The following is a 71191-nucleotide window of genomic DNA, read 5'->3' as shown; positions in this document are numbered from 1 at the left end:
TTGCTCTCAAGGCAACAAGGAGCAAGGAGGCGCTACCAAGCAAGGTGGCGCAAGTTGAGGCGGCCGGGCTAAATAATGAGGAGATGGCCCTCATCATTAAGCGCTTCAAAACGGCGCTTAAAGGTCGCAAGGGACAGTTAAGCAAGACCAAGACAAAGGAGAAGCGCTCATGCTTCAAATGTGGTAAGATTGGTCATTTCATTGCTAACTGTCCCGATAATGAAAGTGACCAGGAAAAAGGGGACAAGAGGGAAAAGAAGAAGCATTACAAGAAGGCCAAGGGCGAGGCACATATCGGAAAGGAGTGGGATTCGGATTGCTCCTCCTCCGACTCCGACAATGAAGGGCTTGCCGCCACCGCCTTCAACAAATCAACCCTCTTCCCCAACGAGCGTCACACATGCCTTATGGCAAGGGAGAAGAAAGTGAGTACTCGAGACACCACTTATGTTTCTTCTAGTGATGATGAGTCTAGCGATGAGGAAATAGATTACTCTAGCTTGTTCAAGGGATTGGATAGAAATAAGATTGATAAAATCAATGAATTGATTGATGCCTTGAATGAGAAGGATAGACTCTTAGAGAAACAAGAGGATTTATTGTATGAAGAACATGATAAATTCATAGAAGCACAAAAATCCTATGCTTTAGAAGTTAAAAGAAATGAAATGCTTTCTTTTGAACTATCTACTTGTCATGAAACCATTTCTACTTTAAAAGGTGTCAACAATGATTTAAATGCTAAATTAGAAGTAGCAAGTAAATCCAATTCTTGTGTAGAACATGTTGTAATTTGTACTAGGTGTAAAAATTTTGACATTGATGCTTGTAGTGAACACCTAGTTTCAATTTCCAAGCTTAATGATGAATTGGCTAGTCTTAATGCTCAACTTAAGACTAGCAAGAATGATTTCGATAAACTAAAATTTGCAAGGGATGCCTACACAATTGGTAGACACCCCTCAATTAAGGATGGACTTGGCTTCAAGAGGGAAGCCAAGAACTTAACAAGACATAAGGCTCCCATTCCCACGAAGGAGAAAGGGAAGGCCCCTATGGCTACTAGTACTAAAAGGAACCATGCTTTTATGTATCATGATAGGAAACAAACTAGAAATGCTATTAGGAGTTATAATGCATATGATGATTTTGACTCTCATGCCATGTTTGCTTCTAGTTCTTCCTATATGCATGGTAGAAATATGTCTAGGAAAAATGCTATTCATTATGTGACTAGAAAGAATATTACTCATGCTCCTAGGAAAGTAGTGAATGAACCTTCTACAATTTATTGTGCTTTAAATGCTTCCTTTGCTATTTGTAGAAAGGATAGGAAAATAGTTGCTAGAAAGTTAGGGGCAAAATGCAAGGGAGACAAAACTTGCATTTGGGTCCCTAAGGATATTTGCACTAACCTTGTAGGACCCAACATGAGTTGGGTACCTAAGACCCAAGCCTAAATTTGCCTTGCAGGTTTATGCATCTGGGGGTTCAAGCTGGATTATCGACAGCGGATGCACAAACCATATGACGGGGGAGAAGAAAATGTTCACCTCCTACGTCAAAAATAAGGATTCCCAAGATTCAATTATATTCGGTGATGGGAATCAAGGCAAGGTAAAAGGGTTAGGTAAAATTGCAATTTCTAATGAGCACTCTATCTCTAATGTGTTTTTAGTAGAGTCTCTAGGATATAATTTACTATCAGTTAGTCAATTATGCAATATGGGATATAACTGTCTATTTACAAATGTAGATGTGTCTGTCTTTAGAAGAAGTGATGGTTCACTAGCTTTTAAAGGTGTATTAGACGGCAAACTTTACTTAGTTGATTTTGCAAAAGAAGAAGCTAGTCTAGATGCATGCTTAATAGCTAAGACTAGCATGGGCTGGCTGTGGCATCGCCGCTTAGCTCATGTGGGGATGAAGAACCTCCACAAGCTTCTAAAGGGAGAACACGTGATAGGTTTGACTAACGTTCAATTCGAAAAAGATAGACCTTGTGCAGCTTGTCAAGCAGGTAAACAGGTGGGAGGAGCTCATCACAGCAAGAATGTGATGACCACTTCAAGACCGCTGGAGCTGCTGCATATGGACCTCTTCGGACCCGTCGCCTATCTGAGCATAGGAGGGAGTAAGTATGGTCTAGTTATTGTTGATGACTTTTCCCGCTTCACTTGGGTGTTCTTTTTGCAGGATAAGTCTGAAACCCAAGGGACCCTCAAGCGCTTCCTCAGGAGAGCTCAAAATGAGTTTGAGCTCAAGGTGAAGAAGATAAGGAGCGACAACGGGTCCGAGTTCAAGAACCTTCAAGTGGAGGAGTTCCTTGAGGAGGAAGGGATCAAGCACGAGTTCTCCGCTCCCTACACACCACAGCAAAATGGCGTGGTAGAGAGGAAGAACAGGACGCTCATCGATATGGCGAGGACAATGCTAGGAGAGTTCAAGACCCCCGAGTGCTTTTGGACGGAAGCCGTGAACACGGCTTGCCACGCCATCAACAAGGTCTACCTTCATCGCCCCCTCAAGAAGACATCAGGGCAAGTTGTTGATTGTGATGATGTAGATGAAGAAGATGTTCCGACGGCCGCTATACGAACCATGGCGATTGGAGAAGTTCGGCCACAGGAACAAGTTGAACGAGATCAACCTTCTTCCTCAACTATGGTACATTCCCCAACTCAAGACGATGAACAGGTTCATCAACAGGAGGCGTGTGATCAAGGGGGAGCACAAGATGATCATGTGATGGAGGAAGAAGCGCAACCGGCTCCTCCAACCCAAGTTCGAGCGATGATTCAAAGGGATCATCCCGTCGACCAAATTCTGGGTGATATTAGCAAGGGAGTAACTACTCGGTCTCGATTAGTTAATTTTTGTGAACATTACTCCTTTGTCTCTTCTATTGAGCCTTTCAGGGTAGAGGAGGCCTTGCTAGATCCGGATTGGGTGTTGGCCATGCAGGAGGAACTTAACAACTTCAAGCGCAATGAAGTTTGGACGCTGGTGCCTCGTCCCAAGCAAAATGTTGTGGGAACCAAGTGGGTGTTCCGCAACAAACAAGACGAGCATGGGGTGGTGACAAGGAACAAGGCTCGACTTGTGGCAAAAGGTTATGCCCAAGTCGCAGGTTTGGACTTTGAGGAGACTTTTGCTCCTGTGGCTAGGCTAGAATCAATTCGTATCTTGCTAGCATATGCCGCTCACCATTCTTTCAGGTTGTTCCAAATGGATGTGAAGAGCGCTTTCCTCAACGGGCCAATAAAGGAGGAAGTGTACGTGGAGCAACCCCCTGGCTTCGAGGATGAACGTACCCCGACCACGTGTGTAAGCTCTCTAAGGCGCTCTATGGACTTAAGCAAGCCCCAAGAGCATGGTATGAATGCCTTAGAGACTTTCTAATTGTTAATGCTTTCAAGGTTGGGAAAGCCGATCCAACTCTTTTTACAAAGACATGTGATGGTGATTTGTTTGTGTGCCAAATTTATGTCGATGACATAATATTTGGTTCTACTAACCAAAAGTCTTGTGAAGAGTTTAGCAGGGTGATGACGCAAAAATTCGAGATGTCAATGATGGGCGAGTTGAACTACTTCCTTGGGTTCCAAGTGAAGCAACTCAAGGACGGCACCTTCATCTCCCAAACGAAGTACACGCAAGATCTGCTAAAGCGGTTTGGGATGAAGGACGCCAAGCCTGCAAAGACTCCGATGGGGACCGACGGACACACCGACCTCAACAAAGGAGGTCTTTACTTTATTTATGTGCTAGTAGACCGGATATTATGCTTAGCGTATGCATGTGTGCTAGATTTCAATCCGATCCTAAGGAGTGTCACTTAGTGGCGGTGAAGCGAATTCTTAGATATTTAGTTGCTACGCCTTGCTTCGGGCTCTGGTATCCAAAGGGGTCTACCTTTGACTTGGTTGGATACTCAGATTCCGACTATGCTGGATGTAAGGTCGATAGGAAGAGTACATCGGGGACGTGCCAATTCTTAGGAAGGTCCCTGGTGTCATGGAACTCTAAGAAACAAACTTCCGTTGTCCTATCCACCGCTGAGGCCGAGTATGTTGCCGCAGGACAGTGTTGCGCGCAACTACTTTGGATGAGGCAAACCCTCAGGGACTTTGGCTACAATCTGAGCAAAGTCCCACTCCTATGTGATAATGAGAGTGCTATCTGCATGGCGGAAAATCCTGTTGAGCACAGCCGCACAAAGCACATAGACATCCGGCATCACTTTTTGAGAGACCACCAGCAAAAGGGGGATATCGAAGTGTTTCATGTTAGCACCGAGAACCAGCTAGCCGATATCTTTACCAAGCCTCTAGATGAGAAGACCTTTTGCAGGCTGCGTAGTGAGCTAAATGTCTTAGATTCGCGGAACTTGGATTGAATTGTAGCATACATGTGTTTATGCCTTTGATCATGTTCATTCTGCATTTTGTTGTTTATTGTGGTGCTCAAGTTGTACAAACACTCCCTGGACCTCACAAGTCCGTTGCAAAGTGGTGCACATGTTTAGGGGGAGATATGTTACAACTTGACCCTTTGAGACTAACCATATGCTTGAGTTGCTTGATTTAGTCTCGAAGGAAAATTGAAAGGGAAAAGGTGGACTTGGACCATGAAAGACTTCCACTGCACTCCGATGAGAGGGTAACTTATTCCAAGTTCATCTCATGAACTCTTATTGCCAGTTGCTCTTATTGAAGATTTTGGTAAAGCAATGGGGTTAAAGGGCCAAGATTGATCCCGTTTTGGTGCTTGATGCCAAAGGGGGAGAAAATAAAGGCCAAAGCAATAAATGGATCAGCTACCACTTGAGAGATTTGAAAATAGTACAGTAGAGCTCTTGTTTTGTCAAAACTCTCTTATTGTCTCTTTTGTGAAAAGTTGGCTTCTTGTGGGGAAAAGTAGTAATTATGGAAAAAGGGGGAGTTTTTGAAATCTTTGATCAATCTCTTTTGAAATGACTCTCTTTATGCTTCAACATGTGTGTTTGACTTAGAGATAGAGATTTGAGTTTGATTTGCAAAAACAAACCAAGTGGTGGCAAAGGATGATCCATATATGCCAAAAATGAATCAAAATAGGTTTGAGTTCTATTTGAAGTGATTTTGCACTTGTTCTAGTTGCTTTATGTTGTGTTGGCATAAATCACCAAAAAGGGGGAGATTGAAAGGGAAATGTGCCTTTGGGCCATTTCTAAATATTTTGGTGATTGAGTGCCAACACAAGTGCTTAAATGTGAATCTATGCCCACGGGTGAACAAAGTGCAAATCACAAGTAAAGGTATGTTTCTAAGCCTTAGTACATTGGTTTTGTGTACTAATATATTTGTCTAAGTATTAGAAACAGAGAGAAGAAGAAAAGGAGAATGTTGGCTGTGTACAGCCAACAGGCTGTTTCGGTCTGGGGCACCGGACTGTCCGGTGGTGCACCGGACAGTGTCCGGTGCGCCAGGCTGCCTCGACCTGAAGACGCCGCTCTCGGGAATTTGTCGACGACGTACGGCTAAAATTCACTGGACTGTCCGGTGTGCACCGGACTGTCCGGTGAGCCAACGGTCGGCAGAGCCAACGGTCGGCCGCGGAATCTGCGAGCGACACGTGGTCTGGCCAATGGTCGGAAGGAGGCACCGGACTGTCCGGTGTGCACCGGACTGTCCGGTGCGCCAGATCTGCAACGGTCGGCAACGGTCGGCTGCGCCTGTTAAGGAAAGAAATCGGGCACCGGACAGTGTCCGGTGTGCACCGGACTGTCCGGTGCGCCCGACGACAGAAGGCAAGGATGGCCTTCCAGATTTGCTCTCAACGGCTCCTAGCTGCCTTGGGGCTATAAAAGGGACCCCTAGGCGCATGGAGGAGTACACCAAGCAACCTTAGAGCATTCTTGATCATCCACACTCAGTCTTTGCGCATTCGTTTGTCATTCTCAGTGATTCGAGCTCATTCTAGTGTGAACTTTGAGATAGTCTTTTGAGCTCGTTTCTTGGCCGTGTGTGTGCGCATTTCGCTGTGGTTTTGTGTGGGTTGCTTCCCTCCCTTACTCTGTGTTTCTTTGTGAAATTCAATTGTAAGGGCGAGAGACTCCAAGTTGTGGAGATTCCTCGCAAACGGGAAAAGATCAAAGTAAAGAAGAACACCGTGGTATTCAAGTTGATCATTGGATCACTTGAGAGGAGTTGAGTGCAACTCTCGTCCGTTGGGACGCCACAACGTGGAGTAGGCAAGTTTTGTACTTGGCCGAACCACGGGATAACCACCGTGTCATCTCTGTGATTGATTTCTTGTGGTTATTGTGTTTTGACTCCTATCTAGCCACTTGGCAGTTATTGTGCTAACGATTAACCAAGATTTTTGTGGCTATAAGTTTAAGTTTTACAGGATCACCTATTCACCCCCCCCCTCTAGGTGCTCTCAAGAGCATGGTGTGAATGCCTTAGAGATTTCCTCATTTCTAATGCTTTCAAGGTTGGGAAAGCCGATCCCACTCTTTTTACAAAGACTTACAGCAGTGATCTATTTGTTTGCCAAATTTATGTCGATGACATAATATTTGGTTCTACTAATCAAAAGTCATGTGAGGAGTTTAGCAGGGTGATGATGCAGAAATTCGAGATGTCGATGATGGGCGAGTTGACCTACTTCCTTGGGTTCCAAGTGAAGCAACTCAAGGACGACACCTTCATCTCCCAAACGAAGTATACTCAGGATCTTCTCAAGAGGTTTGGGATGAAGGACGCTAAGCCCGCGAAGACACTGATGGAAACTGACGGGCATGTTGACCTCAACAAAGGAGGTAAGTCCATTGATCAAAAGGCATACCGGTCCATGATAATGTCATTACTTTATTTATGTGCTAGTAGACCGGACATTATGCTTAGTGTATGCATGTGTGCTAGATATCAATCCGACCCCAAGGACTCTCACCTTGTGGTCGTTAAGCGAATTCTTAGGTATTTAGTTTCTACGCCTTCCTTTGGGATCTGGTATCCAAAGGGGTCTACCTTTGACTTAATTGGATACTCAAACTCCTATTATGTCGGGTGCAAGGTTGATAGGAAGAGTACATCAGGGACGTGCCAATTTCTAGGAAGGTCCCTGGTGTCCTGGAGTTCCAAGAAACAAACATTTGTTGCCCTATCCACCGTTGAGGCCGAGTATGTTGCCGCAGGATAGTGTTGCGCGCAACTACTTTGGATGAGGCAAACCCTCCGGGACTTTGGCTACAATCTGAGCAAAGTCCCACTCCTATATGACAATGAGAGTGCAATCCGCTTGGCGGATAATCCTGTTGAACACAGCCGCACTAAGCACATAGACATCCGGCATCACTTCCTGAGAGATCATCAACAAAAGGGAGATATCGAGGTGTACCATATTAGCACCGAGAATCAGCTAGCCGATATCTTCACTAAGCCTTTAGATGAGAAAAGGTTTTGCAGGTTGCGTAGTGAGCTAAATGTCTTAGATTCGCGTAACTTGGATTAATCTATAGCATACATGTGTTCCATGCCTTTGATCATGTTAATTTGAGCATTTATATCAATTGTTGTCTATTTATGGTGCTCAAGTTCTACAAGTCACCCCCTGACCTCACAAGTCTGTATGCAAATGATGCATATGTTTGGGGGGAGTGTGTTACAACTTGACCTCGTTGAGACTAATTTGTTTGGTTGAGTACACGTGTTGTAGTCTCGAAAGTACATTGAAAGGGAAAATGGACTTGGACGATGCAAAGACTTCCACTACACTCCGGTATTAGTGTATTTAATTCTAAGTTCATTCTTATGCTCTCTTTGCCTTTTGCTCTGAATTGACATTTTTGGTGAGGCAATGGGGTTAGAGGGCCAAAAATGATCCCATTTTGGTGCTTAATGTCAAAGGGGGGGGAGAAATTAAGGCCAAAGCAAATGGATCAGCCAACCACTTGTGAATTTTGAAAATAATAGAGTTAGAATTTTTTATTTTTCCAAAATGCTCTTATTGCAAAAGTTGGTCTCTTGTGGGGGAGAATTTTGATTGTGGGAAAAGGGGGAGTTTTTGGGCACTTGAATCAATTTTACTTTTGAAATATCTCTCTATGTGCCCAAACAAACGTGTTTGACTTAGAGATAGGCAAATGAATTTGATTTGCAAAAAACAAACCAAGTGGTGGCAAAAAGCGATCCAAATCTGCCAAAATCATAAGCTAAAACAATGTGGTCTTCAATTGTTTTGATGTTGCACTTTTTAGTTGCGTTTTGATGTGTTGGCATAAATCACCAAAAAGGGGGAGATTGAAAGGGAAATATGCCCTTGGGCAATTTCTATAAGTATTTTGGTGATTAGATGTCCAACACATATTATTTGAGTCCTCATCTGCTAAATATGTGAAAAGTGCAAATCAAGGTACAAGGTATGTTTCTAGACTTAGTACATTGTTTTTTGAATACTAATGTGTTTGTATAAGTGCTAGAAATAGAGTTGAGAAGAAAAGAAGCGAATTAGAAAAGACTTGGTTGTGTGCAGCCAAACTCCAGCTCGGCCTCGCACACCGGACTGTCCGGTGGTGCACCGGACAGTGTCCGGTGCGCCAGGCTGGTCAATGGTGAAGAGGCCGCTCTCGGGAGTTGACAGAGTTGTACGGCTATAATTCACCGGACTGTCCGGTGGTGCACCGGACTGTCCGGTGAGTCATCCGCGACGAACTCGTCGTTCTCGGGAAAAGGATCAGGGTGACGTGGCTATAATTCACCGGACTGTCCGGTGGTGCACCAGATTATCCGGTGAGCCAACTGTGCCAGCGCCAACGGTAGTCCGCGCGATCAGCGCGCGACACATGGCTTGCTCCAACAGTCGGCTGTGTGCACCGGACAGTGTCCGGTGTGCCAACCAGCCCCGAGCAGCAACGGTCGGATGTGCCTGATTTGGAAGGCAATCGCGCACCGAACAGCTACAGTGATTGTCCGGTGGTGCACCGGACTGTCCAGTGCACCACTTGACAGAAGGCAAGAAATGCCTTCCAAAATGATCTTCAACGGCTCCGAGCTGCCTTGGGCTATAAAAGGGACCCCTAGGCGCATGGAGCAGAACACCAAGCATTCTCTAATCATACTAAGACATCCAGACTCCGCTCCCACGCATTTGATTCATTGTGATAGTGATTTGAGCTTCATTTCGAGTTGTGAACTCCCTGTGTTGTCTTTTGAGCTCAAGTCTTGACTTGTGTGCGTATGTGTGCTGCGGATTGAATCTTGTGTGTGCTGCTTCTCCCAACCTTACTCTATGCTTTCTTTGTGATCTCCATTGTAATGGCTAGAGACTCCAAATTGTGGAGATTCCTCGCAAATGGGAAGATACTCTAAACGAAAAGACCGTGGTATTCAAGTTGATCATTGGATCACTTGAAAGGGGTTGAGTGCAACCCTCGTCCATTGGGACGCCACAACGTGGAAGTAGGCAAGTGTTACTTGCCCGAACCATGGGATAAAAATCGCGTGTCTCTTGCGTTGGATTCTCTATGATTGTTGTGTTCACAAGAACTCGCTTCAAAGCTACTTAGTCACGCTAACACTTTAATATCTAAGTTTTGTGGTTTTTTAGCTCTTGATTTTACAGGATCACCTATTCACCCCCCTCTAGGTGCCCTCAAAGATAGAGTCGGTTTATGGCATGGCAAACCGTATTTATAGCTTCCGACCAAAACCGCTCTGGTGTATTGTATTCTCCAAGCATTGTCCTTGCCATGTCAATGAGCGTCCTGTTCTTCCTCTCTACTACACCATTTTGTTGTGGCATGTAGTGAGCGAAGAACTCATGCTTGATGTCTTCCTTCTCAAGATATTCTTTCACTTTAAGATTCTTGAACTCAGATCCATTATCGCTTCTGATTTTCTTCACCATGAGCTCAAACTCATGTTGAGCTCTCCTTAGGAAGTACTTTAATGTACTTTGGGTTTTTGATTTATCCTGCAAAAAGAATACCCAAGTGAAGCGGAAAAAGTCATCAACAATTACAAGACCATATACTTACTTCCCCCGATGCTAAGATAAGCAACGGACCTGAAGAGATCCATATGGAGGAGTTTTATTGGTCTTGACGTTGTCATCACGTTCTTGCTTGGATGAGTGGTTCCCACCTGTTTTCCTGCCTGGCAAGCTGCACAAGGTCTGTCTTTCTCAAAACAGACATCGGTTAGTCCTAACACATGTTCTCCCTTTAGAAGCTTAAGAAGATTCTTCATTCCAACATGTGCTAGATGGTGGTGCCAGAGCCAGCCCATATTAGTCTTAGCGATTAAACATGCATCTAGATCGACATTCTCTTTAGTGAAATCAACTAAATAACGCTTTCTATCTAATACACCTTTAAAAGCTAATGAACCATCACTTCTTCTAAAGACAGATACATCAATATTTGTAAATAAACAATTATAGCCCATATGGCATAATTGACTTACAAAAAGCAAATTATAACCAAGCGATTCTACTAAAAATACATTGGAAATTGAATGATCAGTAGTGATGGCTATTTTACCCAACCATTTGACCTTGCCATGATTCCCATCTCCAAAGATAATCGTATCTTGGGAATCTTTGTTTTTGACGAAGGAAGTGAACATCTTCTTCTCCCCTGTCAAGTGATTTGTGCATCCGCTGTCAATAATCCAACTTGTGCCCCGGATGCATAAACCTGCAAGGTGATTTAAGCTTGGGATTTGTACCCAACTCTTGTTGGGTCCTCCAAGGTTAGTCACATAAGACTTTGGAACCCAAATGCAAGTCTTGCCTCTTTTGCACTTAGTCCCCACATTTCTAGCAACAACTTTATTATTTTTACACATAAGCACAAATGAAGCATCATAAGTATGATAAACCATAGTTGGACCATTAGTTGCATTTCTAGGCGCATGAGAAACAACATGATGAACATAACACCTATGTATATTCCTACCATGGACATGTGTAGAGCTAGATGATGCAAACACGACATGTGAATTAAAAACAACATCATGACGAGTAGGTAAAACAACATGATCATAACAACTATCATGATGAGCAACACTAGTGTCGGGGACCATAATTAGGGGTACCCTCAAGACGCCTAATTCTCAGCTGGTAACCCCCATCAGCATAAAGCTGCAAAGGCCTGATGGGTACGATTAAGTCAGGGATCAGTCCACACGAGTGACTCGATCACGCTTCACCCGAGCCTAGCCTCGGCCAAGGGCAGCCGACCTCGAGAGACTTCCGTCTCGCCCGAGGCCCCCTTTTTATGGCGGACACATCACCGGCTCGCCCGAGGCCTTGGCTTCGCTCAGAAGCAACCCTGACTAAATCGCCACACCGACTGACCAAGTTGCAGGGGCATTTAACGCAAAGGTGGCCTGACACCTTCATCCTGACACGCGCCCCCGGCAGAGCCGAAGTGACCGCCGTCACTCCACCGCTCCACTGGCCAGTCTGACAGAAGGACAGCGCCGCCTGCGCCACTCCGACTGCAGTGCCACTCGACAGAGTGAGTCTGACAGGCAGTCAGGCCTTGCCAAAGGCGCCACGGCGAACTCCGCTCCGCCCGACCCCAGGGCTCGGACTCGGGCTAAGACCCGGAAGACGGCGAACTCCGCTCCGCCCGACCCCAGGGCTCGGACTCGGGCTAAGACCCGGAAGACGGCGAACTCCGCTCCGCCCGACCCCAGGGCTCGGACTCGGGCTAAGACCCGGAAGACGGCGAACTCCGCTCCGCCCGACCCCAGGTGTCGGGGACCATAATTAGGGGTACCCTCAAGACGCCTAATTCTCAGCCGGTAACCCCCATCAGCATAAAGCTGCAAAGGCCTGATGGGCACGATTAAGTCAGGGATCAGTCCACACGAGTGACTCGATCACGCTTCACCCGAGCCTAGCCTCGGCCAAAGGCAGCCGACCTCGAGAGATTTCCGTCTCGCCCGAGGCCCCCTTTTTATGGCGGACACATCACCGGCTCGCCCAAGGCCTTGGCTTCGCTCAGAAGCAACCTTGACTAAATCACCACACCGACTGACCAAATTGCAGGGGCACTTAACGCAAAGGAGGCCTGACACCTCTATCCTGACACGCGCCCCCGGCAGAGCCGAGGTGACCGCCGTCACTCCACCGCTCCACTGGCCAGTCTGACAGAAGGACAGCGCCGCCTGCGCCACTCCGACTGCAGTGCCACTCGACAGAGTGAGTCTGACAGACAATCAGGCCTTGCCAAAGGCGCCACGGCGAACTCCGCTCCGCCCGACCCCAGGGCTCGGACTCGGGCTAAGACCCGGAAGACGGCGAACTCCGCTCCGCCCGACTCCAGGGCTCGGACTCGGGCTAAGACCCGGAAGACGGCGAACTCCGCTCCGCCCGACCCCAGGGCTCGGACTCGGGCTAAGACCCGGAAGACGGCGAATTCCGCTCCGCCCGACCCCAGGGCTCGGACTCGGGCTAAGACCCGGAAGACGGCGAACTCCGCTCCGCCCGACCCCAGGGCTCGGACTCGGGCTAAGACCCGGAAGACGGCGAACTCCGCTCCGCCCGACCCCAGGGCTCGGACTCGGGCCAAGACCCGGAAGACGACGAAACTCCGCCTCGCCCGACCCCAGGGCTCGAACTCCGCCTCGCCCGACCCCAGGGCTCGGACTCCGCCCTGGCCTCGGCTGAACGACTTCCGCCTCGCCCGACCCCTTGGCTCAGGCTCGGCCACGGCAACAGAAGGCAGACTCAACCTTGGCTTCGGAGGAAACCCCACGTCGCCCTGCCTAGAGCACAGACCGCCACGTCAACGGGAGACGCCATCATCATCCCACCCCGAATCGACTCGGGTCACGGAGGACAAGACCGGCGTCTCATCCGGCCAGCTCCGCCAGAGGGGCAATGATGGCGCTCCACAAGCTCTATGACGACGACGGCCCCCAGCTCTCTTACGGAAGCAGGACAACGTCAGCAGGGACTCGACCGCTCCAACAGCTGTCCCTCCATCGGGCTCCGCCGCACCTCCGACAGCCACGACATCACGCCAGCAGGGTGCCCAAATCTCTCCGGCTGCCACATTGGCATGTACCTAGGGCGCTAGCTCTCCCTCCGCTAGACACGTAGCACTCTGCTACATCCCCATTGTACACCTGGATCCTCTCCTTACGACTATAAAAGGAAGGACCAGGGCCTTCTCAGAGAAGGTTGGCCGCGCGGGACCGAGGACGGGACAGGCGCTCTCTCGGGGCCGCTCGCTTCCCTCACCCGCGTGGACGCTTGTAACCCCCCTACTGCAAGCGCACCTGACCTGGGCGCGGGACGAACACGAAGGCCGCGGGACTTCCACCTCTCTCACGCTCGGCTCCGGCCGCCTCGCCTCTCCCCCCTTCGCGCTCGCCCACGCGCTCGACCCATCTGGGCTGGGGCACGCAGCACACTCACTCGTCGGCTTAGGGACCCCCCTGTCTCGAAACGCCGACAGTTGGCGCGCCAGGTAGGGGCCTGCTGCGTGCTGACAAACAGCTCCCCGTCAAGCTCCAGATGGGCAGTCTCCAGCAACCTCTCCGGCCCGGGACGGTGCTTCGTTTCGGGACTCTCGAGTTCATGTCCTTCGACGGCAGCTACGACATGACACTTCTTCCACCGCCGCGCGACTACGACAACGGCGGCCGACAACCCGCCCGCCGGCGGCGGAATCGACGACGTCTTCCCCGCGCGGTGGAAGAGCAATATTCGGGCTCGCTCCGTTCTCTCCCCGCCGACGGAGGAGGAGGCGGAGCCGTCAAGGCCAGACGGGAGGCCGCGCTTCGTCGGCCGTCGAGCGAATCGACGCCCCCGACGCCCCGACGGAAGGCACGCCGGACGTCGACCTCGCGTTCGAGACGGAGGCGAGCGCCGTCCCCCCGCGGCATGCTGACCCCGAGCAAGAAGACGACGCCGGCGCGCTCGCGGAAAGCCTGCAGGACGTCGCCCTCGAACCAGAGATGACGGCGCAACCAGTCCCCGATGTGACTACGTCGCTCCTCGTCGACCAAAAGGTAACGACTAACTCCCATCTTGCGTCATTTCGACTCGGCCTCAACCCGCCAAACGACCTCGTTTTGGCGGGCGCTCTCATTGAGGCGAGTGCAACCCCACTGAGGTTCTGTATGCGGTCACCTTGGGACCGACTGACGAACGTCTCGACCTACGGGCCCTCTGGGTCCGAGGAAGATGACGATCCCAGCATCGGTTGGGATTTCTCCGGACTTGGCAACCCCAGTGCCGTGCGGGACTTCATGACCGCATGTGACTACTGTCTGTCCGACTGTTCCGATGGAAGCCGCAGCCTTGGCGACGAGAGCTGCGGCCCAGGCCTCGAATGTTTCCACATCGAGCTAGGGGATCCCACCGAAGGCAACCATCTTGGCATGCCGGAGGATGGTGATCTCCCTAGGCCGGTGCCTCGCGCCGACATCCCACGGGAGCTAGCTGTGGTCCCCGCTCCGGCGGGGGGTTACGACCCACAACTCGAGCAAGTCCGCGAGGCGCAGGCCAGGCTCAACGAGGGAACAGGAGCGCTTGGGCCGATCCGTCGGGACGTCGGACAGGCATTGGTGGGCCAACCCCTGGCCGGAGAAATACGTCATCTGCCCCAAGGTCTCCAGCACCGCGTCGCCAACGATGCCAGGATCAGGCCGCCGCCCGCATCCAGCGGGGTCGGTCAGAACCTGGCAACCGCAGCGATGCTCATCCGCGCGATGCCGGAGCCGTCAACCACCGAGGGTCGGCGAATCCAGGGAGAACTCAAGAATCTCCTGGAAGGCGCTGCGGCCCGGCGGGCCGAGAGCACTGCATCCCGGAGGCAAGGATATCCCTCGGAACCTCATGCCGCGACTTCCCGATTCATGCGGGAAGCCTCGGTCTACACCGGGCGCACGCGCAACACCGCGCCTGCGGCCCCGGGCCACCTCGGCAACGAGCACCATCGACGCGACCGTCGGGCTCACCTCGACGAAAGGGTGCGCCGAGGCTACCACCCCAGGCGTGGGGGGCGCTACGACAGCGGGGAGGATCGGAGTCCCTCGCCCGAACCACCCGGTCCGCAGGCCTTCAGTCGGGCCATCCGACGGGCGCCATTCCCGACCCGGTTCCGACCCCCGACTACTATCACAAAGTACTCGGGGGAAACGAGACCGGAACTGTGGCTCGCAGACTACCGCCTTGCCTGCCAACTGGGTGGAACGGACGACGACAACCTCATCATCCGCAACCTCCCCCTGTTCCTCTCCGACACTGCTCGCGCCTGGTTGGAGCACCTGCCTCCGGGGCAGATTTCCAACTGGGACGACTTGGTCCAAGCCTTCGCTGGCAATTTCCAGGGCACATACGTGCGCCCCGGGAACTCCTGGGACCTTCGAAGCTGCCGGCAACAGCCGGGGGAGTCGCTCCGGGACTACATCCGGCGATTCTCGAAGCAGCGCACCGAGCTGCCCAACATCACCGACTCAGATGTCATCGGCGTGTTCCTCGCCGGCACCACTTGCCGCGACCTGGTGAGCAAGCTGGGTCGCAAAACCCCCACCAGGGCGAGCGAGCTGATGGACATCGCCACCAAGTTCGCCTCCGGCCAGGAGGCGGTCGAGGCTATCTTCCGAAAGGACAAGCAGCCCCAGGGCCGCCCATCGGAAGAAGCTCCCGGGGCGTCTGCTCCGCGCAGCGCCAAGAAGAAAGGCAAGAAGAAGTCGCAATCGAAGCGCGACGCCGCCGACGCGGACCTTGTCGCCGCCGCCGAGTATAAGAACCCTCGGAAGCCCCCCGGAGGTGCAAACCTCTTCGACAAGATGCTCAAGGAGCCGTGCCCCTACCATCAGGGGCCCATCAAGCACACCCTCGAGGAGTGCGTTATGCTTCGGCGTCATTTCCACAGGGCCGGGCCACCCGCCGAGGGTGGCAGGGCCCACGATGACGACAAGAACGAAGATCACCCAGCAGGGGGGTTCCCCGAGGTCCGTGACTGCTTCATGATCTATGGAGGGCATGCGGCGAATACCTCGGCTCGGCACCGCAAACAAGAGCGCCGGGAGGTCTGCTCGGTGAAGGTGGCGGCGCCAGTCTACCTAGACTGGTCCGACAAGCCCATCACTTTCGACCGGGCCGACCACCCCGACCATGTGCCGAGCCCGGGGAAATACCCGCTCGTCGTCGACCCCGTTGTCGGCAATGTCAGGCTCACCAAGGTCCTGATGGACGGGGGCAGCTGCCTCAACATCATCTACGCCGAGACCCTCAAGCTTCTGCGCGTCGATCCGTCCTCCGTCCGGGCAGGCGCTGCGCCCTTCCACGGGATCATCCCTGGGAAGCGCGCCAGCCTCTCGGGCGACTCGACCTCCCAGTCTGCTTCGGGACACCCTCCAACTTCCGAAGGGAGACCCTGACGTTCGAAGTGGTCGGGTTCCGAGGAACCTACCACGCCGTGCTAGGGAGGCCATGCTACGCGAAGTTCATGGCCGTCCCCAACTACACCTACCTGAAGCTCAAGATGCCGGGCCCCAACGGGGTCATCACTGTCGGCCCCACGTACAAACACGCGTTCGAATGCGACGTGGAGTGCGTGGAGTACGCCGAGGCCCTCGCCGAGTCCGAGGCCCTCATCGCCGACCTGGAGAACCTCTCCAAGGAGGTCCCGGACGTGAAGCGCCATGCCGGCAACTTCGAGCCAGCGGAGACGGTCAAGGCCGTCCCCCTCGACCCCAGTGGCGACACCACCAAGCAGATTCGGATCGGTTCCGGGCTCGAACCCAAATAGGAAGCAGTGCTCGTCGACTTTCTCCGCGCAAACGCCGACGTCTTTGCGTGGAGTCCCTCGGACATGCCCGGCATACCGAGGGATGTCGCCGAGCACTCGCTGGATATTCGGGCCGGAGCCCGACCCGTCAGGCAGCCTCTGCGCCGATTCGACGAGGAGAAGCGCAGAGTGATTGGCGAAGAGATCCACAAGCTAATGGCGGCAGGGTTCATCAAAGAGGTATTCCATCCCGAATGGCTTGCCAACCCTGTGCTTGTGAGGAAGAAAGGGGGGAAATGGCGGATGTGCGTAGACTACACTGGTCTCAACAAAGCATGTCCGAAGGTTCCCTACCCTCTGCCTCGCATCGACCAAATCGTGGATTCCACTGCTGGGTGCGAAACCCTGTCCTTCCTCGATGCCTACTCGGGGTATCACCAGATCCGGATGAAAGAGTCCGACCAGCTCGCGACTTCTTTCATCACGCCGTTCGGCATGTACTGCTATGTCACCATGCCGTTCGGCTTGAGGAATGCAGGCGCGACGTACCAGCGGTGCATGAACCATGTGTTCGGCGAACACATCGGACGCACAGTCGAGGCCTACGTCGATGACATCGTAGTCAAGACACGGAAGGCTTCCGACCTCCTCTCCGACCTTGAAGTGACATTCCGGTGTCTCAAGGCGAAAGGAGTCAAGCTTAATCCTGAGAAGTGTGTCTTCGAGGTACCCCGAGGCATGCTCCTAGGGTTCATCGTCTCTGAGCGAGGCATCGAAGCCAACCCGGAGAAGATTGCGGCCATCACCAGCATGGGACCCATCAAGGACTTAAAAGGGGTACAGAGGGTCATGGGATGCCTCGCGGCCCTGAGCCGTTTCATCTCACGCCTCGGCGAAAGAGGTTTGCCTCTGTACCGCCTCTTAAGGAAGGCCGAATGTTTCGTTTGGACCCCTGAGGCCGAGGAAGCCCTCGGTAACCTGAAGGCGCTCCTTACAAAGGCGCCAGTCTTGGTGCCGCCAGCGGACGGGGAAACCCTCTTGGTCTACGTCGCCGCGACCACTCAGGTGGTTAGCGCCGCGATTGTGGTCGAAAGGCAGGAGGAAGGGCATACATTGCCCGTTCAGAGGCCGGTCTACTTCATCAGCGAAGTGCTGTCCGAGACTAAGATCCGCTACCCACAAGTTCAAAAGCTGCTGTATGCTGTGATCCTGACAAGGCGGAAGCTACGACACTACTTCGAGTCCCATCCGGTAACTGTGGTGTCATCCTTCCCCCTGGGGGAGATCATCCAGTGCCGAGAGGCCTCGGGCAGGATCGCAAAGTGGGCGGTGGAGATCATGGGCGAAACGATCTCGTTCGCCCCTCGGAAGGCCATCAAGTCCCAAGTGTTGGCGGATTTCGTGGCCGAATGGGTCGACACCCAACTACCAACGACTCCAATCCAACCGGAGCTCTGGACCATGTTTTTCGACGGGTCGCTGATGAAGACGGGGGCCGGCGCGGGCCTGCTCTTCATCTCGCCCCTCGGAAAGCACTTGCGCTACGTGCTGCGCCTCCACTTCCCGGCGTCCAACAATGTGGCCGAGTACGAAGCTCTGGTCAACGGATTGCGGATCGCCATCGAGCTAGGTGTCAGACGCCTCGACGCCCGCGGTGATTCGCAGCTCGTCATCGACCAAGTCATGAAGAACTCCCACTGCCGCGACCCGAAGATGGAGGCCTACTGCGATGAGGTTCGGCGCCTGGAAGACAAGTTCTTCGGGCTCGAGCTCAACCACATCGCTCGGCGCTACGACGAAACCGCAGACGAGCTGGCTAAGATAGCCTCGGGGCGAACGACAGTCCCCCCGGACGTCTTCTCCCGGGATCTGCATCAACCCTCCGTCAAGCTCGACGACGCGCCCGAGCCCGAGGTACCCTCGGCTCAGCCCGAGGTACCCTCGGCTCAGCCCGAGGTACCCTCGGCTCAGCCCGAGGTACCCTCGGTTCAGCCCGAGGCACCCTCGGCCCAGCCCGAGGTACCCTCGGCCCTCGAGGGCGGGGCATTGAACGTCGAGGAAGGGCAGAGCGGGGCCACGCCAGACCAGGATTGGCAGGCCCCGTACCTGCAATATCTCCGCCGAGGAGAGCTACCCCTCGACCAAGTCGAGGCTCGGCGGGTAGCGCGACGCGCCAAGTCATTCGTCTTGCTGGGCGACGAAGAGGAGCTCTACCATCGCAGCCCCTCGGGCATCCTCCAGCGATGCATCTCCATCGCCGAAGGTCGGGAACTGCTGCAAGAAGTACACTCGGGGGCTTGCGGCCACCACGCAGCACCCCGAGCCCTTGTTGGAAATGCTTTCCGGCAAGGCTTCTACTGGCCAACGGCGGTGGCTGACGCCACTAGAATTGTCCGCACCTGCGAAGGGTGCCAATTCTATGCGAAGCGGACACACCTGCCCGCTCAGGCTCTGCAGACAATACCCATCACCTGGCCCTTCGCCGTATGGGGTCTGGACCTCGTCGGTCCCTTGCAGAAGGCGCCCGGGGGCTACACGCACCTGCTGGTCGCCATCGACAAATTCTCCAAGTGGATCGAGGTCCGACCCCTGAACGGCATCAGGTCCGAGCAGGCGGAGGCATTCTTCACCAACATCATCCATCGCTTCGGGGTCCCGAACTCCATCATCACCGACAACGGCACCCAGTTCACCGGCAAAAAATTCTTGGATTTTTGCGAAGATCACCATATCCGGGTGGACTGGGCCGCCGTGGCTCATCCCATGTCGAATGGGCAGGTAGAGCGTGCCAACGGCATGATTCTACAAGGGTTCAAGCCTCGGATCTACAACGACCTCAACAAGTTCGGCAGGCGATGGATGAAGGAACTCCCCTCGGTGGTCTGGAGCCTAAGGACGACGCCGAGTCGTGCCACGGGCTTCACGCCGTTTTTCCTGGTCTACGGGGCTGAAGCTGTCTTGCCCACTGACCTGGAATACGGCTCCCCGAGGGCGAGGGCCTACACCGAACAAAGCAACCAAGCCAGCCGAGAGGAATCGCTGGACCAGCTGGAGGAAGCTCGGGACAGGGCCTTGCTACACTCGGCGCGGTACCAACAGTCCCTGCGACGCTACCACGCCCGAGGGGTCCGGTCCCGAGAACTCCAGGTGGGCGACCTGGTGCTTCGGCTGCGACAAGACGCCCGAGGGAGGCACAAGCTCACACCCCCCTGGGAAGGGCCGTTCGTCATCGCCAAAGTTCTGAAGCCCGGAACATACAAGCTGGCCAGCAATCAAGGCGAGATCTACGGCAACGCTTGGAACATCAAACAGCTACGTCGCTTCTACCCTTAAGATGTTTTCAAGTTGTTCATATACCTCGCACCTACGCAAAGTTTAGTTGTCAAGGAAGGGTCGGCCTAGCCTCGGCAAAGCCCGACCCTCCCTCGGGGGCTAAAAGGGGGGAGACCCCCTCTGCGTCGAATTTTTCCTCGAAAAAGAATCTCTTTTTAGCAGGATTTCTTTCGTACTTCTTGACTACTTCGGAAAGCGGATCCTGGAAACGACGAGGTACACGTAAGCAGCCAAGGCTGACCGAGCCGAGGGACTCCTACGCCTCCGGGATACGGATACCTCACTCGTCCCCTTCTGCGATAAGTAACTTGCGCTCGGATAAAGCGACTCCGTGGACCGAACGAGTCATCACGTTCGGAAGCTCTCCTGCCGAAGCAGTCCTTCAAGCTTTCTCGACTAAGTCGGCGACAGGGCCTCATGGACGGGTGAAAGTACGCGTAAGCGGCAAGGCCGACCGAGCCGAGGGATTCCCACGCCTCTGGGATACGGATACCTCACTCGTCCCTTCCGCGAAAAGCAGCTCTTGCTCACACAAACATCCCTGTTACCGACGAAGTCCAGATGCTCGAAACAGGAGGAAAAAAGACGCAGCTTCGCAAGCGTGGCGAGGGTGTGTTCTTCTGGCCTCGGCGGCCGCAGAAAGCACACGCTACAAGATGATATGATCCTGCAGGCTCGGGTCTTCACGCCGAGGGGAGCCATAGCACCCTCGGCATCGACGACGTCTTCAGCAATGCCCGACCCAGCCTCGGGCGGCGCCGCGGTCCAGGGGCTCCTCTGGGAATCCGGGCCGAGCAGGCGGATCAACCGGTTACCCCCGGGGCCTCGGTCAACCGGCTTCCAAGGGCGCCAGCCCGATCTGAGGCCTCGACTGACCAACTTTGGCGTCGGCTCCGCTGACGGACAACACGGCTAGGCTCCGGCCAACCAGGTTCCCCATTCTCGAGCCAACTCCGCCTCTGTTCATACTGATATCGCAACCCCCGGCCTCGGTCCACCGAAGGGCGGCCGAGGGGTCTCTTCAACTAAGCTAGAGGAGCCCCAGACAACAAGGCCGAACGGGCCGAGGGATTCCTACGCCTCCGGGATACGGATACCTCACCCGTCACCTTGACACGGGGCAACTCATGCTTGGTAAAGCGGTTCAGATAATCAAACAGGCGAGACTTAGTGCTCGAAAATGAGGAAAAAACACGGCTCCGTGCCGAAATTACATACACGTTCAGGCCTCGACAGCCACAATGAACGAACTCACTGGCATTCGAAGTGCCATTACAAACGGAACCCCGGTTCCCCCTCCGCAGGCACGAACAACCCCACTCCGAGGGGGAAGGCCTGCGGAGCAACGGAAGGCCGACGAACGGCGCGCCGTCACCTGCTCCAGCAGTGGCGACGACGGCAACTTCTGCTCCGGGGGGCCGAACAGCGGCAACGCTGACCTCAGGGTGGATGCCGCCGCCAGGAGGCCCCCGCCCGTGCCAAAACTCGTGAGGCAAGGACGGGCAGAAGGCCGTAGAAGTTGGAGGTCAGCCCGTGGCCGGTCCCGGCCGCCGCGCCGGCGGAAGAACCTCTTCCGGCTGCCGTGGCAGACGCCGACGCCGCAAGTGGCCCCGAAGCCACTCGCGGCTGAAGACCAGGCACGCTGCAGCTGCCGGACGCCACGGGCAATGCCCGCTTCTCCCCCCATCACTGAGTGAAGGAGCGGGCCACCGCCCACGCAGGGGCCGACCCCAACTCGGCACTCTCCCTTCCCCAGCCTTGGTGATGAAAATCCTTGAGGCTGAGGAAGGGGCAGAGGCCGCAGCCCGGCTCGCTTTCCCCCATCGTCAAGCTGGAGGTCGCCATCTCGGGTGACCGCCAGTGAAGGGGTACGACCGGGCTGCGTGATGAAAATCCTTGAAGCCGAACGATGGCTGAGAGGTACCAACTCCCATGGAGTTGCGTTCCTCCAACGAGGAGGCGGAAAGGCGGCGGATACCCCCCATCCGGGGGCTTGGAAGACGGGAAGACCCGACGCTTAAGGGAGGAAGAAGACATGGTTGCCTTACGAAAGGAGTCTCCCTCCTTTTAAAGGCAACTCCCCCTACGTGCGCCCCTAGGCGCCGCGGGCCGAGTCTTCTCCAACACGCTCCAAGGCCCTCCCCTGCGACTCGGGGGCTGGGTCCCGCATGTCATGCAAGCCGGCTCAGGGCAGAAGAAGCCAAACCGCCGCGCATGATGCGCACGACCGTCCAGCGGTTACAGGCGACCCCCCATTTCCGCCCAGACCAACGGGCAGAAGGGGCGGGCAGCCATGCAGGCGGCATGCAACCGCGCCAGATGGACGCGCTTCTCCGACTCCTGACACGCCAGCCTGGAACCCAGGCCCACGCGTCGGTCAAAGCAACCGAAAGTGGGCCGGCAGTAATAGCGGTGGCAGGCGGGCGGGCGCAGCGGTCACGTCGTCAGCCAGGCTCACGTCCCATCCTGAGACAGCAAGAGAGCCTCCTCTCACGGCGTGAAGACGGTGCACCCGTGACCCGTTCCTCGAACGGATCGCACGCGCGCAACGGCCGCCCCGCCAACCACTCGCCCCGTCGCATTAACTCCGCGGCAGGACACGCGGCGCCTCTGGTAGGAGGAGCGCGCGACGCTTCACCTTCGCCGTAATAACCGCGTCAGAAAAGGTACGCCACGTCATCCGAATTCGTATCCTTTTCCGTTTTCCTCTTTCTCTATCTCTTGCAACAGGGACCGGGAAAGGGGGATACCCCGAAAGGGATCCTTCTCCGCGAAGGAACCGGGCTCCGAGCCCCCCATTACTGATCAGGGGTTCGAAGGCTGGCCCCCCGAGGGTTCAACAGTCGCCTCAGATCGCGTGGGCCCGACACCCACTACTGGTCAGGGGTTCGAAGGCCAGCCCCCCGAAGGGCTCCATGGCCGCCTCAGGCTACTCGGGCTCCGCGCCCATTACTGATCAGGGGTTCGAAGGCTGGCCCCCGAAGGGTTCACAGTCGCCTCAGACACCGAGCGAGGGATGACCAGGGGTACGTTCGATACATAACCGAGGCTCGGGCTGCGCTCCCGAGGTACCCTAGGACATTTCCGAGACCAGCGGGAACGATCTTGTAACGGAATCCCATCGGAGGGAGGCATCGAGCCCTCGGACCCCGTCGCCAGGGGACCGGGTCCGGCAAATCACCCGCAGGTACTTTTGGGCGTGCCTCTGGGCCCCTAGCCGACCCCCAACGAACGGGGCACGGACGTCCACTCGGATTACCCGCTTGCAGCTCACCGGAGACACCATGTTCGGTGCCCATCGAGGGTAACATGGCGCACTCCCCCCCTCCTCCTTGCGGAAAGGCGACGTAGGGGCGTATGCAAAAAGCCGAGTCTGTCCCTGATCGTCCTCTCGCCCTGTGCAGAGGCTCGGGGGCTGCTCTCGCAAAAACCGGCTCCGGCCAAATCGTTGACAGCGTCAACATACCAGCCCGAGAGCTTGGGCCCCGACCGTGCACCCGGGCTACGGCCAGTTCGCATGAGGGAACAACCAGACCAGCCGAAGTATTAAGACCTCGAAGGAGTGTAACCACTCCTCCAAGGCCTCGGGGGCTACACCCGGCGGGTGCGCTCGCGCGCACCCACCAGAACGAAATGCAACCGAGAAAGGCTGGTCCCCTTGCAAAAAAGTGCGACAAAAGCCTCCAAGCGAGTGCTAACACTCCCTTCGAGGCTCGGGGGCTACTGTCGGGGACCATAATTAGGGGTACCCTCAAGACGCCTAATTCTCAGCTGGTAACCCCCATCAGCATAAAGCTGCAAAGGCCTGATGGGCACGATTAAGTCAGGGATCAGTCCACACGAGTGACTCGATCACGCTTCACCCGAGCCTAGCCTCGGCCAAAGGCAGCCGACCTCGAGAGACTTCCGTCTCGCCCGAGGCCCCCTTTTTATGGCGGACACATCACCGGCTCGCCCAAGGCCTTGGCTTCGCTCAGAAGCAACCTTGACTAAATCACCACACCGACTGACCAAATTGCAGGGGCATTTAACGCAAAGGAGGCCTGACACCTCTATCCTGACACGCGCCCCCGGCAGAGCCGAGGTGACCGCCGTCACTCCACCGCTCCACTGGCCAGTCTGACAGAAGGACAGCGCCGCCTGCGCCACTCCGACTGTAGTGCCACTCGACAGAGTGAGTCTGACAGACAATCAGGCCTTGCCAAAGGCGCCACGGCGAACTCCGCTCCGCCCGACCCCAGGGCTCGGACTCGGGCTAAGACCCGGAAGACGGCGAACTCCGCTCCGCCCGACCCCAGGGCTCGGACTCGGGCTAAGACCCGGAAGACGGCGAACTCCGCTCCGCCCGACCCCAGGGCTCGGACTCGGGCTAAGACCCGGAAGACGGCGAATTCCGCTCCGCCCGACCCCAGGGCTCGGACTCGGGCTAAGACCCGGAAGACGGCGAACTCCGCTCCGCCCGACCCCAGGGCTCGGACTCGGGCTAAGACCCGGAAGACGGCGAACTCCGCTCCGCCCGACCCCAGGGCTCGGACTCGGGCCAAGACCCGGAAGACGACGAAACTCCGCCTCGCCCGACCCCAGGGCTCGAACTCCGCCTCGCCCGACCCCAGGGCTCGAACTCCGCCTCGCCCGACCCCAGGGCTCGGACTCCGCCCTGGCCTCGGCTGAACGACTTCCGCCTCGCCCGACCCCTTGGCTCGGGCTCGGCCACGGCAACAGAAGGCAGACTCAACCTTGGCTTCGGAGGAAACCCCACGTCGCCCTGCCTAGAGCACAGACCGCCACGTCAACGGGAGACGCCATCATCATCCCACCCCGAATCGACTCGGGTCACGGAGGACAAGACCGGCGTCTCATCCGGCCAGCTCCGCCAGAGGGGCAATGATGGCGCTCCACAAGCTCTATGACGACGGCGGCCCCCAGCTCTCTTACGGAAGCAGGACAACGTCAGCAGGGACTCGACCGCTCCAACAGCTGTCCCTCCATCGGGCTCCGCCGCACCTCCGACAGCCACGACATCACGCCAGCAGGGTGCCCAAATCTCTCCGGCTGCCACATTGGCATGTACCTAGGGCGCTAGCTCTCCCTCCGCTAGACACGTAGCACTCTGCTACATCCCCATTGTACACCTGGATCCTCTCCTTACGACTATAAAAGGAAGGACCAGGGCCTTCTCAGAGAAGGTTGGCCGCGCGGGACCGAGGACGGGACAGGCGCTCTCTCGGGGCCGCTCGCTTCCCTCACCCGCGTGGACGCTTGTAACCCCCCTACTGCAAGCGCACCTGACCTGGGCGCGGGACGAACACGAAGGCCGCGGGACTTCCACCTCTCTCACGCTCGGCTCCGGCCGCCTCGCCTCTCCCCCTTCGCGCTCGCCCACGCGCTCGACCCATCTGGGCTGGGGCACGCAGCACACTCACTCGTCGGCTTAGGGACCCCCCCTGTCTCGAAACGCCGACACCAGGGCTCGGACTCGGGCTAAGACCCGGAAGACGACGAAACTCCGCCTCGCCCGACCCCAGGGCTCGGACTCGGGCTAAGACCCGGAAGACGACGAAACTCCGCCTCGCCCGACCCCAGGGCTCGGACTCGGGCTAAGACCCGGAAGACGACGAAACTCCGCCTCGCCCGACCCCAGGGCTCGGACTCCGCCCTGGCCTCGGCCGAACGACTTCCGCCTCGCCCGACCCCATGGCTCGGGCTCGGCCACGGCAACGGAAGGCAGACTCAACCTCGACTTCGGAGGAACCCCCACGTCGCCCTGCCTAGGGCACAGACCGCCACGTCAACAGGAAGCGCCATCATCATCCTACCCCGAATCGACTCGGGTCACGGAGAACAAGACCGGCGTCCCATCCGGCCAGCTCCGCCGGAGGGGCAATGATGGCGCTCCACAAGCTCTATGACGACGGCGGCCCCCAGCTCTCTTACGGAAGCAGGACGACGTCAGCAGGGACTCGACCGCTCCAACAGCTGTCCCTCCACCAGGCTCCGCCGCACCTCCGACAGCCACGACATCACGCCAGCAGGGTGCCCAAATCTCTCCGGCTGCCACATTGGCATGTACCTAGGGCGCTAGCTCTTCCTCCGCTAGACACGTAGCACTCTGCTACACCCCCCATTGTACACCTGGATCCTCTCCTTACGACTATAAAAGGGAGGACCAGGGCCTTCTTAGAGAAGGTTGGCCGCGCGGGACCGAGGACGGGACAGGCGCTCTCTTGGGGCCGCTCGCTTCCCTCACCCGCGTGGACGCTTGTAACCCCCCTACTGCAAGCGCACCCGACCTGGGCGCGGGACGAACACGAAGGCCGCGGGACTTCCACCTCTCTCACGCTCGACTCCGGCCACCTCGCCTCTCCCCCCTTCGCGCTCGCCCACGCGCTCGACCCATCTGGGCTGGGGCACGCAGCACACTCACTCGTCGGCTTTGGGACCCCCCTGTCTCGAAACGCCGACAACTAGAGACATTATTAACATGAGCATATAGGTAAGCATGATTCTTTTTGTCATGAGAAGAATGCAAACCTCTAGCCATAGGTCCTTATGGAGAGGTACTCAGGAAACAGCTTGAGTCCCCTAAAGTGCCTAAAGAACATCATCATAATCATAATAACAACATCGTATCATAAATGTTCACATCATGTTCGTTGATTAAAGTGGAGCAATACATGAAGCTAACCATAATAACCCAAAAGGTAATCAAGGGCAAGGTAAATAAAAAGCTAGTCAATCCTTATGTTTCAATTAAGTGATGCGGGACAATGAATTATAAAGTAAGTAGGACATAATGGGTCAGAGGACACTTGCCTTCACCAAACAGGTGCTCGGGGTCTTCAACTTTTTAGAACTCGAAGAGCTAGATCACTTGGTCATCAACGCTTGATCTTCGATTCCTCGAAGCTCGGAAACGGATCGCAATCTATTCGCGACGCACATCGAATACAAACAGACACAAACAAACATATACATGCATAAGAACATTACACCATACAAGATAAAACATTATAGAAACATGTAGTGTGAAATAGAGCTCACTACTATGGTCACACGAGGAAAAGAAACGTCGAACTCAAAGCTACAATCAAGAAGTTAACAGGTTTACGTTAAACAAATACTAGTTAAAACATTTGATTCGATGTGATTATATGAATTGACATTTATGAAATATAAATTTAAACTACTTAGTTTTTACTAACTTAATGTTTTAATTGTGAATGATTAAAAAATAACTAATTAACTTACATGAGTGATAATAAGCAAACAGTTAATCTCGAGCGGATAACGAGCGATAAGCGTGAACGGCACGCGACAAGGCGCAAAATATTATAGATGCTTCCAAAAATTTTAGGAAAATTCCTAGAAATGTTTTGGCACCTAATGAACTCAAAAAAATACTTAGAGTTTCTAAAAACATTTTAAAGTGCCTCAAATGAATAGATTTTGGTTTTCAGAAAATAGAAAAATATTCCGAAAATATGAAAAATCTACCGAGAGCTTCTATAGGATATACTAACATGTTTCAAACACTTTTTGCACATAGAAACACCATGCAACGACATGAATGCAACAACCAAAGCGTCACTAGCTAGGGCTCATTCCACTAGGTTTACGGCAATATAAAACAAAATAATTCTCCATTTTTAGGAAAAAGAGAAGGAAACAGAGAAACGAGAGAGTAACATCTGAATTTGGTGGATATTAGAAAATAAATCTATACCCCCAAATTTAGGGTGTTACATCCCTTTGTACACATAGAGCTTATCACTTTTCACAATAATTGTCCCCTCATGAATTTCCATTAACTTAGTCCACATCTCATGAGTCGTTGTAAGAGTCTTGATCCTATTGAACTCATTGATATCTAAAGCATCATAGAGCACATTCACTACTTGATCATTGACAAGAATATTTTACTCATCATTAGCGATTGGTTCATCTTGCTTGAGCACACAAATCCATCTCTAACAATTCTCCCAATATTTCCTCTCATTGCTCTCAAGTGCACTATAATTCTTATTTTCCAATAGTCATAGTTGTTCCCATCAAATGTGACGGTTTCCCAACATGCATGTTGCTTCCACTAGCCATCTAGTCCAACTTTTAGATGGTTAAATCCATAAATAATGGAGTCCTTTGCTCTGATACCACTTGTAGGATCTTGGACAGCGGCTAGAGGGGTGAATAGACGGTTTTGACTAAAATAAAGAACACTAGAGAAATTTAATCAACACGACAAGAGATATAACTCTCTAGCTATAACAAGTAAGCAACTTAGAGGAGACAACAATAATAATACTAGCAATGAAGACAAATTTACTAATCACAAGTTATTTTCAAGTAAGTGAGTAGAGAATAAAGAGAGACACCGAATTTTCCCGTGGTCTCGGTGACTTGCCGATCACCCCTAATCCACGTTGAGGTGGATTCCAAGATCTCACCTACTCCTCTATCAAGACACGTCTTGATCTCGAGCCAAGCAAACAAGAAAACACTCAATACCTCAATTCCACTAGTGTTGCCTCTACCGCTCCGACGAGGTAGGTGCGAACCTCTCACAATCACCACCGCCTCCACAATCTTCATGGAGAACTCGACGGAGACACCACTAAGCCATCTAGGAGGTGGCAACCTCCAAGAGTAACAAGCCAACGACGCTTGCTCGGTGTGCCACCTAGTGCCTCAAGATAACCAAATGATGCGAATGCACTAAGAACACTCAAGCAACAACAAGCAGCCAAGCACTAACCAAACACCTTTAACACGGGTGGACTGTCTGCCCACCAAGGCCGGACGGTCCGCCACCTGGAAGTCAGTACTATTCGAGTTCAAACCTAAGACAGTCCGTAGTATAGACCACCAAAACACCCACTCCCTGCCCAACTTCATTTTGGCACTTGCGGATAGTCCACACAACTACACAGGGATATGTGCAATCTAGTTATTTCCTTAGCCAGAACTGCGGATGACCCGACCCTAAGGCCCGACAATGCACACTACAATGTCTTCGGACCACACTGATGTCATCACACTTCAGACCTCTCTAAGAAGATCGTGGACGGTCCAACCACCTGGCCTAGACGGTCCGCGACATAGACATTTAGTCTACTTTCCAAACATGCTTTTGAAAAGATTTTAACTCTCAAAAGCGAAAGCATTGTTAGTCCTCATGCATATGCAACATCTAAATGCTCTATGAGGCACTAAGTTTGACATAGAGAATTGTCATTGGCCCCTCTTAACAGTACGACTGTCTAGCCAACTAATTCGGTCAATTTCCTTCTCTAAATCCCTTGTGACCGACAAAAGTAAAAACCTATGTTATACATTTGCCTTCATTCGTTCCACGACCAACGTTTTAAGTCTCCAAGACTTTCACTGAGGCTCATCTCCCTATGGTCCAACTTGCATTCTTATTTCTCTAAGAATTCTTTAGTCCACAGTTGGTTGTCATTAATTACCAAAACATTACTTAGGCCTAGATGCTTCACAGTAGGACGCGTCCTCGGCATGGTCTCTAACAAGTTGGAGTGGATATGTGGCCCTAGCTTGACGTGGAAGTGGGTGTGCAGAGTCGGCTCTAGCGAGTGTTGCACGATGCTTGCTCTAATGAGAGGCCCCAATACGAGCGCTTGTGAGTCGCTCTGCCCTAGCATGGGGAAACCACAAAGAGAGGATATAACCCTTCCTTGGTGTATAAGCGGGTGGGTGGCTTCGGTTTTGGCGAACGATGTATTATCTTGGGAGCGAACGTACGACCCCACATCATCACTAAAGCGGATGTATGATCTTGCCCTTAAGACAACACACACTAAGGACATGTTTGAGAACACTGCTTTTCAAAACCACAAGTTATAATACCAGAGTTTATCGAGTGTCATAACACAACTATGATATATTTTATATCAGTCCAATCCAGCACCTGTTCGGAGACACAATATCTTGGTTGTAGCGTAAGGGAGAAGGAGAAAGGACGAGACTGCGATCATTGCTTTTCGCACGCCAACAAAAAACTTTGGTCGAAACCAAAGTTTTTAGACCCTAAAATAGTGCGCTATTGATGAAACCGTGGTTTAAGATACGAAGTTTCTAGACGTGCTACCAAACACATTTTGTCATAAAACAACATGATATGCTTACAACACAATATTGTTTCGGACTTAGGAAAGGCCCTAAGTGGGAGATAGTGGTGGTAGAATGGGCATTTTGTCTACTGAATGAACACACTGTTTTGGTATAACACGTCAGAAAAATAATGAAGTCATAGGCCGACTATTGTTTTCCATCACAAATTTATAAATATATGGTTATCGTGGAGCATCCAATTGTTATGTAAAAAGCTCATAAATCTCAGTTTAAGGAGTTATTTGAAAAACACGTCTCCAATGGTACCCTAAACGATGTTGATAAATTTAATAAGTTGCTATTTTATCCTTTCTTTTCCTCATATTTAGCAAGCCGAAAGGGACTCCCCAAATCACTTTTTATGCGAAATTCGTGTTATGTGCCTTATATTTGTACTCTCTTTTATTTTTTATAAATAAACTCTGGGCTACTACGTGGAAAAAGAATCTTGTTGCATGTTAGACTTTTTATTTCTATACTTTGCAACATTTTCAGCATCCAATCAAGCAATTTAGTCCATATTTGGAATCGATTAATCATACAAATTTATGCCTGTTTTGTACGCAGATTTTTGTGTACAGTTCCATTGCAAGAATAATACCATGTTTGATGCAAAGAACATTAAACTTTCTAAAATGTGAGAGGGAGAAGAGTTTCCGGTATGCATACCTAAAATATTTGATAACTAAAAATAAAGAACTAATGGAGAACATATAGTTTTTTACTCTCTATTATCATTTAGTAACTCCTCATATGTTTTTAGGATTTTTTTATAAAAATAAGAGTGACAAATAGAGGGGTCGGATGGTTAAATATCTCAGTTTTTCCAGTGTATATACGCGCGGCGCGGCGCGGCGCATCGGTTCGCTCCCAAATCTCATTCCCATGGGCCGTAAAAAGCGAACATCTACACCAAACCCTACTTCGCCACCGTCGTACGCCCCCCGCCGGCCGGCGGGGGCTAAGGTGGCTGGCAACGGCGGGGAAGATGATGGCGTGCGCGCCGAGGTCGAAAAGGCACTCGCCTGCCTGCAGCGGGGGAACCACGCGCGGGCGGTGCGCCTCATGAGGGACGCCATCGCCCACCACGGGGAGGCCTCCACGCCGCTTCTCCTGCGGGCGCATGGTACTGTCCTCGCCCGCGCCGCCTCCGTCCTTGACGACCCGGCCGCCCGCGCGCGCCGCCACCGGGCAGCGCTCCAGGCGGCCCAGCGCGCCGTCGAGCTCGCGCCGGACTCCATCGAGCTCTCCCACTTTCATGCCATGCTGCTCTTCGACGCCGCCACCGACACCCGCGCCTACGAGGAGGTCGTCGCCGAGTGCGAGCGCGGCCTCAGCATCGAGGCCCCTTCCGACCCCGCGCCCCACTCCCTCAGGCTGCCCGGCCCCGACGTCGACCAGGTCCAGTCCGAGCTCCGCAACCTGATCCAGAAGGCCAATCTCGCCTCAGTATCTACCTGGTTTAAAACCCTGCGTAGCGCGGGCGACGATAAGTTTCGCCTCATCCCCGTGCACCGTTTTGCCGACGAACCAATGGAGGCCCGGCTCGTCCCCTCGGCGCCCTCTCCGCGCCGCTCAAACGAGATCAAGAAGGCGACCAAGACCTCCGAGGAGCGCCGCCAGGAGATCGAGGTACGCCTGGCTGCCATGAGGCTGCTGCAGCAGCAGAAGGAGCAGAGCAATGGTGTTGTGTCTGCCACCCCTGCCTCTTCCCAGTCACAGGGAGATGAGGCCCCCTCATCGTCTCTGTCATTGGTGGGTGGACATCGAGCTGACAGGAGAAAAGGCGGGTCTAGGAAAGCAACAGGCTTATCTGCATCTGAACGCACTGACCAGGCGCGTGCCTACTGGGGTTCGATACCAGTGGATCAAAGGCTTGCGTTCTTAAACACTAGCATTTCTGAGCTCAAGTCACACTATGCTTCTGCAATCCATAAGGAGAAAGATGTTGCCAGTGCAGCATCTGATGTGCTGAATGAGGTGATACGATTTGCCAACAAGCATGGCAACTGGGAGTTCATGGTATGTGGTAGGTGTCGGGGACAGTTTACAGATGTTGAGGCACACCGGTGGCATGTCATGGGGGAACATGTTGGGCTACTCTCATCTGAGCTGCAGGAAATGGTGCCGCAGGAGATTGATGCTGACTGGGTAGAAATGCTCATTGGTTGGAACTGGAGTCCATTGGATGCTACTGCAGCACTGAAACTGTTTGAGGAAGATCAAACTGACAATCTTGGAACAGATAGGGGCAAAGAATCGGATCCGACGGATAATTGGAGTAACAAAGACAACCCTGACATGTCAGAATCCTCTGCCTCGCCACACAACGGGGAGTGTAATGGCTTTGGAGTGGTGGTGAGGGAAGGTGACGGTACGTGGCCACTATCAGATGATGACGAAAGGGCAAAAATTTTAGAAAGGATCCATTCATTGTTCAAAATTCTTGTGAAGAACCATAATCTTTCAGTGTGCAATCTAAACAGGGTGATTCGATTTGCTGTAGAGGAACTCAGGGGGTTGTCATCTGGGTCACTACTGCTTAATCACTCATTGGACAAGTCGCCGCTTTGCATTTGCTTCTTGGAGGCATCGTCACTGTGGAAAGTAGCTAAATTCTTGCAGGATTTAGTGCAGGCCTCTGGAATTAATAGAAACCTGGAGAATGATGGACTAGGTGACAGGGATAGTTCCCCCCAAAACCACAATGTACTGGAGAAGGTTATTCTTAGTTCTGATTCTTCTGAACTGATCATTGATGGGCAAACTTTTGGTGGAAAGTTTGACTCTGAGAGTGTTGATACTGACACACTGTTTTCATGGTTGTACGCTGGATCCTCAATTGGTGAGCAGCTATTGGCTTGGAACCGTATGATTGACGAAAGGTCAAATCAGTGCATGGACCTTATTCGGGCACTTGGGAGGGAGTTCAACAACTTGCAAAACTCATGTGAACGGAAGCTTGAACAGCTGAGAAATGAGGAGGCTTTTATTTCTGTAGAGGACCTCTTATGCGAAGAGCAAACACGAAGGGAGCAGGTGGAGCAGTATGGGTTCCAAAGTTTTGAGGAGATCCTCAGGAAGCGGCAGGCGGAGTTGTTGGAACGCAATACTGAGGTGCAGTCCGACAGTAACAGATCCGAGATAGATGCAATCTCAGCTGTTTTGAAGAAACTCCACACTTCACACTTCGGTTATGATGATGCCTTTTCTGGAATGGCCCCACGCCTTTTTGACTTGGACGGGGTCGAAGATGAATGGAGGCTGCATGATTTTATACATCCAAATGATTCAATGGTACACACTGTTATATCAAAGATGAAGGAAAAAGTTACTGTGGAGGTTAGTTTTTTTGGAATCTATTCACTGCAGGAGTTGCATAAAACCTTCAAAGTTTCATAACTTCTTTTGCTTGCAGATTAGCAAGATAGATGCTCAGATTATGCGAAATTTATCTGTGATGCGGCATCTAGAGCACAAGCTTGGACCTGCTTCTGCTCTTGATTATCGAATGATTCTTTTACCCCTTATGAGATCGTTCTTACAAGTACGTATACATCATCACAAATTTTGTTCCAGTGCCTTGTTTTGCTTTTTTTTTCAGCACCTTATGTTTTTGTTCATTTCTTAACTTGGCTATGGTATGCAATGTAGAGCCATTTGGGAGAGCTGGTGGATAAGGATGCCAAAGAGAGATCTGATGCTGCAAGGGAAGCCTTCCTGGCTGAACTCTCCTTGGATGCTAAGAAGAATGCAAGCAAAGGGGCTGATATGAAACAATCCCATGAAAAATCAAAGGATAAAAAGAAGTTCAAGGATTCTCGAAAATCAAAGGAGCTCAAGGTGGATCTGATTTTGTGTTAGAAATCATACACTTTACTCTTTTTCTTGTTCGCATGAAGGATTTTTTCCTTACAGTTTTTACGAATCCTCCCTAGGATTCAAGCTGGAGCAACCAGTCTCTCATTCACCAAGACAGTACCGATGAGGGAACATCAGAGACATCGTAAGTTATTCTTGCAGTACCTACATTCTCAAGAACTTGCTTACTAAGGTAGAGCTCTTTGTGAGGGCACTGTAGTAGTGTTGTGTTTTGGAATCCTTAGTTTCCTTTTTTTAGGGTAACTGTAGTAACTCTGTACTACTTATAACTGGCATTCTAATCAGTATATGGTTGTTCTGTTAGAAAGTTACATTCTGTCAACAAAATTTACTCGATGAAAGATGCTTGGTTGCATAATTACAACCTTGCTTTGTTTGATTCTATTTTTTTCTTATCCTACGTAAAACATGTCATATATCAATACATCAACTTGCAGCAGTAGGAAGCTGCCAATTTATGTGGTATGCTTCATTTCTATTATTCTATACTTGCTGAACCATTTTAATTTTACCCAGTATTTTTATTTTTTTTGAGTTAGTCATGTGAATTGATAGGTTTGTTGGATAATATTGAAACATGTCACTACATATGTAAGTATTATTTTTAAGGTTATAAATTTCAGTTACTCATTTTGATCCGAGGGTTTCATTTGATTATTACGGGTTTAAATGCCAGCCTGATAAGAAAATTAATATAAGTTGTTCTGTTTGCGGTGATCAATGGCTAATTATTGCTGTGGGAAACAAGATACATTACAGAAATGAGTGTAGGCCACTGGATCCTGATGTAGGTGATCAAAGGGCTAGCAATGTTATGTATACCCAAAGATGTTTCCAGAAGAACAACAAATCTCATATTCTCCCTTTATATTACTTTGTTTTTGTTGCCTACATCAACATTTCATATTGAATTTGCAGCCAGCTACAACACTTTCCTATCCTAACCCCGTTCAGCCTACCCTGGTGTAAAACTGTAGATTATAAATGAATGCCCCAAGTTTATCTCTATATTAGGTCACCTGTTACTTGATTGTGACATAATGGCGAATGCCTTGTTGCCATGCAGTGTCACCCAAACTTGGCATTTAATGTTTTCTATTAGGTGCTTGAGGCCGTCTTTGTGTCATTAAGTCCCTCTGCTCCTGAGATTTTTGTTTGCCTCTTCTATGTCATACATATGATTGTACATGTTTCTGAAATTCACTGCAAACTTCATCTGTCAGTGCCTAACTTGTGCCCGTCTTGTTGAAAAAGAAGATGCAATATAATTATCCTTTCATCGACCTAATTTTTGGAGGTACTTATATGCCCTTTATATTTGACGATGCTATTTTCCATATGCAGTCAAATGCTTGCTGATTGTGATGATCTGTGTTGCAAATGCTCGACAAGTGAGGATTACTTCAATGAACAAGAGGAAGAACTTAGGCATAGGGTACAACTTGAAGCAGAGGAAAGAAAATTGGAAGAGGCTCTAGAATATCAACGGTGGATAGAGGAGGAAGCAAAGCAGAAACATCTTGCAGAACAATGTAGAAGTACACATGCATCTTCTGTTATTGGTACAGCTAGTCTTTCAAGCACTGTGAGTTTAAACAGGGATCCGGATAACCATGAAAGTGCACTCAATAACTCTTCACATACTTATCTTGAAGGCATAAAGTTTGGTGACTTTAGCTACACCGAGAACGAGAACAATTTCAGCCAGAAACTCAATGGAATCGAGTTCGACTCATCTGATGCACATGCATTAACCAGCAGTGATATGAGTGTTTCTATGTTGACGTTGAAAATGAATGGGGTTTGCAATAATGCACAACCTATAAAGCCTCTTGGTAATTTTGGCACCCAAAATCCCAAGAGAAGTTCTAGTGAACCACAAAGGTATTCTCAAGGTCACTCTGCAGGAATAGAGAAGCCAAATTTTGAGAAAGGTAGCTATTTTTGTGGTCCACAAATCTACGTATAAAATAATTTGCAATATCAGTTGAAGAAGCTTCAAACATACTGCTAAGGTTTACACACTAAATTCGCATACTGTGGGCATGTACAATAATAGTAGTTGCTGTTTTTTCCCAGCTGCATGGCATCAAATTGTACAAGCACCCTCAATGTTTTGGTATGAAAACATACAAGCATCACAATGTCCTTTCTATATCTAACCTAAGTAGCTACTTGCCTATATGGTTAAATATGAGTTTTTTTGGTTTCCTACTATACGAATCTGTTCATGAGTAATATGATTCACTTAGCAGATTGTTAAAAATAAGTTTAACACAGCTAAAAGCTTATCATGCATTGAAATATATCAAAGTATCAGTTTGGTGTTATTGTATTTTTAATTCAGTTTTATAATATTCTTGTTCTTTCTTTAAGCATTTGTGTTACTTGACCAAACCAACCAGTATTGTACTTTGTTTACTATGACACTTTCTACATATTCATTCTAATTATTCTTTACTTTCTGGTTCCTTGACCTGACATCATGTCTTGTAAATTACCAAAAATGCATTTGATTCTGTAATATTTTAAAATTTGTTTATGATATGGGGACTTCTGTGAAATTGTTCCTTTCACATTCAGTTGGCAGTGGTGCAATACCATCAACGGATGTGTGCATCGAGGATGATTTTGATAAAAGGTTTCAAGAAGATCTTGATGAAGCAGTGCGCCAAAGCCTTGGTATTTTATTATTATTATGAGGAACATATCATATGCAACCATACACATTGGTACAACTGTGCAATCAAGACACACAACACTCTCACACGCCCACGCCCACCTGCCCGCACGCGCATGTGCGCGCGCACACACACGTGCAGTTATATCACCATTAAACATTATTTATGTTATTACCTTGGCTCTCTGACATGATGCAAGTTTGGTTAGTTCTTGGAAGAGTATGTGTTTTATTGTTACCTGTCGCTTCATCACTATTATATACTTTGAATGATGCTGCAGAGGGATGTCAGTAACTATTTTATATGCTGGGATCATTAAGTATATATGATGATGTGGTGTTATGATTATTGCTCTCTTACTGTCTTATTTCTCTGTTCTACATTGGCTAGAGGTTTCTGGTAATGATATTAATTTTGTCTTATGGAACTTTGATCATTTCTCACTTTTAAGGATGCGATGCTTATCCTGCTGGTACAGTAAGCACTTCAAATGGGACAGAAGTGTATGGGACTGGACTTAAAAATGCTGCTGGTGAATACAATTGTTTTTTGAATGTGATTATTCAGGTAAATTTGGATCCATGACGTGCTATTCTCTAGGATTAGGCAATCGTTCTTTGTTTACCTACTGTTCTGTTTGCAGTCATTGTGGCATATAAGGCGGTTTCGGGACGAGTTTCTTAAAACATCATTACTGCACAAGCATGTTGAAGATCCTTGTGCTGTCTGCGCTTTATATGGTATCTTCATTGACCTGAGCAAAGCATCCAAGGGACAAAGAGAAGCTGTTGCACCTACTTCGTTGAGGATTGCTTTGAGCAAATCCTACCCAAACAGCAAATTCTTTCAGGAGGTAAATTGGTGTTCTCTCTTGATATTTTAAGGCTTTGTGTTTGATGTTTCAGCATTTCAGCATCCAAATTCTTACTCATTTCAGCATCCAATTTTTTTTTCTTATATCTGTTCCTTGGCCGTAATCATTTATGATCATGGCAGGGACAGATGAATGATGCATCTGAGGTACTGGGTGTAATCTTTGAGTGTTTGCATAAGTCATACACTTCTCGTACTGTCTACCATGGTGTATCCCACGAGAAAAATTCTATTGGATCATGGGATTGTGCAAATATTTCTTGCATAACACATAATCTTTTTGGGATGGACGTATATGAACGGATGAACTGTCACAATTGTAAGATGGAGTCTAGGCAGCTCAAGTATACTTCATTTTTCCACAATATCAATGCTAGTTCACTCCGAACTGCGAAGGTTAGTTTTCTTTGTTTGGTTGAGTCCCATTTCTCATGATATGAATCCTATTTTTATTTTTCTGTTATATGTGGTTTTTTATATAGTGCAATCTTGATAATTAGTTGTTCCGCTAACTATTCCTTCTTCAGATGATGTGTCCAGATTCTTCATTTGATGAACTTTTGAAGGTTGTTATAATGAATGATCAACTAGCTTGTGATCAAGACGTTGGCGGCTGTGGAACACCGAATCATATAGACCACATCCTTTCTAATTCCCCACATGTCTTTACTGTTGGTAAGCTGTTGTTTGATGAATATTTGACCTCAACAGTATTATCTTAGAATGCTTTATATGTTTTATTATTGCTATAATCATGTAGGGGATGATCCTGCACTAACACTTCCATGTTCTATGTTTTACATACCCCTTTACTTACCTATTGAACTTCTTTTTAGTTTTGGGATGGCAGAACAACAAAGAGAGGGTGGATGACATATCTGCAACTTTGGCTGGTATTTCAACTGAGATAGACATTAGCATATTCTACCGTGGTCTAGATCAAGGAGGCAAACACACCCTGGGGTCAGTGGTATGGCCAAGGAGACCCTTTGTTTTGTTTTATCACATTTTTGTATGTGTGGATGGTTTTGTTGATTGTAGTTTTCTTAAACCTGTAATTATCTTCTTCCGGTACGTGTATGCAGCAGCAAAAAATGTACAGCTGGCCTGTGCTTTTTGCAGGCCCAAACTGACTTCCGCTCAGGTCTAGGGAGCTACCAAAATAACTCCAGTTTGAGAATAAGATGATGTCTCCTCCTCGGGATACTATTTGTTTATTTTTTAGGGAGGTCATTGTGCTGTCACTTGTTGGTATTAGATGTGTTATCAACTGATTTGGGAGCTTGCTTTCAGCAATTACGTAAACTGGGAGCTGATATGATATGAAGTAGGTTGAATATATTTAAGGTGAATAGCAAATTGAGTCCAGCTGCATATAACGTCAATGCGACTATTATTACTGCTGTTCACATAATTGTGGTAAAAAATCACTTTGGCCTAATAATTGCCACATCAACATATCTTTCCATGTGTTGTAATTTTTTGTTCCATTTAGCTTCATTGTTATACCTACCAAATGATCTATTTTTCTCCAAATTATGGAGTCACAGTAAGAGTGTTGTACGTAAACATCATGTCTTTACATAGTCTTTTATCAAAACCTGGTGTTTGGGCACCTGTCTGTCAATGTAAGGATCATGAGATATATATTATTGCTTTTTACACCTGCAGGTTTGTTACTATGGCCAGCATTACCATTGTTTTGCCTTCAAGGATGGACGGTGGGTCATGTATGATGACCAGACAGTCAAGGTAACCAAATAACTATACTACTTTGAGCATCCGTTTTACTTTCTCTACTCTTGCTTGGTGTGACCCAATTTTGGTTCCGTGTTATTTGTGCAGGTTATTGGTAGTTGGGGTGATGTGCTCGTGATGTGTGAAAAGGGCCATTTGCAACCCCAAGTGCTTTTCTTTGAGGCTGCAAATTAATTATTCTTCAGAGTCGCAAAACGCGCTACAGCGGTTAACATGCCCTCAAATATAGGTTTTTTCCCTGCGGCCATGAAGATTAGAAATAGGGTAGCAGATTCGTTTTGAGCGGGGATATATAGTACTAGCATTCAACGGTGCTTTTCGTTGTGAGTCCGTAATAAGCAGTCATCTGAGCATTCTAGAGCAAAAAAGGGAGCTGTTTATCCCCCCCTTTTTTGCTTTAACCTTTGGTGTAGGCGCTGAACTTCTGATCTCATCTGCCAATAAATCTTCACTGCCGATCAAGCGGGTGGAGCATTCGACTTGAACTGCCATCCAACAGTTGTAGCCGAATCTGCATGAACTCTTCGTTATACACCAATCATCTATAGAATTTTCTGCTTACATTGGGCCGGGCGGGCGTTCTCTCTCTCTCTGTTTTTTTTTTGGGGTGGGGGTCTGGTATAGGAGTGACAGTTTTGAGGCCACCAGATATAGAATGGAATGATATGGGAATGGGTGATGCGGTGTGAACTGTATTTTGCTGTGGATGATCTTTTGAAAAGAGTAAAGCTATCTGGAATATGGATATGGTAAGAAATCTGTAGTACACGAGTCTATATATACAATGACTCAATGGGATTATGCGAGATGATTATAACGATGAATACCAAAATCTTTATCACAACTGTTGGTTACATTGATCTCTCTTTGACAGGAGCATTGAATGATCGTGCCGATGTTTATTATTCGTTCTCCCTGCGTTTGTGGTTTTAGGTTATGGGCTTATGGCAACCACAAGTCTGGTACATCGGTTATTTTACTCATGGTACCGGACCACGTTCTCGCACACGCTGTTGGTTGATCTGTATGGTTTTGCTCTTGAGTAGGGATGGCAATGGGGATTTCCCCGTCGGGGAATGGCTTCCCATCCCTGTCCCCGCGGGGACAAAAATTCCCCGTCCCCGCGAACGCTCGCGGGGGAGCTTTTTCTCCCATCCCCGTCCCGGTCGGGGAATTTATCCCCGTGGGGAACCCGCGGGGAATCTGTCCCCGCTAGAAGTACAATATTTAAAGATAAATTTAAATTGATTGTATTAAATTAATACAAATTTAACAAACAAGATTGAAAATTACAAGAGACATCTACTTTAGAGTTTAGTTTTCTATTTTATAATATGTCATGCATTAAGTTCTTACTATAATTTTAACAAGTAAATTGACTAACTTGGATAAAACAGTTTCGTGGGGCGGGTACACGGGGAACGGGGACGGGGGATGGTTCCCCGTCCCCGTCCCCGCGAACCCGACGGGGATTTAATTTCCCTCATTTAGATCCCCGCGGGGACTAAATTCGTCCCATACCCGTCCCCTAATAGGGGAATTCCCCACGGGGAATCGGGGATCGGGTCCCCATTGCCATCTCTACTCTTGAGCTCGTCGCCTTCCTGTGTTCAAAAACCAAAATTCGTCAAGAACACAATCTGCTTCAGCGTTGTCAGCCTCACGCATCATGATTGGAAACTACTATTCTAAGTGTATGTTTGGTTCAGCTGTGCTGAAAATCTGACTCTAGCTCTGCGAGCTAGCGAGCTAATGGATAGGAGAAAATTAAAATTTGTTTGGTTAAAGTAACTATCAGCACTAAAATTTGATTGGTTAAAATAACTGTTAGCTGTAAATTCTGTGATCGGTAGCATGATAGCTCGGTAACATGGAAAGGGGAATTAAAAAATTTGGGGTAGGAGAATTCTGAATTAAACTAGAAATTTATAGATTTTTATAAATACATTCAGCTCTTGTATTTGTTTGGTTGAAATTCTAGATTTTTAACCATGAATCTGGCTTAGAAAGATAAACCAAAAACACCCTAAAATGACAAGCTATTTTCCACGGATTTACCTGTGTTAGTTAGGATGTTAGGGTTTTCAGATATGCTCCCTATATTTCAGAATACAAGGGGACGTTCAAACATGGGCGGAGCTATGATTTAAGTTTAGAGAGACAAATCAGATTAAGTGGGGCTGCTAGAAGGTATTTTGTATTATTTAGAGCATCTCCAACAACGTGACCTATAAAAATGCCCTATAATTTTAAAATGAGTATATTTTATAAAATTTAGGGCACCAACAAAACACCCCGCTCCAACAGTAAAGCCCCAAATCTAGATTATTGGGCAGCCCACTACGGTGTACTATATTTGAGTCACTTGAGAGGGTGCCCTATAGTCTTTTGACAAAATTTTATGAAATGGGACACTGTTGGGGTAGTTTTTCCTGTGTAGAGTCCTATATTTCAATTTGAGGCACTAGTTTGAGGCATTGTTGGAGATGCTCTTATATGGTGGTTAGCTAAGAAGCTCATATGGAATTAGTGGAGCATTAGAGCTGATTTGGCGGACATAGAATTATAGGGGATCTATGGGGAGTAATACCCTCCCTATTTAAATTTGAATAGTGAGGGGATTCCTCACCTATGGATCCTCTCCAATTCCATATCCATTAAACCAGCCCTTAGGGGGGACATTGCCCCGTGTGCCTCTTTTGTCTTCGCCACTAGGTTTAAAGATCAATAAATATATTTAATTCTCTCTATACTACTACACCGATGTACGTATGTATAAAGAGAGCATGTCTTATATTATAAGATTAGACTAAAAAGTAGGCACTCCTTAAATATTATTAGGAGAGAGATAGAGGGGTAACACAATGATCAGATCCGATTTCCACCAATGGTGGTTCCTCCTCTGGAACTTGATCCACGTGAATCTCCTCACACTCGTTTACTACACATAACAATAACCATGCTTAACATGATGAGCTACAACAAATATGATGCATGATGAGAAGCATATAGGAACTCAAACAAAAGTAACAACTGAGTATAATTTCCTTTACTAAACAAACTGACGTTTTCATTTAGAGAATTAATTACCTAAACTAGAAAAGTAATTATTCTTTGTTTGTTAACAAAGAATTAAATTGCTCATAAGAATAGTGAGGAATTATCATTTTCATAACACATGTACATCTCCGAGAACTAAAAATGTTAACTAATTAATCAAGTCATTTAAGTATTTATTAAGCATTCGAAATGCGTAAACACACTTAAATTACCGAAGAAAGTTAATTAATTCAAAATAGAGCTATTTTTCACGGATATAGGTATTAGCATAACTAACACACACAAAAAAATTTACTCTCTTCGTTTTTATTTGTCGCGTTTTAGTTCAAAAAAAAAATAGCAGGCAACAAATATTCTATAACGGAGGGAGTATAATTTTGGACTTATTTGTTAACCTATAGCAATTAAATACTCGCTCAGTCTCAAAATATAATCCGTTTTAGACTAATCACATATTCATTCAATAACATATGAATGTAGTTTATATGTATGTCTATATTTATTATCATGTGAATAAATATGAACGGAAAAAAGTGGGCTAGAAAGAACTATATTTTGGGAAGGAGAGTAGTAGATAATTATTAATAATATATGTATTTTCTCCATGCAAAGTACTATTTCATGCCAAAACCTACTTTTAGTATGTAGGGCACATTATAATAAAACCAACAAAATAAGTTTCACATTTTTATCAATTTTTACAATTAAGATACTACACAAACTGAACATTTTGTAAAACATAAATTCATTTTCTAGTGCCTAGAAACTCTTCTCTCCCACACATAGGTATCCACTATCACCAACAAGATGCCTAGGTCATCCCTAATAAATCACGACCTAGATCAAGGCCCAACTAGTGGGTACACTCCATAACTCATCGACGACGAGGTTACTAGGCATAAAAAGCGAAACCAGTCAAACCATAGTATTCTTTGGTTAGTTTGGTTTTTAGTTCGGTTTAAACTGGAAAAACCGAATTGTTAGCCCGCAACCTCAGAATTCTATTTCAGCCCGTGTTCACCTAGCACCTTCATCCCGTCCATGGGCTGCTCGCAGCCTTCTCATGCCAGGTCGGCCACGCGGGCTTGCTGCTTGCAGCTTGCTGCTTGCATCCTTCTCGTGCTCCACGACCGCCAGCCTAGGACTCCAGGAGCCAGGCAAATAACCCTCAATCCCGTCATCACGCTTCAAGGTGGTATGCTATATGTGTTAATATGCCATGTGGAATACTGGAATTTTGTGCTCATATTTAGTGATCGTACACAATTGTTGCAGGTTGACATAACAGTTCCAGTCTCCCAGATATTTTTGTGGGTGGTTTATTAGGCTCGATGCTTATATTGTTGTTCAGCGCATGGGTTTGCTAAGCAGTTGGCAAAATTGCAATGGTAGTTCGGTTTTTTCGGTTAAGTTGAAAACCAAACTGAACTGTACAGTTAACTGAAGGTTCGATTTTCTCTTTTCTAAACAGAATTTCGGTTGCCATTCTTAGAAACCTAACTTTAAAAAAATACTAAAAAATGAACCGAAAAAACTTCAGTTAACTGATTGCCCAATCCTACTAGCGATGGGGAGGGCACCAACATGCTCCTTGCAACCACATGTATCAATCTAGAGGGTTGGTTGACTGGCTGGGGTTCTTGAGCGAGCTCACTTACGACCTGGCGGCTCAGACGCTCAATTGTGCTCGACATGGCGGTGTAACAGTGCTCCTACTATTAGAGGCCAAGACCAGCCAAGATAGGGTTAGGGTGTCTCCTAGGAGCTCACCATAACACAGTTGACTCTTTGGTTGGGGTGGAGATGGCATAGACGATGTTATGGTTGGTGATGGAAGGGACAACAACGTGAACCAATGAATCCATCAACATTTCAATATGTTTGGAGCTCATCTATGAAAATGGCCTGATAAGAAGCAAGGTATCATAAGAAAGCGAACACAAGAAGAAATTGAGAGGGAGGCACCAGTGTGACCCAACCATTTTGAGGTGGTCCTTGACGGGGATGGCAGACGATGATGATGGAAACTTGGTGCACGACCGATTATGATGGAAAGAGATGGTGTGAGTGGGTCTAGACAAGGCAGAAGGATGAGACACTAGTGTGGGTGAGCGTAATCAGGCAGGGATGTACTGATGACAATGGATTTTGCCACTGAACTAGAGCTATGATCTATGGGTCAAAAGGGGGGAAAAGAGGGACTACACCGACATTGACGTTATTTAACGGCAAGGGCACAAGTGTTGGCTTTGCCACCTTCTACTCAAGCTCACCAACAAAGCAACTTGTGTACACATGTGCTAGAGCAACAAAATTAGGGCAGTGACCATCGGTGGAGCAACAAACCGACAAGCTGGCCGATGTCACCGTTCTTGACTAAAACATGCCTAAACTTCATCCTTGGTCTTCCAGTTTCACATAGAAACTTTGGGATCTGGCTTAAGGAAAGATGTTCTCTAATGTGTGCTATAAACTTTGATTTAATGGGAATAATCAAAAGATCAACAAATTCTATAAACCAAACATCACAACCAATGGTACATTATCAAAGTACTAACTTCCCTTTGACTCCGAAACGGTTCACTCTCCTTTCATAGATGAAACACTTAGATAGACATGATCGCCAAGTTGAAACACCAAGGGTTGACGCCTTTTTTAGCATAGCTCTTTTAACGTGATTATGTTGTTTGAAGATGATCTTGTACAAGTCAAGCCTTTTATTTAGCTTGCCTTACTAAATCTTATTCAAAGGACCACCTTTCTTTAGGTTTTGACCGATTTAATGGAATTCTACACCTTCGACCATAAAGAGCTTTGAAAGGTGTCATTTTAATACTTTTCTATGAACAATTGTTAGAAGAATTCTGATAGAGGTAGGAAACCATCCCGTTTGGCTTAATAGGGATAACAAATTTACCCGTGGGTTTAGTTATCCGTCGGATATTCAACCCATCAGGCTTGGGTTTGTGCATGAAATTTGACCTGCGGGTCTTGCCCGCACCCTACCCGTGAAAAAATCAGATCAGTTACGAGTTTTACCTCCTAACCGTGCAGTTTTTAGCCCAAAATTAAAAAAACCTAGCACTGGGAATCAGGCCATATAATGGCTTATCACGACATTAACCTAGTCTCGCCCGCGTAGAGGAGTGAGTCCCGTCTCCTACATCCAGCCACCACCACCGCTAACCTGTCACCCACTCCCGTGAGTTCCATCTATTGTGGCTAGCTTGCGGCGTTTCCCATTTGGTTGTCCACGCTCCACACTTCAGTAGGCCTGGGCCCCTAGCGTGGCAACACAGGCGCGATCCTAGAGATGGCAATGGGTACCCGCTACCTGAAACCCGATGGGTTTTTGCTCGACTAGGGTATGAGTTTGGTCAATTTCTCTACCCATGAGTTTGTTAATGGGTTCAAATAGAAACCCAACGGGTACGTGGACATGAGTTTGTTCTTTCACTACCCATACCCGCAAACTCATGGGTTTTTAAAACCCGCCTTAAAATCATCATTTCTTATAAATATGTCTCATATATTATTAATTGAATATGTTCTAATTGAAATAAACTTCATGTAATAAATTTTAAGCTAAAATTAGTTATCACTTATTCTTTTTATCCTAGCTTATTAATGTATTGATTGTTATTTACATGATGAATTATTTTTTATGTTGATGTTAGTGGGTATGGGAAACCCGTTGGGTACCCGAAACCCGCATGAGTATGGGTTTGGGTAAAATTTTATACCCGTCATGGGTATGGGTTCTTTAGCGGGCGTATTTTTTCTTCGCGGGTATAAGTTTGGGCAAGTAATACCCAGCGGGTTTTTACCCGTTGCCATCTCTACGCGATCCCCTAGCACGACGTGTGGGCGTTGGGTGCGGTAGCGCAGGCGTGGGTCCCTAGCCCGTCTCTCTGCCTGGGCTCTCTACGAGACGTCAGTAGGCGCGAATCTACTGTACGGTTCGCCGTCACGTCAGATGCCAGGGCATCTCTCCTTCGAAATACAAGACTCAACTTCACCACGAACGCTCCCCTGGATGTATAAATAGGGCAGTGGTCCCTCCATTGAGACACAACAACACACATAGTCGAGTTCTTGCTTTCTCACACTGTCTTAGATATTGACATTTGTCTCAATCATCTCTAGGGACTTGTGGACTTCTCCTCTCCCGCTGTGCTTATAAACCCCTACTACAGGCACCACGGTACGAGTAATATATGCATCATCCCCTCTCCTGGAAGTAGGGCCTCGAGAAGCCCGAACCAGGATAATCGCTTGTGTCATTTCGCACACCATCTAGAGCCGGCCACGCGACACATTACTGGTTGGTTAAGAACCCGCGGTCCAAACACTGACACGATCGTAACCGATATAATTTTCGTACTGAACTTTCATTTCCTATGTTTCCGAATTACCAATGTCGTTTTCGTTTCTGGAGTTACCGTTTTCGATCTCGTTTCCGAGAAAAAAAATATGAAAACGAAAATAGTTTTAGTGTTTAATGATAGTTTCCGGCCGTTTTCACCCCTACTAGCCGGACCGGGTCGTGTCTGGGCCGTGCTTTTTTGTGTCGTGGCTGGGCTGTCCCACGTGTTAGTGTCAATTAGTCATCTATAGAGAGTGGTTTGATACAAAGTCGTTTTTCAAGAAAGATCGCTAGAGACGGGGGCATTCAATTTTTTGCCACTTTAATGTAGCAGCCGTTTAATTTGTGTCATTTACACCATATTCACTGATTCAAATAGTGGGAAATAGTTAACTTTTAACTAGAGATGTTGTGAAACTAGGAAAACCCGGCGCCCACTGCAGGACAGGACTCGCGCTGCCACGCTCTGGTTAGAGATAAGATGACCTGTTCTCGCAGCAAGTGATTTGGCTCTTGCCATGGAGGTGCCGCTCTCCCCACCGCGTGCCCACGCCAGCCTCCTCTGCTGCAGCTCCACTCCCGTCGTCCTCGGCCTCCGATCCCGCTCCGCCACCGCTCCGAGCCGCCGCGCGCGGCCACTCCTTGCCCGCAGGAACCGGGACAGCCGGAGCGACGAGGAGACCGCGGCGGAGCCCAAGATCATCACGGTCGGGCGGCCGGGGAAGAGCGGGCGGCGGCGCAACAGGAAGCAGCAGCAGCAGCAGCAGCAGACGGCGGCGAAGGAAGAAGAAGAAGAAGAAGAGGAGGAAGATGAGGACGAGGAGGAGGAGCGTGACGCGACGATCCCGGAGGTGGTGACGAACCGGATGATGCGGCGGGTGGGCGCGTCGGTGGGGCTTCCGCTGGCGCTGGGCGTGGGGTTGTTCCCGGTGTTCTACTACCTGAAGGCGGTGGCGAAGGTGGACGTGCCGACGTGGATCCCCTTCGGCGTGTCGTTCGTCTTCTTCGGCGCGGCGCTGGCCGGGGTGAGCTACGGCATCGTGTCCGCGAGCTGGGACCCCGCCCGGGAGGGCTCCCTGCTCGGCTGGAACGAGGCGCGCCGCAACTGGCCCGTCTTCTGGGACTCGCTCCGGGGACGCTCCCAGTCCCCACCTCGCCGGGGCTAGGAGTAGAGTAGGGCAGGGACAGACAGGACCGCCCCAGTGTGATGACTGACATGACACTCTTGTGCGTTTGTCTCGGAAAAACTTGGGCTCTTGCATTGGTGCTGCTGTGTAAATCCACGTCGATCGCTCGCTCGCTTGTGTTGGGGTTGGGGACGGGGGTTCAATGAGAATTTGCATCTCTTGTTTGGTTCAGTAAGAGGGATGGAATGGATTCACTGCGGTGCTCATTCGGTTATTCAGGAACCATCTCTGGTACGATTTCATCTAATATCTTGTTGGGTTATTTCTAATACACATACACATGAATTAGATGATATTAAAAAAATTAATAAAAAGTTTAATTTGTTTGAGATTTAAACTCATCCATCCAATCATCTAAGATCTTTTATGTTTTGCTTCTCGGCTATCTTCATCGTAACTAAAAAGTACTTTTAGTTGGCACTCTTCTCTGTATCGCTCATCGTGTGTGTCTTCTACTGTTCTACAGTTCGACTTTCACCGTCTTTTCGATGGAACCCCTCTATTTCTGCGAGAAAATTGATAGAATAGGGATGAAGTATTGTCTCGATCGAAATCTATCAAGTCTACACAATCCCAGTTTGCAAAAAAAAAAAAAAATCATAAATCCGGACGCGGAACGCCAGCCAATCTTTGATGGGTCATGGTAATCCCAGTTCATCCAGTTTGGAAGCTAAGATAACGAAAGAGATTGGAGAGACTAAAATATCATTATTATTTAAAATTGAATAAGGAGATTTTCAGCTCATTATATTCCCTCTGATTTTGTGGAGAAACTAGTCTCGGTCCCATGAAGAGGGAGCGAGAAGCCCCGATTGTGACTGTGTGTAGGCATTAACAGTTGGATTGCGTGTCTCCTCCTACCGCGATGCAAAAACAGGAGCCTACAGCTGGGTCATTTTCAGCGTGAACTCGTCGGCGGTGCCGGCGCCGGTGCGGTGGCGCCCGTTGCGCGCGGGGGGACCAGTCGCGCTCGCGGGCCCCCTTCTTATTAACGCACGCTGGTACGGTGGCCTAACTAACGGCCTTGCGGCTGTTTTGGGGTTGGACTGGCTAGCGTAGCGTCTGGCCCATATTAACATTACCACAGCAGGCCCAAAGTGTGTAAGCCATCGACTCGACGTCCAAAGCATGCTGTTTTGGGACCTCGAAACAAATAGTATGCTGTGTATTTTTGCCATCCGATTTCACAAACCGTTCTCCTTGCCTGTCATTCCGCAGGAATCAAAAGGACCATATTTTTAAATTAGTTTCCATCTCTTCGTTCTGAATCGATCCGTGCTCCGTTATGTTTGCCCTGGAGAGGTTTAGTTTGTGTCGGCCGGTCAAATTGCACAGAGAGAGAGAGTGCACCGGAGGGAGCGGCGCAGGCATGTGCGGACTGCGGAGCAACGATAGTTTGCAGGGCCCGGCCCCAATCCAATGGGCAAATCTCAGATCCGGCCGGTTGAAGTAAAAAAAAAAAAACCGAGATGTTGCGTGCGCAGATCCAGATCCGTACGCGCGCGGCGCCTCCCTGGCAATTAGTACAAGCTAGTGTGACGATATTAATAGTTAATGGGGGGGTATATGTGTAGTATACGCTATTAGTTAAATACCCCTAGTACGTTTTAATTAAGAAGACGGAGTGTGTTGGTGTGTGTGTGTGTGTGTGTTGCTTGCTTGAAGAGGAAGAGAGCCCAGGAGGGCGACGCCGGGCTGGGCTGCAAGCAGAGGTCTCTCCGGACGCATGGAAGTTGGAAACCAACCACAAAGCGTTCACCTGCCCTGCGGGACGAAGGCAGGTGCCGTGCGGTGCGCCAGAGCCGATTGGACACCACGGTCACCGCAGTGCTTGGCAATTGGTGCCCCCGATCCACTACCGACCACCACAAAGCTTTTGTTCTCCTCCACTGCACGGTGCGGTACGCTTTTGTTTGCGGGTTTTCGTAGGTGGTGTTGGAAGTCAAATTGAGCAGCGCGGACAGTCCGGCGCTGAGGCCGGATCGTCCGCGGTCCCGGACGGTCCGCGCGCGCGCAGAGTCAGTTAGGGTTCCTAGTTTCTCGCAGGATTTGTTACCTAAAACCGCGGGATTAACTCGGGAAACAGTTGGAAACGGATCCAGACCTCCCCCTTTATATAGATGAAGGGCTACGGCCGATTGAGCCCCCATCAATCGAACAAATCAAGTCTATTTCTCGTTTTTACCTTACGCATTAGGAATAGTTCTAGTTTAGCCTTTCAATCCCCAAATTCTTCGCCTCTCCTCGACTCTACGTCGATTAGAGGAGTCTAGGTCGGCCTGCCCGAGCCTAGACAACTCCTAGGATCTCTCCTCCCCGACGGGGTCCCTCCCGGGAGCGAGATCCAGGCGCTGCCGGCGATCATCTGCCGCCCCTGCGCACGCGCGGACCGTCCGGCCCCAGGGCGCGGACCGTCAGGCCGTCAGGCAGGGAACTCGTGCTCCTGCACCAGGTCGTGGACCGTCCGGCCCCTGGCCGCGGACCGTCCGCGCCTGACCAGAGAGCGCCGCCACCGGTTCTTGTTGAGTGTTTGGCGCTCCAAAAAGGCGTCAACATACTTTTTGGCGACTCCGCTGGGGAAGGTGTTTAGATCTACTAAAAATCAGGCCCTCAAATGGCCGGTTCTAAAGATCACACCGATATCTCCCCGGACAATATCCTGAAGCCGGCTGTTGAAAGTCTGACGGCCGAAGAGCAACAGCAATACGAGGACTACATGCGTCAAGCGAGGGAGAAATTCTTATCACAATACACGGTGGATCGCCACCAGAAAGTTGTCAAACATGGAGAGACCGACGTCGCATCTCTTCTATCTTCGCTTCAAGTCCCCAACGTAAGTAAACCCGACGACATCCAATTTATTAAACAGTATGTAGATCAGCAGCAGGATCAAATGAAACAACAGATTGTAGGGTTAGAAGAGTCAATTAGAAAATTAACGCGTACGTTGGAGAAGTCTGTTGCTCCTAGTTTTCCATCATATGAGACTAGTAACAGGATATCTATGTCTAATACATCGGCAACAAATGGGGATTTGCAGCCCCAGCCATTATATGGTATGCCGATGAACTCATATACAGGACAAGTACCACCACCGCCATCCCTGCTTGGTAGATTGGCACCCATGAACACGGTCGGACCGTCCGAGCTTCTGCCCGGACCGTCCGGCCCATATGCAGACCGTCCGGCTTGCTCTGCCGGACAGTCTGGGGCCGCCCTAGGACCACCGCCGTCCCTGCTTGGTAGACCGGTGACCCTGGACGCGGTCGGACCGTCCGAGCTTCTGCCCGGACCGTCCGGCCCTTACACGGACCGTCCGGCTTTCCCTGCCGGACAGTCCGGGCCTGCCACAGGACTACCACATGGCGTCCCGATAATGGCGAACGCAACTGGTCAGTTCGGATTTACCACCGGACAAACTGGATACACATACGCAGAACCTGTTGTTGCACACCATGCACCAAATTATTACACACCTCAGCAGCAGTATGTTTCGCCCTCTACATATTTAAACCATAACGTACCATACAACCACAGACCGATCAACACTATCGATCGGTCACGGCAAGAAGGTCGGTATACTAATACCCGACCAAATGATCCCCACAGCCCAGGATCCGGTGGTCTGCCACCGGGTGCAATGGAAAAAATTAGGGAAGAGATGACTGAACTATTTCGAGATAAGTTCGGAGTTAGTGTAGCCAGAGTAGGGCAATCATACCAAAAGCCGTATAATCACCGGTTTGACACTGTCCCATATCCACAAGGGGCAAGGATATCGGAATTTTCTAAGTTTTCTGGTGAGAATGGGAGAAGCACACATGAACACATAGGCCAGTTCCTAGCACACCTAGGCGAATTGGCCGATGGAGAAGCATTTCGTGTTCGGTTATTTTCTTTATCCCTTACTGGTACCGCTTTTGCATGGTACGCCGCCCTGCCTCCTAATTCCATTAATTCCTGGAATGAGTTAGAAAGTAAATTTCATGAACATTTCTTTACCGGGGAATATGAATTAGGGTTAGCTGACTTAGCTTCAGTCCGCCAAGGACGCGAAGAATCGGTTAATGACTATATCCGGAGGTTCCGGGACACTAGAAACCGATGCTTTCGGATCCATGTCGCAGACAAAGAGCTAGCAGGGTTAGCTTTTAATGGGTTGCTATCCTACTTAAGAGATAAATTAGATGGGACCCAGTTCTTTTCGATAGCCCAGCTACATCAGCGGGCTTTAGCCTGTGAAAGCCGCTTTAAAGAGACATCAAAATCGACCGCCCGTGCTATACATCTGATAGAGCGTGATAATTCAGATGATGAATCCGCAGATGTATATACCGCTGAGTTTATTTGGCCAACAAAGGCCAAATCTTCAGCATGTTCTTCCTTACAACCGGTTCAAAAGAATCGGCAAGAAGAGATTAAATTTACCTTTAATGTTGCCAAATGTGATAAGATATTTGATGAGCTACTTAAAAATGACAACATTAAATTAACTCATACTATCCCTCATATAGATGAATTAAAGAGACGTGCTTATTGTAAGTGGCATAATTCTTTTTCTCATGCCACCAATGACTGTAATGTCTTTCGTCGACAGGTACAATCGGCCATAAATGAAGGCCGGTTGGCTTTTCAGGAAATGCAAGTGGACACACAACCATTTCCTGTTAATACGATAGATGTCGCATGCGAAAAGATCTTAGTTCGGCCCGAAATGGCCGATAAAAAGCAAAAGCAAAGACATCATCATTGACGATCCTCGCACGTCAAATATATCGCAAAAGGAGATTGCTCGAAAGGCTCCGGACGATAAGGCTAAAAAGTCCGGAGGCACCGGGGGCAGGCACAATTAATGAGCCAAGCACGACAGCCTGACCTGAGCATCACAGACGGTGTGACACCTACGTGCGGACAGTCCGGTGCTCAGACAGACGGTTCGGCTAACTCTGCCGGACAATCCGCATATGGCCAAAGACGTCAGCCTCCACACAAAGCCTTAAAAGGGAAAGAGACGCAACGGCAAAGCACATATGGTCGGTTGATCAAAACTGACTCTACCTTTGATCAGTTACTCTCCAAGAATACTAGCAAGAAGACCGTTCTACGTGATCGGTCAACGAAGAAACATCGGTCACCTGCTAAAACAAAACGGGTAAACAAAACGGCTCGAAAGGCGACACAACAAGCATCGCCTATTCATTCTATGAGACCAAGGTACTTTCCACCTGTTTACTCATCGTCGGTATATTATCCTGTTCAAACATGGAATGGTACGATGATGAATCCATGGTATATGTATAGTCCCTTTGTCTATCCAGGCTGGGGGGCACCTCCATTCTATTCCTATTGATCCATTGATCAAACGGTCATGGCCGAGAAAGATACAATCTGAAACGGCCTTTATACATTGGTGCTTTATTGAATGAGCTCCATATTGAAAAGCCGGTGACTTACATCAGGCTTAGTTCATATGCTTTTGGTTCGTCAACCTTCACCAAAAGGCAGGGGGGCATATGTTGGAAGTCAAATTGAGCAGCGCGGACAGTCCAGCGCTGAGGCCGGACGGTCCGCGGTCCGGACAGTCCGCGCGCGCGCAGAGTCAGTTAGGGTTCCTAGTTTCTCGCGGGATTTGTTACCTAAAACCGCGGGATTAACTCGGGAAACAGTTGGAAACGGATCCAGACCTCCCCTTTATATAGATGAAGGGCTACGGCCGATTGAGCCCCCATCAATCGAACAAATCAAGTCTATTTCTCGTTTTTACCTTACGCATTAGGAATAGTTCTAGTTTAGCCTTCCAATCCCCAAATTCTTCGCCTCTCCTCGACTCTACGTCGATTAGAGGAGTCTAGGTCGGCCTGCCCGAGCCTAGACAACTCCTAGGATCTCTCCTCCCCGACGGGGTCCCTCCCGGGAGCGAGATCCAAGCGCTGCCGGCGATCATCTGCCGCCCCTGCGCACGCGCGGACCGTCCGGCCCCAGGGCGCGGACCGTCCAGCCGTCAGGCAGGAAATCCGTGCTCCTGCACCAGGTCGCGGACCGTCCGGCCCCTGGCCGCGGACCGTCCGCGCCTGACCAGAGAGCGCCGCCATCGGTTCTTGTTGAATGTTTGGCGCTCCAAAAAGGCGTCAACAGGTGGGATGCGTGGCGCGCTCTCGGCAGGCTGCTGGACGTTTTGGCGTATCCTCTCCATCGTGGTCGAGTGGATACGTTCGGTTCGGCTAGATATGCCTCGATCAGATAGGGACGGGTCAACGGAGACCAGAGTACAATGCGTTGCCCCCGACACATTCATATCCAATAAAACACTAACGTATGGTAGTTGCGTAACTAACCTGTCAGCCCCATTTCCCGTTCTGGACGAGCAGCTAGGTGTCTTATGGAGTGACAAGACTACAACATGCGAGTGATAGTGCATACACTACATTGCTGTGTCAATGTCAACTGCCAGGTTCTACAACCTAAGGAGGGTTACCGTTACATTCACCGACAGCAGCGTGTTTGGTTTGAAGAATGCTGTAGTACACTCACTTTTTTTTTTATTTGGTTCGTAGAATGATGTGGGTTGATCAATCACCATTTTATTCGTCGTAGACTAATATTTAGTAATACTATGAGAAACAAGTTTATTCTACCGAATTTATAAAATGGATTTATGATACACCATCTCATTTAGAACGAATTGATTAAACGAACATGACTTGCGTGCGTCCTTGTCGAGATCGCAACGGCAGGGACATGTAAAAAGGCAAAAGGACAGGTATATTTGGAAGTGTAGTGTGTCATAAGCTATAAAGGCGGTCTTGGTAGTTAAAGGAGCACGAGCACCCGTTTTATTAAGCAACCAGCTTAGCTCTTACGGCAGGCATTTACACCTGCAAAGCCACTAGCTATAGCACCGTGACTCTTGCAAATGTGCCGGCACTATGGAACCCATCAATCCAGTGAGGCTTTGATGCTCTTGTTCAGACGAAACTTAGCACCTTCTATTTTGTAGTAGTTGCCAGCACAATAACGAGCGAGTTGTCTATGCAGCTAATCGTACTGTACCTTCTCTGTCTTCCTTACATGTTTCCCCACACAAAGTGTAATCGCATTTGGTAAACATGTACTCTATTTTCTTGAAGAATGGGGAGTAGGGGGAGTACAGCTCTACAGTTGACACACAAAACTGAAACAGTCCTTGCTCTTGCTTAGGGCCTGTTTGGTTCAGCTTTTTTCTGACTAGCTTTTCTGAAAATCTGGCTGTGAGGAGAATCTGGCTGTAGGGAGAATCTGAGTATTATTACGATTACGTGTGGAGAAAGATAAAGTTGTTAATAGGGTTCAGGATCTAGAAAATGACGAATTCATACTATTACAACGATTCAACCGATTATGTGTTTATGTTGATTTTGGATGGTTTTTGCCTCAACGAATTTTATAGAAGCTGGCTGAAAAGCTGAGCGTTTGGCAGTCCGCAGCAGCTTTTGGTGGCCAGAAGCTGTCAGAAGCCAAAACAAACATGCCCTTAGAGTCGGCCAAGCCGGCACCTCCATTCGGCCAGGCAAAGTCATTGGAACCGGGCTAGACTGCCTCAGAGACCCAATCAGCTAGGCCAGCTACAACTCCGACTTACTCGTGAAAACCTGACCTAGCCGATTTTGGTGGTTGGCTAGGCCGACTTTGCTAGATTTCGAGTCGATTTATTTTAAGTTGGTTTTTAGAATTTAAAACTTGTCGAATACACTTTGGATTAGTTTTTTTATTAGGATACGACCATCCTCGTGTATATATATATATATATATATATATATATATATATATATATATATATATATATATATATATATATATATTTTGACGAGAGGATCGTGACGGAGTTGAGACATTTAACCAACATACAGTCGACCAAAATATGTCTATCATCTATTTTTCATCCCTTAACTTGTTGTTCGTCGTATCTTTCCATAAGATTTGACGACGTTCTAGCACAACAACACCGTATACCATTTTCGGCGACCAGAGTTATTTTTTGCGACTGGACCCTGACCGCCGAAAATAGCTTATTTTCGGCGTCTTCTGGCCGCCGAAAATGACTGTAGCTCTTGTAGTGTAGGTACCCATCACAAAAAAATATACCCGTCAGGTTATCCCATATATGCTCGCGAGTATAAAACCCTAACCATACCCGTATCTGCATGGGCAATTTTACCCGTCGGGTAACCCGTACCCACTAATAAGGATGTCTCAAATTCAAATATTCTGATACAAAATGTCAAATAAATACACAAAAAAGTTCAGCTTTAAATATAACAAACATATGAAAGGGTTTTATTTTAATCAAGATGGACTTTATTAGATAATAATAACAGTATGATATGGGTATATTTTACCTACGGATATGAGTAGTATCCACTCGTACCCATCTACCTAACGGGATAGATGTTGTTGCCCATTAACATACCCGTGTGTATAGAATAATCGTCCTATATCCGTCTACATATCAGGTAAAACATGTTGGTTATTCGGGTTTCGATTACCCATTGCCATCTCTAACCATCGAGCTCAGGTGCCCGCAGATTGTATCTGTTTCTCTCTATTTCAGGAAATGTGCCCCTTGTCTCGCGATTGCACTGTCGCCTCCACGTCGTTCGACTACTGCTGCTATGTTCTTCTCCAACAGACCAACACAACTCTCTAACCGCTCCCCCACCGTCCACCCCATATGGGGAGAGAGGAAATCCCCCCCCCCCCCACTTAGTGCTGATTTGGTGGACAGAGAATTGGAGGGGATCCAAGGGGGAATAATCCCCTCCCTATTCAATTACTCTCCCATGGATCCCCTCCAATTACATGTCCACCAAACCAGCCCTTATGGGTGAGTTCTAATTTCTCGTACTTTAATCACTTTATTTCTTTGTAATATTAATGATTTTAAGTATCATAATATGAAAATAATGTGTATTATGCTAGTATAAATAGTCTATGGTTTTTCAAACTTAAAAAATGATGATAAATATTAAATAACTGAATTATAGTATATATGAGTGTTGAATATGGTGAATAATTTGAGATGTCTTGTGCGTGGGGAAGTATCTTTTGGGATGATGTAGTAAAATATAATAGAAAATATAGATAGTGAGAGAAATGTGGGGGAAATGGTTGGAGATGGTTTTACTAATGATTCACTTTTTACCTAGCGGATCAAAACATAAGACAGCTGATAGTTAGCTCCCTAATTAGCTGTGGGTTATTATTAACCAACTAAACTCTTAGCTGCCGGTAGATTCCACCAGGACCTAAAGTTGCTCATTGCCAAACAAAGCCAAGTAGAAAAAACGAGCATCAATAATTTCTTCAGTTACTGCTTTGACTTTTATCTTCCATTAGTAGTGAGATTGCTAGTTTGGCCCCCCCGGGAGACAGACACAGCAGAGAAGGACGATGGACCATGGTCAGCCACCCAGCAGCATGATGAGCTGCCATCTTTGTACTGCTCCTCCCCTCCGGCGCGGCGGTGCCCCGCCCGCCTCCGTACACACACACACGGGTCGCGGCTAGCCGGCTAGAGTCTCTTTTCCAAGCCCACTCTTTTTTCTCCTCTCCACTTCGTTACGCGGACAGTGGGAGGAGCCACAGCCATTATAATAGCACGCCATACGCCAAAAGCTCCACTGGAGCCGAGCAGCTACTCCTCCCAGTCCCAGGCTCACTGTCGCTCCTCCCAAGAACCCGCCCAAAGAATCCTAGAAATCCAAGAAAGGGAGCAACCAAAACAGGAGGAGGTCTGCAGGAGGAGGAGCAGGTCAGCAGGAGGAGGTGGTGCTGAAGGGGAAGATCTCACAAGTGTGTGAAGACCACACAGTCTCGCGCACTCGCAAACCCAGTGCGCGCTGCGGTCTTCCTCTTCGCCCACCTTCTTGGAGCGGGGAGGTTGGCCATGAGGAGGTGGTGGCCGGCTGCCCTGCTGGGCTGCGCAGTGGCGGTGTCCGTTCTGGTGGCCGCCGTGGAATGCGCTGTGACTTACGACAAGAAGGCGGTGCTGATTGATGGGCAGAGGCGGATTCTCTTCTCCGGATCCATACACTACCCCAGGAGCACCCCTGATGTAACTGCATTCTACAAAATCTCTTCTCCCCCCACTATTCCCTGGAGAGGTTTATGGCTGCGGTCAGCTGTTTCTTGATGCAATGCTCTCAAAAGCAAATTGTTTTAGCCGCCCCTCTTTCTTCCACGGTTAGTTTATTGGATGGGGTTTGAGATTTTCTCGGGGATTGTCCCCTCCTGCCTCCCTCCCTTGTGTTTTTCTCTATAGCAACCGTGTTTCTTGGTCCCTTAGCATTTGGATAACCTAAGCTAAGAAATTTCCGACGAAAAAAAACTATTTTCGGTGGTTTTGTGGCATTTTTTAGAATCTATGGATCTGAAGTGAGTGCTTATTCTTGCCTTTTCTTTTCAATCAGATGTGGGAAGGGCTGATTCAGAAAGCTAAAGACGGAGGCTTGGATGTCATTCAGACCTATGTCTTTTGGAACGGACATGAGCCTACGCCTGGAAATGTAAGAAACTTGACACCTCTGCTATTCCATTCCGCTGCCATCATCATTAACTCATACAGGATTCGGATGGTATTTTTTTTCGCTTCGAGCAGTACTATTTCGAGGAGAGGTACGATTTAGTCAGGTTCATAAAGACGGTCCAGAAGGCTGGCCTGTTTGTACATCTCCGCATCGGTCCCTACATTTGTGGCGAGTGGAACTTCGGGTATTTCTCCATTTCCTGAAATCACCTCCGTTAAAAATGGAGCATTACCGTGTCTCCAGTTTTGGTGGATATGCATGCAGTACTCCTGTCTATTGACTTCTATTGCTATGCATGCAATTTCGTAGCGGCTTCCCAGTTTGGTTGAAGTATGTACCGGGCATCAGCTTCAGGACAGACAACGAACCTTTCAAGGTCGGCCCGTGAAATCACCCCACCAACAGTCCTGGATCTAGATGGAGACACCTTTTTTTTTCTTGTCATCGTTGTAATGCTGCTCCCTGTTTGTGCAGACGGCCATGCAGGGTTTCACTGAGAAAATTGTGGGAATGATGAAGAGCGAAAACCTCTTTGCATCCCAAGGTGGCCCAATTATCCTCTCTCAGGCAAGTATAATCTTTTCCTTAGATTTGGTACAAAGGTTATGATGATCGAGTTACTGCATATGGGGATAATCAGTTGCCCCTAGTGGCTAATACATCATGTTAATAGCTTAAATCACTTCAAGTTTTTTTAACTATTGGTGTAGCAAATTTACACGCTCTTGCTAGTTTGTGTCGTTACACCTTGAAAAAAAACTCGACCTGCAGGATAAAACCGTCCCCACGACATTATAATAATAAGAAGACCTTCTCACGTAGGTCGAGAAAACCCCGAACCTGCCCCACCCATACACAGCGGCACCATAGCCTATGTGACCAACTTAGCTAAGATGCTCTTTCGCTGTTACACCTTGAATCCTTGATACAAGTCTGAAACTGGAGTAGCATCTGGTGGATAGTATATCTAGTGCATGCTATTCACTACTGGTGGCATGCAAATTAATTTACATCTTAAACGATATTTTGTTGCACAGATTGAGAATGAGTATGGGCCAGAAGGCAGGGAGTTTGGTGCCGCAGGTCAGGCATATATCAACTGGGCAGCAAAGATGGCAGTCGGATTGGGTACTGGTGTGCCGTGGGTGATGTGCAAGGAGGAGGATGCACCTGATCCAGTGGTATAGTAATCTTGCTCTATAATTCCATTTGCATTGTGTTTATATGGTCTATGGGTGGTCAAATTAGTAAAATTACCGCCATGTGCTTCTCATAATGTGCCCAGAAGCTTGTCTGTTGTTTTTCTTTACTTCTGCAGTAGCATAATTCCTGTAAAAAATGATGCTGTGGTTTTGATAATCAAAATAGTGGGATTCATCCCCTGTTCTAAAGAATGACATTTCTGATGTTTATCCAAATGCTTACATTCTATTATGTTACCTTGGAAACTGAATCTCAATTCATGCCCTGCATGCATGTGGAGGACCAAGATCAAATCAATGCCGGCTCACTTAATTTTGATTCTGATGATTGTGTACTGTAGCATGCTATGTTTTGCAATTGTCTGTGCTGTAGAACTAGTTCTTGAAATTTGATTTTACTCCTAACAGATCAATGCATGCAATGGTTTCTACTGTGATGCATTTTCTCCTAACAAACCTTACAAGCCCACAATGTGGACTGAAGCTTGGAGTGGCTGGTAAGTTTTCTCTTTTCCTTTTCTTTTTGGATTGTTATTCTTATCCAATAGTCATTGACGCGGTCAAGATCTCTTCTGTTTCTGTTTAATTTTAGCAACCATATGTATTAACATTAGCAACGTGTGCCCTAACAAATGTCCACAACATTTTAGGTTCACGGAATTTGGTGGGACCATCCGCCAACGACCGGTTGAAGATCTTGCATTTGCTGTTGCTAGATTTGTACAAAAGGGTGGTTCTTTTATCAATTACTACATGGTATGGCATGAAAAGAGAAAGCTGTTATATTGTTGTTAAGAAGTTTTCTCACACTTTGGGTTTGGGAGATACTCATGATTGGTGGTTTACTGGTTTTTGTCGATAGTATCATGGAGGAACAAATTTTGGGCGCACTGCTGGGGGTCCCTTCATCACAACAAGCTATGATTATGATGCTCCAATTGATGAATATGGTAAGTTTACTAGGAGAAATTCTATTTTTTTGGTAACCATGACCTATATGTGTATAGTGTTTCATTTTTTTAGAAAAAATTGCAGCTAAATAATCTAAACATATTGGCGTCTATCCAGGCTTGCCTGTAACTGCATTTTGTAGAATAAATTTCTTTTATAAGTTTAGTTAAATTTCGTACTCATTCCTTGCTTTGTTATGTCCAGGACTTGTTAGAGAACCAAAGCACAGTCATCTTAAAGAACTCCACAGAGCTGTTAAGTTATGCGAGCAGGCTTTGGTTTCTGTTGACCCAGCAATTACTACCCTTGGTACCATGCAAGAGGTATGCTGGCCAGCCTTTCTCCTCACTCAGTGAACTGTATATCATATATTGGTCGATGCGCCACTTACATACACCATCCGTACCAGGCCCGCGTCTTCCAATCTCCATCTGGTTGTGCAGCTTTCCTTGCAAACTACAATTCTAACTCCTATGCGAAAGTTGTGTTCAACAATGAGCAATACAGCCTACCACCTTGGTCGATTAGCATCCTTCCTGATTGCAAAAATGTTGTTTTTAACAGTGCCACAGTAAGTTCCACTTATGTTTATTTTCAGTATGGCACATTCTCCTCTTATTGCATTTGCCCCCTTCTGTTCCCCAGAACTGTATGATGACCTGGTTTACCTGATTACAATTGTTTGTCCCTGCAGGTTGGTGTTCAGACATCTCAGATGCAAATGTGGGGAGATGGTGCCTCATCAATGACGTGGGAGAGGTATGATGAGGAGGTTGATTCTCTGGCAGCTGCTCCATTGCTCACCACAACTGGTTTGCTTGAGCAGCTTAATGTCACGAGAGACAGCAGTGATTATTTGTGGTACATCACCAGGTAATGTTGTATCCATGTCTTGCAGTTATCTTACCAATTTGTATAAATGTAATAATCTCAGATGAGGTTGTTTTTTCTTTCCAAAAGTTTGTTTGGATTTCCTGAATCCTGACTGTGGAAGCCTGTTTTTTTTCTTTGGTCTTGCTCTACTTCTCAACATGGATGAGAATATTTTTGTCTCTCAAAATCTCTTTTTTATGTCTACAGTGTTGACATAAGCTCATCTGAAAACTTTCTACAAGGTGGCGGCAAGCCTCTGTCTCTCAGTGTGCAGTCTGCTGGTCATGCCTTGCATGTCTTTGTCAATGGACAACTTCAAGGTATCCACTGAGAAAAACCACCTGTTTCTGAATATTAGTGTCATGGAACATGCTTTGTGAATCAGACCTTTTATTTCACTGCCGTAGGTTCTGCTTATGGTACCAGGGAAGATCGAAGAATCAAATATAATGGCAATGCTAGCCTTCGAGCTGGTACTAACAAAATTGCACTGCTGAGTGTTGCCTGTGGATTGCCGGTCCGTCCCATCATCAATTTGAATTTATATTTACTGATCTTCTAACCTAGTATATAACTGTTCAGATATTTTACCTGATATAGAATGTTGGAGTGCATTATGAGACGTGGAACACTGGTGTTGGTGGTCCTGTTGTGCTTCATGGGCTGGATGAAGGTTCACGAGACCTTACTTGGCAGACTTGGTCCTATCAGGTATGTTTAACGCTACATGCTTTGGTCAATGACTTATTGTCAAGAAAGAAGCTAAACTTGTTTTTCTCCATGCTAGGTTGGCCTGAAAGGCGAACAGATGAATCTGAACTCCATAGAAGGCTCAAGCTCAGTTGAATGGATGCAAGGGTCATTGATAGCTCAAAACCAGCAGCCATTGGCCTGGTATAGGGTATGAACAAAATGTGGTGTTGGTAGTTGGGTACCATTTACTCGGGGCTACATTATGGACCCATTCTCACCACACTTTTGTTTTCTAGGCTTACTTTGAGACTCCCAGCGGGGACGAGCCATTGGCTTTGGATATGGGTAGCATGGGCAAGGGCCAAATCTGGATAAATGGACAAAGCATTGGACGCTACTGGACAGCATATGCAGATGGGGACTGCAAAGAATGCAGTTACACGGGAACCTTCCGGGCACCCAAATGTCAATCAGGCTGTGGTCAGCCCACGCAACGATGGTAAGGACATCTGTAACAGCGTTTGGAGTTCTGAACTACAGGCTATTGAGTGTTTATTTTCACTGTTACGGTTCTCTGATCTCTGGCTTCGACTATGCTCTCTAACACAGTGCTCAAATTGTGGTATGTGTAGGTATCATGTGCCAAAGTCCTGGCTGCAGCCCACCAGAAACCTGCTGGTAGTCTTCGAGGAACTTGGTGGGGATTCATCGAAGATCGCCCTAGTGAAGAGGTCAGTCTCAAGTGTCTGTGCTGATGTATCTGAGGATCACCCAAACATCAAGAACTGGCAGATCGAAAGCTACGGCGAGCGCGAGTACCACAGGGCCAAAGTGCACTTAAGATGTGCACGTGGGCAGTCCATTTCCGCAATCAAATTCGCAAGCTTTGGGACACCTACGGGAACCTGTGGAGATTTCCAGCAAGGAGATTGCCACTCAGCTAACTCTCACACAGTCCTAGAGAAGGTTTGTTTGCTCACTCTTGTCCTGTCCTGTCCTGTAAATAATACCGGCACAGCCACATGTAAGTTTCAGATTCATAGTAGCAACACGTTATGTTTTCATGTGAAAACAGAAATGCATTGGGCTCCAAAGATGCGTCGTCGCCATCTCCCCCGAGAGCTTTGGAGGAGACCCCTGCCCGAGCGTGACGAAAAGGGTGGCGGTCCAGGCAGTATGTTCTCCCGTCGCGTAGCCTTACTTCTCCAAGCAATGGATTTGGAAGGCGGTCGACAAAAAAAAAAAAATAAAAAATGGTCGAAACCAGTGCAGGGTGAGTGGAACTGTAAGTATCGTCGACTTTGATTATTAGATGTGGCTGGCTTGAGAGGTTAGCAGCATTCGTTGTCGGATTCCAGATTAGGATTTGTAGTCTGCTGCATCTCCATGAATTGTTCAAAGCGGCCGGCTGGATAATGTTGTAGCTGGTCCAGGAATGCAGCTGTAGAGAGAGAGAGAGAGAGAGAGAGAGAGAGAGAGAGAGAGAGAGAGAGAGAGAGAGAGAGAGAGAGAGAGAGAGAGAGAGAGAGAGAGAGAGAGAGAGAGAGAGAGAGAGGAGTGGAGGCAGAAGAGTGACTGATTATGCATTCTTTTGCTGTGGTGTTAGTAGCTGTGTACCCGTGACACATGTCGTCTTTCTTGGAACGGAGAAAGATGCAGGTGAAGTGTGCATTGTGCCCTTTTGTTCTACTGCTACTGCTAGTGGTAAGGCAGGAGCCTTGCAATTGTGGGGGGAGAACAGTGCCTTCTTTTTCTGAAGGAAAATCCCGTGTGGAATTGCTTGGAATTAGTCTTGGCTCGTGATAACAACATACTAGTAGTATGGGTGCGGTGGCCGTGGGGAATTGGTGAAGGGAAACAAAAGCCTGAGCCCTGAGGAATTGATTTCCACGCTGATTTGTATGTATATATAAAGAAACGTGTGGTGGCATATTGATGCAGTCGGCATTGGATGCGCTTCCTGCTGCCGAGCCATCATTCTCGCAGAAATCTGTGTCAGGCAGGACAGGACCAGCGCTGGAGATGTTTCCCTCTGCCAATCCAACCGGACCTATAATTATCGAAGGAACTGTGGCTGTGAGAACCGTAGGGCCAAGCATGTGTTACTCCGTGAAGAGACTGGACTCGTCTCATATATTTTTCGTGTAGAGACGAGGCTTGCTTCTTATATATTTTTTCAATTAATCTCTAGAGACCAGACCTTATATTACGTAGGATTGTACTTGTACATGTTTTTAGAAGGTCAGGCATATTTGGTTGCATGTCTCGTACATTTTCTACTATACTTGTCCAAGTGCCAAGGTTAGACGTTCAAATTCTATGTCTACCTTCCTAAGGAAATTTTGTCACACTTTTATAAGTTATTAACGAGTGAGATCCACGCAGTAGGGAAAAAAAATCTTATGACAAATGTGACAAAACCAAATGCACATCCGACAACTGTGACTAAAGACTAAACGCAAAGTTGGGCTCCTGTTTAAGGTTTAATCCTTCGCAAGAATTTTAGAGAAGCCTAATTTACCCCCTCTTTTGGGCATCGTGAATTCGTGATCCTTTTCAGGCTCTAATGTGCTAATAGGGACAGGTGGTTTGTCAGTCTCCTCTTAAAACATCAACCGGCCTTCATTTATACCCGATTGTAGTTGCCGACAGAAGACATTACAATCATTGGTGTTAAGAGAAAAGGAGCCATGCCATTTATATGCACACCTTTTTAATTCTTCTACCAAGATGTAACGCCCTGAATTTGGGGGTAGAATTTTTTCTTCTTTTCTCTCACCAAATTCAGGCGTTACTCTTTTCTTTTTCCCTTTTCTTCTCGCTAAGCCTTGATATTTTCTAAAAGTTATAGCGAGAATTAGCTCGACATCTTGTGTAACCAAAACCTAGAACTATTTTTTTTGTTGCATCATGCCGGATTATGCACTCTTTTGTTTGTGGTTGAGTGAAGTGGAGAATTAGGCATATAAGAAATTGTGGAAATTAGAAAAAGAAAAGCCTTTTCTTTTTCTCTCTCCCCCCTTCTCCCCTTTTGGCCCAACCGCCCCTTCCCCTTGGCCCAAGCGGCCTAGCCGCCCCCCTCCCCTTCCCGCCATGGGCCGGCCTGGCGGCCCAGCCGCGCCCCCTCCCCCCCTTTTGGGTCCAGCCGGCCCAACCTCCCCCTCCCCTTTTCTTTTTTCCAAAAATCCTCCCCGCGGGTCCCGCCCGTCATCCCCTCTCTCTCTCCCTCACCCTAACCCTAGCCGCCGCCGCCCTCTCCCAACCCCCGCGCCGCCGCCGCCCCTCCCCGGCGCCGGCGCCGCGCCGTCCTCCCCTCCGGTGAGGCTTCTTCCCCCCTTCCTCCCTCCTCTCCTCCCCTCCCTCCTCCTTCCCTCCCGTCGGCGCCCTCCCCCGCGCCATGGGCGCGCTCGGCCCCGGCCCCGGCGAGCTTGGCCACCCCGGCGAGCTCGGCCCCGGCCCCGACCTCGCCCGCCCGGCCGCTCGGCTCGGCCGCCCCGGCGCCCCCCGTCCCGCGCCGGCGTCCCCCGCCCCCGCTCGGCCCCGCGCCCGGCCGCCCTCGGCCGCCCCGATTCCGGCCCCGGCCTCCCGCACCCGGCCGCGCCGCTCGTCCCCGCCCCCGGCTCGGCCGCGCCCGGCCAGCCCCTCCTCGCGCCGGTCCCGTGCTCGGCCGCCCCGCGCCGCCCCGCCTCCGGCGAGCCCCCGCCCCGTCCCGCGCTCGGCCGCGCCCCTCGGCCCGGCCCCGGCTTGGCCGCCCTCGGCCGCCTCGCCTCCGGCGAGCCCCGCGCTCGCTCGGCCCCGCTCCGCGCCGCCCCGGCTCGGCCGCCTCTCGGCGAGCTCGGCCGCCCGCCCCCGCGCCCGGCCTCGCCTGGCCGTGTCCTCGCCCCGCCGTGCCTTGCTCGCGTCGTGACGGCCCCGGCGTGGCCTTGAGCTCGGCCCAGCGTGCCTATGGCGCGCGGTTTTGAGCTCGGCTAGCGTACGACCCCGACGTGCGCACGGCTAGTTCGTGGCGTGTGCGTGCGGCCTCGCGCGCGTGCCCGCATAGTGCGCGTGCCTTGGCACGACCCGTCGCACCCCGTCTACCCCCGTGTCCTATGCGCGCTAATCACGTGTTTATATTAATAAGATAGGAGTCTCAATTTGGAAATTGGTTACGTTAGTTAATTTATATAGCTAATCATCTATCTTATTCAACGTTAATCTACTAAAAGTGGTCACGTTTACATTAGTGCATGTAGCTAATTCTTTTGTTAGAACCAATTGGAATTAGAGCACATAACGTCTAGTTATTCGTTTACCCGTAGTGCGCCTCGAGTATAAGCCTTAACCCTCGCGAGACATTTCCCCGCCTCTTTCTAACCAAGGTAAATTCGTTATCGTATGTGATATTCTATGCATATTTACTTTATTTGTTCTCTTGTATGGTGTACTGTTTGTTCCCTAATTTGAATGGATGGATGTATGTATGCTTGCAATCGCATAGAGAACGATCCGGTTGAAGAGCCCAAGGAACTCGCAGGAGAAGCCCCTGAGCAGCAGTCGGTTGGTGGAGGCAAGTGTCCCTTGACCTATCTCTGTCCTATACACTCTTTAATTCACCTCCCGCATTACACTTTTATGCCTAAGGATTGACTAGTTTTTGTTATCCATATCCTTGTTTACCTATTTGGGTTAGATTATTATTGGTTAGCTTTATGCTATTGCTCAAACTCTAATCAATGAACATGATGAGATTATCTATGATACACTGTTTTCCCTTCTCTTATTATGATGTTGTACTTGTGGCCTTTAAGGGGGCTCGAGCGGTTTCTCGAGTGCCTCTCCGTAAGGACCTGTTCTTTGGATGACCGCCCGGGAAAACAGTGCAACCATGAGGGTGGAATGGGGTGCCCTTAGCTGAATAATTAGAGGATCCGGGGTGTAGTTCGCTTAGCCGTTGTGCCGTCAATGGGGCTCGGTGTATGCGGCTCGCTCTGCCAAGTTTGGGTTCGCCCCTTGGGGAGGAGTGCGGTGCATTTAGGAAACCTAACGGGTGGCTGCAGCCCCGGGGAATCTTTGTAAAGGCTACGTAGTGATGCCCTGCTGGGTCACCTTGGTAGTGATCAATGGAGAGTCATGATCTCCGGGCAGAAAGGGAATCACGACTTGTGGGTAAAGTGCACAACCTCTGCAGAGTGTTTGAAAACTGATATATCAGCCGTGCTCGCGGTTATGAGCGGCCAAGGGAGCTCCAGTGATTAGTGGTACTTGATCAGAGACACTTTGGTTTACAGGTGGCAATGAGACTGATGGTTTTGGTTATGACTATGGTACTGGTAAGTGGTATTCTTTCCATTTGGAAAGGGTACATCAGGTTAATAACTTGGCTTAATGCTAAAACCTAGCTTCCTATTAGTAAATAATAATCTGACCAACTAAAAGCAACTGCTTGACTTACCCCCACATAAAGCTAGTCCACTACAGCCAAACAGGATACTTGCTGAGTATGTTGATGTGTACTCACCCTTGCTCTACACACCAAACCCCCCCATCCCCAGGTTGTCAGCATTGCAACCACTGCTCAGGAGAAGATGAAGCTGTGGAAGGAGACTTCCAGGAGTTCCAAGACTACGACGAGTTCTAGGCGTGGGTTAGCGGCAACCCCCCAGTCGGCTGCCTGTGAAGGCCGCGGTTATCTACGTTTCTTTTCCGCACTTTGATTTATTGTAAGGACTATATGGACGTCTCAGACGTATGATGTAATCGACTATTATTTCCCTCTTAATACTATTTTGAGCACTGTATGATGATGTCCATGTTATGTAACTGTTGTGTACGTGAATAACTGATCCTGGCACGTACATGGTTCGCATTCGGTTTGCCTTCTAAAACCGGGTGTGACATAAGTGGTATCAAAACCGTGCTAACTGTAGGACCGCTAACCTAGAATAGAATGGTCGTTCTAAGGACTATAGACCTCTGTCCCTGCCTTGACTTTGATATCCCTTCAAAAGTTGGTCATACCGACCAAACCTATGTTCTACTATATATTATACCTTGCTGAAAATTGTGTTTTTATTCTAATCCTTCATTTACTTATGGTTCATTATTTGCTGGTCATATTAATTATGTTCTCACTCTTTTGCTTGCGGTGTCTTTTGTAGATGGCTCGACTTAGACACACTACACGAAAGTCTGTCATCCCCTTCTTACCCTCCCGCCTTGCTGAGCGTCCACTTCGCCGTCCCGTGGCCGGACAGTCCAACCAGTTGGAGAGGCTGCACCACAGCCTGCATGAGGAGCAGGAACGTCGACGACAGGAGCAGGAGCAGCAGGGCTCTTCTTTCTCGCTCCAACAGGAGATAGAGTCTGTGAGGAGCTGCTCCCCTGTGCTTTCCCTGGAGGCACCCCCTGCACCACCACTGGGCGCCCCAGCCTCTGGAGTAGCTGCTGGAGGAGACCCAGACGACGGAGGTGGCGACGACAGCTCGAGCCACGACACCGACTTTTCTGCTGACCAGGAGCCGGAAGGATGGGTTGCTCGACCCATCACTCGCGACGCTGCTCGCGGGTGTCACTTCCACGATGCGCTCGACACCCTGCTACGTCGGGCACTTAACCGGCGTACTTGGTCCATCGAGTATCGCTGTGTGGTCTACCAGCATAGTCGCGGGGTCTACCCGGACCGCTGGGAGGCGACCTGCTTGGTGCGCCGTCCGGAGAACAGTCTCCAGGGTGCGGAGGCCTGCTCAGAGCACTATTCTATCTCTGAGCGGGACTCAGCTGAGGCAGCCATGCAAGATGCTGCACGACGTGCGCTTTCGCACTACTGCTCGGTTCTCGATGGGGTAGCTGACGGTCTTGACCTGAAGTATTACCCCCGCCGTCCATCTGGCAGCACAGGAGGCGTGATTGTCTCACTTGTCGGTGAGGGCAATCCTAGGTTGAGCAGCACAATCAACCTAGCCGCCATGCTAAACATGGAGCTGGACCATGCATTAGACGAGCTGAGTAGGGCTCGTGCTGAGATCGCCCTGCTGCGGGCTGAGCGCGCGGAACGTCGTCACCTGGATGATGGTTCCCCCGCTCCCGTCGGGACTCAGCACCCGTACCGCTCACCTCGGCGTGGACGCCAGCCTTATGGCAACCCCGACTGCAAGACCAAGATAAATCTAGAACTATAGATCGTTAGAGTTGGATCTTGTAATTAATACAAAATATATACGTAGAAGCTTCGGTCTTAGCGTTAGTCTCGCTTTTAGTTAGTCTTAGTTAGACAGGGTAGTTTGCTATATCCTGTGCATTTATGTTTGTCATGATGAACTATGTTTGGTTTGGATGTTTGTAATGACTGTCACCAGAGTGTGGGTATCCCCTGCATTTTGGTTGACCTGTTATATGTTAATGGAGTTAGCTATATAGTTGGGAAACCTTTTATTCCACTTTCCTCTTTATCTGAGAAGCTGTGTGGTCTGTGTTGGAGATCAGTGAAGATGCTCATCTGTTCAGTGCTGTTGAAGAATTCTATACTCTTTTCTTATACTGCAAGATTTGCCAGATCAGTTCTGATGTGTGGTTGCATTCTGCAGATGTCAGAGAACAAGCGCAGAGGAGAAAGGCGTGCTCAGCAGGAGCGAGCCGCTCAACAGGAAGAGGTGCCCCAGCAACAGCACCTGCCACCCCCGCCCCCGATGTCGATCGAGCAGATGTTTCTGATGCAGACTCAGGCAGTTCAAGCCATCGGTCAGACTTTGGCCGCCATTCAGCAGCAGCAGCAGGCCCCACCTCAGCCTCAGATGCCTCAGATGCCTAGAGACAAGCGTGCTGAATTCATGAGAGGTCATCCACCAACGTTCGCTCATTCTTCTGACCCCATGGATGCTGAAGACTGGCTGCGCACTGTGGAGCGGGAGTTGCACACCGCTCAGTGCGATGACAGGGAGAAAGTCCTGTATGGTCCTCGTCTGTTGAGAGGAGCAGCCCAATCATGGTGGGAGTCTTACCTCGCCACCCATGCCCACCCCGACACCATCACCTGGGAAGAGTTCAGAGGAAGCTTTCGTTAGTACCATGTTCCAGCAGGTCTGATGACAGTGAAGAAGGAGGAGTTCCTGGCTCTCAAGCAAGGGCCATCGTCTATCAGTGAGTACCGGGACAAGTTTCTGCAGTTGTCTCGCTATGCTCCTGAAGATGTCAACACCGACGCCAAGCGACAGTACCGTTTCCTGAGAGGCTTGGTTGACCCTCTTCAGTATCAACTGATGAATCACACCTTCTCGACATTTCAGCACCTGATTGACAGAGCAATCATGACGGAGAGAAAGCGTAAGGAGATGGAGGATCGTAAGCGCAAAATCAGTGGACCCCAGCCTGGAAGCAGCAACTGTCCTCGTTTCTCAGGCAATCAACCTCAGCAGTTCAGGCAGAACCAGCGTCCACCTCAGCAGCATCAGCAGTTCCAGAGGCAGTATCCTCAGCATCAGTACCAGAACCGTCAGAACAATCAGTCAGGAGGTCAGTTTCAGAGGCAGAATCAGCAGGCACCTCGTCTTCCTACCCCAGCAAACCAGCAGAACAATCAGGCAGCATCAGCTCAGGTTGGAAACATGGCATGTTTCCACTATGGAGAGCAAGGCCACTGGGTGATGCAATGTCCGAAGAAGGCAGCCCAGCAGCAGTCAGGCCCCAATGCCCCAGCAAAGCAGAACGTGTCTCAGCCTGGAGCAGGCAACCCCTCTCAGCCGCGCTACAATCATGGGAGACTGAACCACTTGGAGGCTGAAGCAGTTCAGGAGACCCCCGACATGATAGTAGGTATGTTCCCAGTCGACTCCCATATTGCAGAAGTGTTATTTGATACTGGAGCAACGCATTCTTTCATTACTGCATCATGGGTAGAAGCACATAATCTTCCAATTACTA

General features: G+C 49.1%; 3 protein-coding genes across 11 annotated transcripts; all 3 read left to right on the top strand.

Moving 5' to 3' along the window:
* The first annotated feature begins 31029 nt into the window (after positions 1 to 31029).
* On the top strand, positions 31030 to 40243 carry LOC100194097 (uncharacterized). Of its 9 annotated transcripts, none has more exons than XM_035962072.1 (14): positions 31030 to 33547; positions 33624 to 33752; positions 33860 to 34048; positions 34144 to 34211; positions 35432 to 35649; positions 35743 to 36021; positions 36671 to 36769; positions 37220 to 37335; positions 37412 to 37621; positions 37771 to 38037; positions 38169 to 38316; positions 38478 to 38611; positions 39313 to 39393; positions 39487 to 40243. In XM_035962072.1, the coding sequence occupies exons 1-14, from the start codon at positions 31091 to 31093 to the stop codon at positions 39571 to 39573; spliced, it is 4482 nt and encodes a 1493-aa protein (XP_035817965.1). In that variant the 5' UTR covers positions 31030 to 31090; the 3' UTR covers positions 39574 to 40243. The 9 variants fall into 9 exon arrangements, with proteins under 9 accessions (XP_035817965.1, XP_020399085.1, XP_008658140.1 ...); XM_020543496.3 differs by having other exon boundaries at positions 37765 to 38037; positions 38478 to 38604; XM_008659918.4 differs by having other exon boundaries at positions 37765 to 38037.
* Positions 40244 to 47135: 6892 nt separating this feature from the next.
* Positions 47136 to 48230, top strand: LOC103639583 (protein PAM68, chloroplastic). Its single transcript, XM_008662316.3, has one exon. The coding sequence runs from the start codon at positions 47344 to 47346 to the stop codon at positions 47989 to 47991; it is 648 nt and encodes a 215-aa protein (XP_008660538.1). The 5' UTR covers positions 47136 to 47343; the 3' UTR covers positions 47992 to 48230.
* Positions 48231 to 57411: 9181 nt separating this feature from the next.
* Positions 57412 to 64554, top strand: LOC103639582 (beta-galactosidase 5). Its single transcript, XM_008662315.4, has 19 exons — positions 57412 to 58102; positions 58458 to 58553; positions 58646 to 58758; positions 58884 to 58950; positions 59049 to 59141; positions 59612 to 59755; positions 60185 to 60273; positions 60427 to 60532; positions 60639 to 60726; positions 60932 to 61050; positions 61137 to 61298; positions 61422 to 61600; positions 61808 to 61920; positions 62008 to 62117; positions 62201 to 62311; positions 62388 to 62501; positions 62590 to 62792; positions 62926 to 63259; positions 63369 to 64554. The coding sequence occupies exons 1-19, from the start codon at positions 57935 to 57937 to the stop codon at positions 63486 to 63488; spliced, it is 2529 nt and encodes an 842-aa protein (XP_008660537.1). The 5' UTR covers positions 57412 to 57934; the 3' UTR covers positions 63489 to 64554.
* The last annotated feature ends 6637 nt before the right edge of the window (positions 64555 to 71191 follow it).

This window comes from Zea mays, chromosome 9 (genome assembly GCF_902167145.1).
Source record: "Zea mays cultivar B73 chromosome 9, Zm-B73-REFERENCE-NAM-5.0, whole genome shotgun sequence".
Taxonomy (NCBI): Eukaryota; Viridiplantae; Streptophyta; class Magnoliopsida; order Poales; family Poaceae; genus Zea; species Zea mays.
The sequence above is the reverse complement of the archived record's forward strand: the minus strand, read 5'-3'. Positions and strand labels throughout refer to the sequence as shown.

Bases quoted from the DNA above. Each gene is read 5' to 3' on its own strand.
- LOC100194097 (NM_001359392.1), top strand. From the start codon at position 31,091: ATGGGCCGTAAAAAGCGAACATCTACACCAAACCCTACTTCGCCACCG. The intron at 33,753-33,859 runs GTACGTATACAT...TATGCAATGTAG, and splicing joins TTATGAGATCGTTCTTACAA to AGCCATTTGGGAGAGCTGGT. The intron at 34,212-35,431 runs GTAAGTTATTCT...TTCCATATGCAG, and splicing joins GAGGGAACATCAGAGACATC to TCAAATGCTTGCTGATTGTG.
- LOC103639583 (XM_008662316.3), top strand. From the start codon at position 47,344: ATGGAGGTGCCGCTCTCCCCACCGCGTGCCCACGCCAGCCTCCTCTGC.
- LOC103639582 (XM_008662315.4), top strand. From the start codon at position 57,935: ATGAGGAGGTGGTGGCCGGCTGCCCTGCTGGGCTGCGCAGTGGCGGTG. The intron at 58,759-58,883 runs GTATTTCTCCAT...GCAATTTCGTAG, and splicing joins TGTGGCGAGTGGAACTTCGG to CGGCTTCCCAGTTTGGTTGA. The intron at 60,727-60,931 runs GTAAGTTTACTA...TGTTATGTCCAG, and splicing joins TGCTCCAATTGATGAATATG to GACTTGTTAGAGAACCAAAG.